Genomic DNA, 72,089 nt, shown 5'->3' with positions numbered 1-72,089 from the left:
TGCATAGATTTGTCATCTTGCCCTGTTCTTAAACAACATTAGCTCCTTTGTGTATTGTGAGGAAACAAGGGGGAAAGCCCCTTGGAGCTGAACCAGGCATTTATTTGTTCTTGAGCATGCTGGCTGCTGCACACTTCCTTGTAGAAAACAAGAGGTGAGCACTGGTGCTGCTTGTTCTGAGAAGTCAGTGCAAGTGTTTGGCAAATGGTTTTCACGACACTCGATGTGTGACATTCAGACAGGCAGCCTATCTCTTGCTTGACAGATGTTACAGGAGAAATCGTTTACACTTACCCTCCCTGTAGTGAGTCGGTGTGGCTCCCCTCCTGCCCAGAAGAGGGAGCCCACGTGCCGGCACCAGAGTGGGTGGGACCACCACCGCCTGTCCCCGCCCCCCGGAAGTCAAGGGGCGGGACAGGAAGTATAAAGGCCGGCCGCCAGAGCTCAGTTGGCGGCCAGCCACCACAGGGAGCAGACGTGCGGCCGGGAGCTCCCGGCCAGGAGGCCGTCGAAGACCCTAGCTGGCCTGAGCTACCCCGGGCCCGCTACGAGGAGGAGCCGCCGGAGCCCGTTCACGCCCGCCACTGGGAGAACCCCTGGGAACCGAACCCCGCTAACCCTGAGGGTGAGACTGGACCCGAACCCCTCAGCCCCTGCTGCTATCCAGAGGAGCCGCCTGAGGACCATTGGCCGGACTTCCCGGCAGAGCTACCAGACTTGCCGCCGAGCCCGGGCAGAGAGGAGCCCATGCAGGTGGACTGGCCCGATCCCGGCGCAACGACCGAGGTAGGCTGTGAGGGGGATCACGGAAGTAGCCCGGGGGTAGCCGACCCCGGTCCGGCTGCAACTGAGTGTGAGCCTATGGCAGTGTGTTGCGGCCTGGATACCCCACTGACCAGCAGCGGCAGCAACCGCTGTTAGGGCCCCGGGCTGGAACGCAGTGGAGTGGGTGGGCCTGCGTTCCCCCCTGCCACCCTCCGTACGGGTGGCAGGCTTCCCCCTCACCCAACGCTCGGCTACAGAAGCCTGGGCCTTGAACTATTTGCCTGCTCAGCCCCTGCAACAAGGGCCTGAGCTTAACTGTGTTTGCCCCGCCCTGATCCAGGGCCTGGGCTTTGAACTGCTTGCTCGCTCAGCCCCTGCAACAAGGGCCTGAGTTAACTGTGTTTGCCCCGCCCTGATCCAGGGCCTGGGCTCTGAACTATTTGCTCGCTCAGCCCCTGCAACAAGGGCCTGAGCTTAACTGTGTTTGCCCCGCCCTGATCCAGGGCCTGGGCTCTGAACTATTTGCTCGCTCAGCCCCTGCAACAAGGGCCTGAGCTTAACTGTGTTTGCCCCGCCCTGATCCAGGGCCTGGGCTCTGAACTATTTGCTCGCTCAGCCCCTGCAACAAGGGCCTGAGCTAACTGTGTTTGCCCCGCCCTGATCCAGGGCCTGGGCTCTGAACTATTTGCTCGCTCAGCCCCTGCAACAAGGGCCTGAGCTTAACTGTGTTTGCCCCGCCCTGATCCAGGGCCTGGCCTCTGAACTATTTGCTCGCTCAGCCCCTGCAAACAAGGGCCTGAGCTTAACTGTGTTTGCCCCGCCCTGATCCAGGGCCTGGGCTTTGAACTGTTTGCTCGCTCAGCCCCTGCAACAAGGGCCTGAGCCTAACTGTGTTTGCCCCGCCCTGATCCAGGGCCTGGGCTTTGAACTATTTACCCGCTCAGCCCCTGCCATAAGGACCTGAGCCTAACTGTGTTTGCCCCGCCCTGATCCAGGGCCTGGGCTCTGAACTATTTGCCCGCTCAGCCCAGCAAGCAAGGGTCTGAGCTAACTGTGTTTGCCCCGCCCTGATCCAGGGCCTGGGCTCCTGAGCTTTAACTGTGGTTGCTCCGACTCTGCACCAAAGAGCCGGAGTTTCAGGACTAACTGACTGCTTATTCCCAGAGTAGTGAGTCGGTGTGGCTCCCCTCCTGCCCGGAAGGGTCGAGCCCCGGCTAGGACCTACTACACTCCCCATGCTCAGTGTGCTAAATAGGGCTGCAGGGGTGAAGCATGGCATAGGTTATAAAGTAGGGTCAAGGTAGCGGTACTGTAAGTAAAATCATGGCATCATGATCGCCTTGAGACCATTTTAAATTCCTGTTTTGAACCAAAGATTATGGCAATTCATCTTACTTTTGACTATTGTGATCATGCTTTGGGGAAGTGGATGATTGCAGTGATACTTTGCTTTACATGGTCCCTTTTAAAGGGAATTGTTTGTAGCTTGATGGGGCAGTCAGTGTGAATATTCAGCTCCTGCTGATAGAATTTCTGTGACTTAGGGAGACAGACACCTCTCTTCAATCCACCTCCTTCTCTTTGCTACAGGCACAGGGGTGCTGGAGCAATTTTTTTAAATTGGGGGTGCTGAGAGCCATTGAACCAAACTGTAAACACTGGATATGATGGAAACCACTTCAAGCCAGCAGGTGTTGCAGCACCCGCCAGCACCTCTAGTGCCAACACTTACGCACAAGCATACCCATGTTGCAGTGGATATAGTAGAATACAGTATCTAGATGGGTTCTGGCCTTGCTACGGCTCACTCTGTTGCAATTACACAAAGCAACACTGGAAAGAGGGAGAAAAGAATTAGAGGGCTAAGTGGCTAATTTTCTCACTGTCAGAGATCTGATTTGCTTTCTCTGTACTCCCCACCAGCTACTCGAAATTACCACCTGAAGAGAAATGCCAATCAAAAAGGACAAGGGGAAAATAAAACCTGTAGTGTATTTAGGCCTTTGTTTATACTAGAGCGCTACAATGGTTCATGTTTGCATTATCTTCTTCCTACACATGTACTGGAAACAAACCAAAAAGCCTTTTAAGGTGCTGTTTTGCTTCTCTTTTGGGCTAACAAACAACATCCCCCTTTCATCAAGTGGTTTTGGATACCATAATAAAAATATTTGCTGTCACTAAAAAATAAACTAACTGCTTTCTTCTCCCCTAGGCTCTGCTTTTTTCAGTCTGTCACTTTATTTGTAAAGAGGAAAAAAAAGAAAGAAACAAACCCAGACATTTAAATATACTGTTTAGCTGGCTCTATTTTCTTTCCCTTAACACAGATTGGTAGTAGCTCAAAGTTAGCTAGGTGGCTGTTTGTGTCATATGTAAGATAAATTGATGATGAAAGCCCAGTATCTAGTGTTCCTGTCATCTCTGATCTATAAGGCTGACATCCATACCACATTGAGGCATTCAAAAATCAAAATGCTTCTAAAAAAGGATATCTAGTATCTTGATGCCCCCTTTGCAAATGTGGACCAGCCACTCTTAATCCTGCAAGGTACAAATGTATCTATGTCAACTTCTAACAAGCTAGAGCAGTGATCCCCAACGTGGTGCCCACGGGTGCCATGGTGCCCACCGGGGCATTTATGTGTGCCCTCCTAGTGCCCAGCAGGGGAGAGAAACCGCGGCCCCGCACCTGACGGGACAGAGAACTCTGGGGCTGCAGGCGCCGGTGTTCTTGGTTCCTGGCGGGCCTGGGACCACAGCTTAAGCCGGAGAGAAGCTGCGGCCCCGCGCCTGCTGGGGACAGAGAACTCCGGGGCTGCAGGCGCCGGTGTTCTCAGTCCCAGGCAGGCGCGGGGCTCACCTAGTGCCCAGCAGGGGAGAGAAGCCGGGGCCCTGCACCTGCTGGGGACAGAGTACTCCGGGGCTGCGGGCGCCGGTGTTCTCTGTCCTCGCGGCTTCTCTCCAGCTTCTCTCTTCTCTGTGGATTCATATATTATGTAATAATAAATATGATGTTTTTCATATTATTTAATGTACAAATACAAAATAAGCCTTGAAAAATTTTTGGCGCCCGCCACACTCTTCTGAAAATATGAATGTGCTACTGGTCACGAAAAGGTTGGGGGCCACTGAGCTAGAGTATCTGATTCCCTCTCAAAAAATAAAGACACACTCATCTTATATGAATGTTTTAGGTCAACAGCCACTAGTCACATCTAAATATTAAATCACAGCATTTTCCCTTATAAGATGAAAATCATGAGTCATAGGTGTAATTGATTAATGAGCAGACAACTCAGTGCATAGTTTCCCCCAAACATTAGCTACTCTGTTTCTTAAGGGTAATCTGCAAAGGAGGAAAACATATGTTTGTGCCTTTTTTGGTGTACAGTGTTCCCCTGCTTGCTTTTTACATTAAAATTCAGGACCTGTCTAAACTGGAAGACTTACAATGTCTCAAAAACTTAATTTGTAAAGCTCTGATCATGCAGGCTGATCTGTGCAGATGGATCCTTGATCAGCTAGCAGGACTGGGGTTCAGTAAAGCACATTACTACACATAAGTCCATTTCAATTGCACTCCGCATAAAGCACAACCAATATTTAGCCAACCAATGAAGCCCCTTCCATGAGACTATACGTTATTAAGTAGATGGTAAAAAAAAAAAGAAGACGCAATATTTAAATCATGTAACCACCAAAGATCAGGTATAACAAGTATGGCATAAACACCCCAGAAAGGTTTAGAAAGTTGGATAAAATAATGTAGCAAAGAGTCAATGCTTAATTTTAAAAAATGCACTCTTGCAGCTAAACAATATAAAGCTTTAAGTCTCCCCTCATTCCCAACTCAGCCTAAACCCAGAACAAAATAGAGCCTTTTAACCTCTTCTCCCTTTTATACTTCCTGGTTTTCCTCCTTGATGTGGCAATTAGCTTCAGGTGAGTCCAGTTCCATTCCCAATGACCCTAAGCTGGTGTCCTGGCCAGTCCAAGTGGGAAGGTTTTATTCTGTCTGTGACAGCTAAGGGAATATAACCCACCACAGTTCAGCAGCAGTTTGGTTCAAACCCATCTTTTGCTATCCATGGCATTTTTCTCACTATAGTGCATCATTTTAGTTTTCTCAGTTATCTGTTTGATTTTCAGCAGGCTGGACTCTCCACTCACAGCAGATGTACATCACTGTAGCTCCATCAGTTTCAGTAGTGTTATCCCTGGTTTACATTGGTGTAAGTGAGAGAAGATTGAAGTTGTCTCATTTTTGAGTCCTATTACCATTTAACCCACAAAAGGAGCTGTTTGGAGGGACTTTAGTCTTTCAGAATTTCTCATAATAAGGAGCACTTGTGCTCCCTGAAAATAAGTAACCTTTCGATTATACAAGAATAAGACTTATCTTTTCTTCCAGGTGCCCATATGTCTGCAGAGGGGAATCTGGCTAGCTCTCAGCAACTGCCTCTCCTCTAAGAACTGCATGCTGAGGCAAATTCCCAGCTTATTAAAAATAGTTTTGTTATTTTGCCATCGTTGTTTGTGCCACTATTCCATAGTGCTTTCCCTCTTTCTTTTTATTTTGCCTTTAGCCTTATAAAATATATAACATTTCAAGTGCATCTTTATTTTGATTTTTTGAATGCCACAGAAAGCCCAGTCCACCTCCCAGTCTTCTCTAGGGATTACAGGGAACCCCAGTGCCCTTAGAAATAAGGAAGAACTGACTGAAGTACCTATACAGCACTCATCCACTGAATATAACATTTCCCCACTAAATGTCTTTGCCTCATTTTATGACTGCAGGAACTGCAGGCAGTGTTCCTTGCTTTCCACAGGTAAAACCAATGGAGATGAGATCCAGAATATTGACAATAAAGTAAAAAACTGAGCTGAAAGTACGGTGGACTGAACTAACCAGGGTAGGAGACCTACTGAACTTTTAAACTGACTCATTACAGGGTGGGTTTTTTTTTGTGTTTATTTTATTATGCTTTGTCCCTTTTTTATTCTGGGAGAATTACCACATGGAGAGCAGGAGTGTTCGTGTCTTGTGTTCTTTGGATATTGAATGACTGGAGTTTAGTTAAAATTTAGTTTAAAGTGTACTTGTAAAGATTTCCATGAAAAAAAAAAAGGTGGATGTGATATTTGATCGTGGATCATCAAAATGGCACACATCCTCCCCCTCCAGCAAATTGGACTGTTACATAGTTATTTGTAGCTTCGGTTAAGGATTTGCACCTAGGTTTAATGACTCCCACTTGCAATTACTGCTTATTTTTTGAGACTCTAATTGCTTCTTATTTAAAAATTCCAACTAGGCTTCTGAATGTAGACTTTTCAATTCCTCCATGTCTAGCTTTTCACAATCTTTCACCCTACCACATCTCTCTAGTGCCTCAGGCTAAGATATCTGAGTAGCACATCCAGTGATATTGTTTGAATAAGGGAGTTACACCTCCCAATCATAACACATTCTTATCCTTGTACATAATGCTCTGAACCAACAGCCTGATTCAATCATTGACAGTCTTTGGCCTCTCTTAATTGTACAATCAGCTATGGTTTCCAATTCTGCATCCATTAAGGCCTCTACATTTTTCCTCTGCTACCATAACACAGCCACAAAGATTCCTGTCAGGCAGCTGGTTAACAACACTGTTTTGGTAAACTTTTAAACCTATTTGTAATGCTAGAACCTAAGTTGGTGGAATGGCCTGGCTCAATCCTAATGGCCTGAATTAATTCAGCCTGAAGCTGGGAATGCATGTGATTATGAAAGTAAGAAGAAAAGTGGGGGGGAAAAAAATCTATTGAGAACCATGATGTCATCCTGATTGCAGCCTATTTCTGGAGTTAAGCTGTGAAACCCATGATACATTTTGACACATAAATGTTGCCAAGTAAAACTGATATATAATTGTTAATACGGTTACAGCCGACTGTTTTTCAGATAAGGAGTTAAACAGTTATATACAATATAGTATTTGCGAAACATAGCACCTAGCTGGTTCCATGCTTTCATTGGCTCTAGGATTATTCCCTATCATATTTAAATAAAGAGACTAGATTATTGGGTACTTTTAGAACAATGGGTTGCTTAATGGCTTTACGGCACTTATCTTATGTCAATAGAAAAGTTTTGCGTTCCTAAGGCTATGTCAAGGGCAGCGAAACAAGGGCTACATTCAGTGAAACCGGCATGTGTTTATTTTTTTAATGCCCATTTAAGGGCCTGACTTTTGGGTCTTGGACATGCTCACACAACTCAGTTAAACTCAGATTAACTTTCAGAAAAGTGTGCCCATGTGGGAAGTTAAATCTGATAGACAACATTAAAGGTTATTATGCACAATTTGTTTTAGATAAGAGTAATGGTAAAACGACTTCCTCATCTGTTTGCCATGGCAAAAAAAAAAAAAAAATCCTCCCATGACAGAATTCTATTTAGAACTCCATCATATGAGCTTTATCCCTATATACTTTACAGGACGCAGTAATGTAGTCACAGGGTTATTAAGAGTAGGTAATACCAGAGAAGAAGAGATACCAGGAGGGCCAGGTGAGGAAGAAAAGAGCTATGTGCTGTTTTGATTGCAAATGAAATGGAGAGTGGCTTGTAGCCAAGAGACAACTGAAGGCTGCTCCAGCCAACAAGACCAGACCTCAGTACTCAGATTGTCTGAAGGCACAGACAGGAGTTGTTAGAACTGGATGAGCACAGGGAATGAGAAAGAGAGTAGAGGGAGTTAAGCTTAAATCCCATTGACTTTTAATGAGACATGTTCCTGAAGACCAGATTTCTAAAGATATTTAGGCACCAGTGGGATTTTCAAAAGTACCTGGGGACCTAAAACTAATTCAGTGGGTGGCAACTGCCTGGATGCTTTTGAAAATCCCACTAGGCCCTTTAAAAATCTGGCCCTAAGTGCTTGAGTCATTTTTGAAAAAGGGATTTGGCTCCTCAGTCACTTGAATGCTTTTGAAAATGTTCCCTATAGTCAAATCTAACAGTTCACAATCAAACTATAGTAACCCAATAAAAGGCATTAGGATTCCACTGGCGTAAAACTGATGTGGAAGGAGAATTGGGCCCATTGTCCCTGATGGATAATTCAGGAACAGAACAGAGTGATTCAATCATTCATTTCAGCTTTAGAGTCACAAGCAGAAAAAAATAGGGCTTTTCTGGCTAACTACCCGATGTCTGGCATCTACCTCACCCCATAAGAAACGCATGCATTCAGCCACACCATAGCCTTAATAACCTTTCCTCTTGTCTACATTGCTAATGCTAGAACCTAAGTTGTTGGAATGGCCTCTTTGTGAGCCAGATTTAAGTCCATTAAAGTCAAGTAGAGGAAGCTATAGCTTTTCCTACCCTAGCTGAATTTATTCCCCAAACAGAGGCTTTATAAATAATAATTCAAGGCACAGTTTGTAGCATGATTAGATACAAGCACTTCAGTGTACATGCAAGAATGCATGTATACCCTGCTTTATAGTCCTGTAGTAATAACACTTTGTTGATCGTGATGTCTTGTGAATTATCCAGTCTTATAGCATAAACACGGCAGAGAGCCAGATTCTCACCTCTGTTGCAGTGGTATAAATCCACAGTAGCGATTCGGGTCTCAGTTATACAGGTGTAAATTTGGAGTAACTCCATTGGCTTCCGTGATTTATATTGGTGCAACTGAAATCAGAACAGTGGCCTTAGTCTTCAGCTTTGTGGGATCATTTCAAACTCAAAGTCATTTTAGTTGCATTCTCATTATCCTAACAGTTCTGAGCCATGTCCTATGATTTTAATATCTCCTCTTTCTCTCTGATGAGTTCTGAATGTCCAGCCTGCGCACCATACTGAGATCACAGGAAAGATCCACAGATCCCTGCTTTCCACATGAGCACCGTGTTTACAATCTGTTTTCTTGTGGCTAGGAATGGTACAGGAGAAAATAATCTGATAAGTCTGCAGAATGTTTTTATTGTCATGTCAACAAAATATTTCCTGCCTCCACAGACCATGGAAGTACTTAGCAAGCAGCATCCTTTCAGTTTTGGAGAACACTTGAAAACCACTGGCAGAATTTTGTTATTCCTTTTTTTAGCTACATAATGAAGAAGCAAACAAGAAATATGCTGATTCTTAAACAGACTTTTTTTTTTTCTGAAGCAACTTCATTTTTTAGCTTTGATCTGATACCAGAACCCAAAGCACTTACTGGCTATTTCTAAATAATGAATCTAATGTTTATGCTCTGAGCCTGAACTTTTCTGGTTTTGGAAAAAATGTGATTTTACATAAAAGTCCTTTTGATGAAGAGATCTGCAGTCAAAGGAGTTTTCGATACAATAATGAAAAGGCCTTTCAGATTGCTAACTCAAATACTGCTCAGCACGATATTACTCAAGAAGGGAAGAAGCCGACAGAACAATCCCACTATTAGTCTTCGCTTTGCCAAGTGTTGTGTTAGTCATGTTCCTGGTGAAAAATCACAGAAATGGGAAGGAGAGGTCTTACATCTTCCAGGGTGATGTATGTATGATAAGGGCACCCTCGGCTGGGTGGTCTGTGGCACCAGCTCACTCCCTTTTTTTAACATTTCATTGAGACTTTAAAAGCGGATTGCTACTTAAAAGGAAAGAGATTCATGTTTTCTGGGATTGTCACTTCAGTCCAAATCTCTCTGCCGTGCAGTCTACACAAGGCAGCTGCATGAAGTTCTCATTCAAGAACATGATAGCACAAAACAGAATAATTCCCTCTTAGGCCTCCCTCTCCCACCCCCTCAGAACAATTCCTCCCCCCTCCATGTCTGCCCAATAAGAATCTCAGGTAAGGTTATTATTTGACATTATATTATCAAAACAAGCATGGCCCAGTGGATAGGCCAGTGAACTAGAAGTCAGGAGAGCTGGGTGTGCTGTTGTCAGCTCTGTCATTAATGTGTCCTGGGACAAGTTGCTCTGTTCCTCAGTTTCCCCATAAGTAAAATGGAGCTAATGACACTCTCTTTCGTTAAGTGCTTTGAGATCTAAGTGTTTTTTATTGTTTATGTGGACTTGACATGTCTCCTTGCCCTGAACCTTCTGGGCCAGATACTAGGACTTAATCTACAAAATCAGAGGGGTAGCTGTGTTAGTCTGGATCTGTAAAAAGCAACAAAGAGTCCTGTGGTACCTTATAGACTAACCGATGTATTGGAGCATAAGCTTTCGTGGGTTGAAGTGGGTATTTACCCCTGAAAGCTTATGCTCCAATACATCGGTTAGTCTATAAGGTGCCACAGGACTCTTTGTTGCAATCTACAAAATGTTACTCATGTGAGTGCTCCTCACTCAGTCACTGGCTCCAATGGGATTATAGCTTATGTGGATTGTTTTCCTGATGTCATTTTACATCAGTGTGAATCACAAGTAAATCCATGACTTCAGCTGGTTTGCACCTGTGCAACTGAGATCAGAATCTGGAATGGGAACTTTTCTCTAGGGTTTGCGTTGTAATGTTTTCTGGAGGGGAAAAAAGAGATTTGAAAGAGATTCCACCCCTGCTCCCAGATGATTGCCTCTGCCACAATGAAGGCATCTAGGGAAGATCAGGTGTTTTGTGTCTTAAGGACACATGAGGGGTTAAAATGAGAAGTTACTTTGGTTTTGGCGATTTATTGCTTTCCTCCTGCTATATTTGTAAAGCTCATCATTACAGTCAGGCAGCCCACACCCCTGCAGCTGTCTGCACATTTTTGCCCTCGTTTGAGAGTTGTACTTTACTTTAGGAAATTATAATTATTAAAACACACAAGGTCATGCTCTAGATGAACTTGGAAACAGTTCAAATATGTTTCAGGTTTGAAACTATTTAGCCACTATGGCCAAGTGGTGATTTCAAAACAAAGGAATGGTTAATTTCACACTTCAGATAACATTTCCCCCGGAAAGCAGTAAAGCATGTTGGTACAGAAATTATTAAAGGTCAGAGAGACCGGAGAAACATAATCAGTCATTAGCCCAGATAATTAGATATTAAAGGCAGACTTTGGGGGGAGAGGGGGAAAGGATTCTATTTGAATGAGCTGATGCCTGCACCTTATCATTAAATCGCCCTCTTATACTTTTCCATTTGAGAGAGGTAGCATTTACTTCAGCAGAATTCCTAATGAGGCATATCTTGAGAGTAATAACAAATATCTGTTTCCACCCACTGCAACATTTTAAAATGTTTTGGCCTTGTGTGATTCGACAAACTGCATCAGGGCATAACTAGGATTGAAATCCACAAGCTCATGCACTGAAATACCACCTCACAAAATGCCCAGCGGTATCTCTCACTGAATGACTTTCCACCGTGTACTGTAATTGTCAGAGGAGTATTTGTGTCCTCTAAAGCATGTATGTAAATGACCTGCTGTTTGTCTCTCTAGAACTGGGAATGGGATTGCGACAAAAAGCAAGTTTTGAAATATCGAACGTCTTTTCTACCGACAACACCCAGAGATAGTTTTCTCTTTAAACATACATGGGATTCATCCTGGCCAAAGCAAATTTGTCTTTATTCTGAGTAAAACAAAACTTAATTAAGCTGGATTCCAGGGTCTATGCAGGCTTATCAGCAACATTTCAAAAAAGGATTTTAAACAATGTTTCCATTAAAAAAACAGAACAAAACAAAACAAAAAAATACTAACCCTGCCTTCATGGACACAGACATTCAGAATTAATGTTACACTTTAAAAATCCTCCTCCCTTTAGAAACTACACGAGCACAGTCAAGGTCACTCATACAGCCTTAACTCTGCCCCCATCACTATGGCAGTCTTCAATCTTCCCAGCTAATCTTAAATCTGAAGAAAACACTGTACTTGTGCAGTTTGCAGTGAAGTGTTGAAAATCTGAACCACAGTACACTTGCTGGATAATTGGCTCTACGAACACGTCTCCAGTGCTATATGTAATGCTTTATCATCACACTTACTCTTTCTGTTACCATGTGAATGCCTAATATCATGATGTCAGATTAGGAGTTTAGATCTGCAGATATACTAGCTCTGTGATTAATGGAACCTGTCTGTTTGGTGGCACAGATGCTGTTTGGACCAGTGAGGAGCAGATGTCCTTACTATGCTATTTGTCTAAAAATTATGATTTATTTTCACATACTGTGCATGATGAGGGAGTCTATGCAATCGCTGTGGGCCAAGGCATAGCTAGCTCTTCTGTGGATGTGCAAGGGGGAGCGCACAGAGTGGAAACTTTATTCTGAATTTTCATACTTTCTCCAGTACTTTTAAAAATTTGAAATGACCTTTTTAAAGCCTTTGTCAAAGAAGATTGGCTGTTCCTTGCTGCGAATTTTCAACTTGAACTTCACCATAAAAATGTTTTGTTCTTTCTGCTTTAGAATTTCATTAGGCCAGGCTGGAATTGCATTGCACACTTACTTCAGTATAACAACATCGCTCAGGGGTATGAAAAATCCACACCCCTAAGCAATGTAGTTATAACAACCTTAACCCTCCCGTGTAGACAGTGCTATGTCTGTGGGGGAGCGTCTCCTGCCAACATAGCTACTGCCTCGTGGGGAGATGGATTAACTAAGGGGACAGGAGAGCTCTCTCCCATCAGCTTAGAGCACCTTCATCAAAGCACTACTGCACCACACTGCTGTGCCAATGCAGTGTTTGTAGTGTAGACCTGCCTTTAGTTTAGAATAAGCTGAATAATTGCTCAGTGACAGGAGGTCCCACACTCACTCACACATGCCCTCACACCTTAACCGCGTGTGCTTGTGCAAACACATGTGACACAAAGGCAAGCTCAGAAATGCTCACATCACTTCATCTAGGTAGAGGTTGACACATCCACATGTGCGCAAAGTTTCACCTGTATATGCACATGCATACAGTGACATGTTAGCGCATATGTAAACACATGCTCACACAAACAAACTCGCCCAGACATGCTCACACTCAAGGGCAGATCTACATGCACATGCTCGCTTGCCCATTCTGGGCTGCTCTCACAAAATGCACTTATTCTGATGGGACCTCACCAAGGTGGAATTCATAGCCACATGTAAAATATTAAGAACACTTGCAGGAAAACAATACGCTGTGTGGCAGGACAAACAGAGGACCCAATCCTGCTGATTCTTACTCAGGCAAGCAGGCAATGAACAAGGCTTTGTAGGCCTGCCCCTTGTATTTCTCCCACCCCTTTTTTATCGTTAATGCAATCAATCATATTCCTGCCTCTCTTCTTCCCCAGCAAGAAAAGAGAAGAAGAGAGGCCCAGAGGTAGATCGGGTCTGAACGTTATGTTATCTGGTTTCGGTGGTGCAGGAAGAGCTTGGCTGGATCCCACACTTGGCTTTTGGAGGGTTGGCAGCTACATGGAGTCTCAGCCACTTCCAGGCTCTCTTTTCATCCTGAACCTAATGGATGAATGGAGCAGAGTTCATGAGGTTTTTCAAATGAGCTCAGAGGAACTTGTTCATGAGAATCTGAATCTCTGGCAAGTAGCCCACAATAGCTGATATTTTCCAGTTTATGGGGGAAGAGTGTTTTCCAACTCTGCATGCTCTTAACGCCCATCACCACCACGTTATACTCTAATGCTAATTCTACCACATCCTATTTGGCACAGCATACGATTTTTAGAGAGACATATGCCCCTCCCCCTGAAAGGTTCCTGGGACTTACAAGAGGATCTCCTCTCACTGAATCACAACAGGATCCTACTTGCCTGTTTTGGTTTCTGGAAAATCTAGCTTTGTTGCATAGGTGACTAAATAGAGTTGACATTGATTGGCAGAAATGAAGAACAGTAAATAAGGAATAGAAGGCCCTATTACAGGCAACTAAAACTCACAGAAATAGTTCATGGGCCATAAATCCTAAAGCAAAAAAAAAAAAAAAATGAAAAAAGGGGAGAGGACACATCCCTAGCTGGCATATGCCAGGGTAACTCCATTGGCTTCAACCGGCAATGGACATCGGTGGAGTGATACTCCGCGTCTGCACCAGGATTTCTATTTCTCTCATTTAGCATCTTACATCCTATACTTTGTTGCCTGAGTAAATCCGGCTTCTTTTTTAATCTTTTATAAACACTGGGGCCATTATCTTCCACACTCATGTCATTGAAGAAGAATGTCCTCTAAAAGAACTGCTAAAGGCTATAGGCTTTGTACACACCATGAGACAACTCCATTCATAGTGTAATTCCATTGACTTGAATGGAGTTTCTTCCGCAAGCATGTCTTTGGCCCCAGCTTATCGGTACCATTTTTGCTCTACCTCGTTTTGTAAGAGTTTAGAAGGCTGAGGAAGAGGAAGGGTGAGTGAGCTTAGTTCTGATTTCATTTACACTGGTGCAAATCAGGAGTTACTGTGTCCAAGTCTGTGGTGCTATACAGGTGGGAGGTGGACTAGGCCCTATCACGTTAGCTGGAGAACAGTTGAGGACATTTACTTTAAAAAGTACATTGAGCCATACCCTGCCCTGAAGTTGTACCTTTCTAACCCTCCCTACCCTAACTGTGTAGCAGGGCTGGCTCCACGCACCAGCTTGCCAAGCAGGTGCTTGAGGCGGCCAACCCAGAGAGGGGCGGCACGTCCAGCTATTCGATGGCAATTCGGCGGACGGTACCTCACTCCCGCTCGGAGCGAAGGACCTCCCGCCGAATTGCCGCCGCAGATCGCGATCGTGACTTTTTTTTTTTTTTTTGCGCCGCTTGGGGTGGCCAAAACCCTGGAGCCAGCCCTGCTGTGAGGGCAGATTTTGGCCCTTGTTATTTCAGAATAAACCAACTATTTATTTTGTCACTGTTGTCCCTTTGTGAAGGCCGTGCTGACTCACCACACTGAGCCACGCTCTGTTTCATAGGCAGAGACAGGTGAACAACTACAGGAGGGAGAGGAAGAGGGATAGCTCAGCAGTTTGAGCATTGGCCTACTAAACCCAGAGTTGTGAGTTCAATCCTTGAGGGGGCCACTTAGGGAACTGGGGTAAAAATCTGTCTGGGGATTGGTCCTGCTTTAAGCAGGGGGTTGGACTAGATGACCAGCTGAGGTCCCTTCCATCTATGATTCTAGATGGGATACCTGTTGTAGACTGACATTCAGATACAATCCAGAGTGACAAAATGAATCCTTGAGGCCTGACTCTGCCAGTTTTAGTTGTGGTGAGCAATACCTTAAAGCCCCCACTGACATCACTGGGGTGACTCAGGTGAGTCTACTCAACATGAACGAAAGAGGCGGAATCAGACCCTGTGTGGTTACAGACATCAGACTGGTTCTGATCTCATTTACATGAGTATGAATCAATCAAGGTGGGTACACCAATGTACAATCCATGTGTGATCAGACTCAGGGCCATTTCCTCCAGAATCTGAGACAGAGATTCAGCAGCAAGTCCCTGTTTCGGACACAATCACTTTATTCTAGATTTATAATCTAATGGAGATATCCCATCTCCTAGAACGGGAAGGGACCCCAAAAGGTCATTGAGTCCAGCCCTCTGCTTTCACTAGCAGGACCAAGTGTTGATTTTGCCCCAGATCCCTAAGTGGCCCCCTCAAGGATTGAACTCACAACCCTGAGTTTAGCAGGCCAATGCTCAAACCACTGAGCTATCCCTCCCCTGAGGGATTTCTGGCCCCCTTGGCTGCCAAGATCCAACTTCAAAAACAGGGCCCCGGCTCCTGTGAAAACAGTTCAGTCCAGGAGCACCAGCGATTTGTTGAACAACATCAAAAGCCCAGGCTCCACTCCACTGCCTCTCCCACCCACTCCCCTAAACAAGCTGTTAATAGACTAAGAGCTAATGTGCTGCTCACACAAATTATATAGCTTGCAGCAGCACATAGTATGGCTAGTGGCCACATAATCCTCAGCCAAGCAATCTGCCACCGACTTGTGGGGGCAGGCACTGAATCCGACACAAACCCAGACCAATGTTTCAATTCAAGACCTAATGGCTAAGTTTTCCCCTCTGATCCACACTGCGAAGCCCTTGATGTCTCTTCTGCTCTTTATACACGTGCAGAATTCCCATTTGATGTTATTGAGGGGTCTGCGTATATAGGGAGGGCAGAGCTGAACAGCTTTGAAGAGAACCACCATGTAGATCAGAGAGGAGAATGATGGCTAGCTGCCAAATACCAAAGGAGACATCTATGACTGAGTGCCCGCCTCATAGCATTGCCAGTCTTCAAAGGGGAAAAAAAGCAGCTTATGGTCAGTATTCTCTAACGATTTCCCCATGAACTGCAAAAACACACACAAAATACATGATGTCAGACGGATTTTAATCTTATATTAGTGCAATTCAGGACTATGAACTTTGTTGAACTGGTATAATGGAGAGGAAAATCAGGCCCTATATATTTTAGTAGTGGTTAGAAAACCGTCAGCCTGTGCAATTATGGTATATTTTCTTTACTGATTTTAAAGTGAAAACTTTTGGGTGCCATTTGGGCTGGTGAGATATCAGCCAAGGGGCAAACACAATCCACATCCCATGCCAGCTTCTTTAGTTCTGATGCAGCATCACTAGGGATAGATTGATTGTAGAGATAAAGTCCAGAGAGTTATTGGGACAGATCCTCAGCTGGTGTCAATCAGCAAAGTTCCATTAATTTCCCCAAGATCAGACCCAAATAAACTAATTTAATTTTGCTGGAGAGATGCTGATTTACACCCGAGGATCTGACTCAGGAATTGAGGGCAAGATCCTCAGCTGGGACTAATAGACGTAGCTCTATGGAAGTTAATGGAGCTATGCTGATTCATACCAACGGAGGGGCTGGCCCCATTCACAGAACTATGGATGAAATCTGGCCATTAAAGTCAGCGGGCCATTGACTTCAGTGGAGCCAGGATTTCACGGCCTATACTACCAGGTGATGGTATCAAGATTACATAAATGATGACTCTGACTATATAAGTCATGCTTTTAATACTGTTTGAATGAGTTTTTTCTGCAAGATAACTAGTTTATTGGGGAAAAAACACCATACTGGAACAAAATCATATTGGCAGTGGACACAGCTAGAGTCAGAGTTCCAGCAGGCATTTTGATGATTTCCAAGTGTATAAGACATTTCAGGACTTGTCAATCTGCAGTTTGTATCAGTCTCCTCTAAAAATGGATCCAGTGAATTTTAATTCTTGTCTTTAGAGTAAAGAACTTGAAGTGGCTGAACTAAGTGCTCTGAGCTCCATGGTTCCATCCATCACCTTGTCTTCAGGGCTTCGCTGTCTTGGAGATGAAGGAGATTAAGCAGCAAGTCTTCAAAAGCAAGATGAAAAGTAGAACTATGGGCTGTCTTGGCTTTGTGCAGATACTAGTATCTCCTTTTTTCAAAGCCTGGGGGAATGGGCAAGGAAGCCAGTGCTACTGAATTGAACGATGACATGAAATGGAAGAAGTCACAGAGCCTGAGAGACAGGTGTGGCTTGTGTGTGGCCATGTGTTGAGTTAGAACTCAGCTGCATTCGCAATTGGTTTTTATTTAGCATCAGGATTTTAATCATTTTGCTTATTTTACATCCTGTCCCTATCTGGCTGTGCTTTATGGGCCCTGCAGAAATCAGCATAGATACCAATTACTTCCAATGGAAAGAATATTTAGTGCACCGTGTGTTTTGGTGTATTCCTGACCCTAGTCTCTTTCTTTATCACCATGCAAAATTAAACATCTCAGGAGGTTTATATAGTTCATGCTGTCTGAAATCAGCCTAGTAAAATACAGCCAGGACAAAAAACTATGAGAATGCAACAAAATTAATAGATATGCCAAAAGGATAAAAGAAAGATACAAAGGAGGGAATTCTTAAAGCCATATATACCAGCCAATCAGATAAGGTGTTCAATGAGTTACTGCATGTAGGGGAGTGACATAATAACATTGCAGATTGTTACTGATTAATGCTGTTTGATGTATGAGACATAAGAACATAAGAACTGCCATACTGGGTCAGACCAGTGGTCCATCTAGCCCAGTATCCTGTCTCTGACAGTGGCCAGTACCAAAACTTAAAGGGGAGTACACAGAACAGAGCAGCTGGAATGAACATGCCTTCCCCTCCTGGCTTCTGGCAGTCAGATGTTTAGGGCTGCCCTGAGCATGGGGTTGCATCCCTGACCACCTTGGCTAAAAGCCACTGATGGACCCATCCTCCATGAACTTATCTTCTTTTTGTTTTTTTTGACCCAGTTATACTTTTGGCTATCACAACGTCCCATGACAATGAGTTCCACAGGTTAATTGTGCATTTGTGGGAAAAAGTACTTCCTCTTGTTTGTATTAAACCTGCTGCCTATTAATTTTTTCAGGTGATCCCTGGTTTTTGGGGAAAGGGTGAATATTCACTTTTTTCCAATGCCATTCATGATTTTATAGACCTTTATCATGTCCCCCCTTAGTTGCGATTTTTTCTAGGATGAACAGCTCTGATCTTTTTAGTCTCTTCATGTTCAGAAGCCTTGATCATCTTCATTGGCCTTCTCTGAACCTTTTCCAGTTCCACAATATCCTTTTTGAGATAGGCCACCCAGAACTGGAAACTGTATTCAAGGTCAGGGCACACCATGGATCTATATTATTGCAATATGATATTTTCTGTCTTATTTTCTATCCCTTTCCTAATAGTTCCTAAGATAATGTTAGGCCTTTTTGACCACTGCTGTGCACTGAACTGAAGTTTTCAGAGAACTATCTATGGTGACTCCAAGATCTCTTTGTTGAGTGGCAAAGCTAAATTAGAACCCATCATTATATATGTGAAGTTGGGACTATTTTTTCCAAATGTGCCTTACTTTGCACTTATCAATGTTGAATTTCATCTCCCATTTTATGGCCCAGTCAGCCAATTTTGTGAGATCCCTTTGTAACTCTTCGCAGTCAGCTTTGGACTTTGCATAATTTTGTATCGCCTGCAAACGTTGCCATTTCACTGTTCACTCCCTTTTCCAGGTCATTAATGAAAACTTCTGATAAAGCTACTTACATCTACCTGAGAGATTAGCCGGAGCATTAGTATCATGGCACAGAACCAACATCATGAGTAATGAAATACATATCGGTAAATCACACTGTGGGCCTGATTTTAATTACAATGGGCAAGAGTATGCCATTTAGGGACACTGTAAAGTAAGTGGTAGTGTGGAGCTGCCCAGCCACAAGGGGAGCATCAGGAGATATTATCTTATGGCCTGCAAGTTGAGTGCCCATTGCTAACCCCTCAGCAAGACACAGATGACTCCTCTGGCTGGTGCATGGGGGCTGCAGCCAAGCCCCAGCTCCTACCCAAGTTCCCAGGCATGCAGAGACCACATGCCTACAACTAATGCCATACAGCTTACTCCACTGGCCAGTGCAAAAAAGAAACAGGAACATAGGCCATCTCCTGTCCTCCTCTCATAGCCTCTCTTCTGGGGCACCATGCACATCCAGAGTGCAATTCCGCCTGGCCTTTGCATGGATCGAACAAGAAGTTCCTTGCATCTGCTCCATTTTCTACCATACACTTACCAAAGGCTGAGGCAGAATCTCGCCCACTGGTTCTAAGCTGGTGCAACTCCATTGGCTTCCATGGCATTATTTCTGATTTACACTCAGGTGAGTAGGAGCAGAGTGGAACCCTATGTGTTTGTCTCACAACTGCATAGACATGCAGTTAAATTAGGGAAGTGTTGAATAAGAAAAACATCATGTATTATGTGATAATGAATGACATACATGATAAGCCATTGAACAATCTTATCTAGCTAATGGTTTTACATCCCTGCAGTATCTGAGCATCTTCCGTGTAAAAATCGACAGAGTCCTTAGTGGACTTAATCGAGTCCTCTTTGGGAGAAGACTACTGTGCCAATGAAATGTACAAAGAAAATGATTCCCTTTTTAAAGGAGGGTTATCTCCACTTTATATAGGGATTTGGTTACACTGCTGAGTTAGGACAAAACACTCCAATGCTCAGTAACCAATGACCACTGGAGAGATGTTCCAGGTGAGCACAATTTGGACTTTTACCTGTTCAAAGGGCAGCCATAAAAGTCAGCAGACACACCCACCAGTTTCAACTCTCAGGTATTATTTTCGTGTTTGTGAACGGTCAGCCTGGTTCGTTAGGAAGTTTCACTAGACCATTAATGGGGTTATTCCTCCCTGGATCTTTTTGAATGATCTATATTAATTGGCTAGGAAACCCCAGATAAAAATGATAGCCTTTTGGGGTTATTTCCCACATTTTGTTGCACTGGCGAGCACAGTAGAAGTAAGAACTAGTCACACATGTACATGTACTCAGATGCAACTCACGTGGCTAATATTCCGAGCATTGTATTCTTTTTATTTAGGGCATCTGTCCAGGAATTGCATGTTAAAGGGTTGAGAAATGAAAACCATTGGCGTGAATGATGTGCTGTTGTTGCGGGAATTGCAGAGAAAGATTTAAGCCAAGATTCCTCTTCAGACATAGAGATCAATTTAATTGATGGCTGCCTTCTTAGACTCACATTGCACTGAACACTTGAACTGCACACCGCCTTACCTCTGAAATATAACATCAGGGTGTAGCTTACACAATAATTACTACGGCGAGTAAGACATTGCATCTTACAAGATGTAACTATTGACATTTGGGCCAGATCCTCAACTGGGGTAAACTGGCATAACTCTATCAGCTTCAATGGTGCCAGGTCAATTTCCACCCGCTGAGGACCTGGCCTACAGGGACTGGTCCTTAGCAGTGCTGAGCTCCTTCAGTATTAGACCCTTCATCAAAGAAACATGGATGATATGCTGGAATGTTATAATGAGATGTGGAGACTTTCAGCTCAAGGTCATCGATTCAAGCCTGCATTAGGGGGTGAAATTTGCTTACTGTCAGACAGATGCTCCGTGGTTTATGTAAAGTTTCTTGGTTGGTCATATTTGTACCACTAAGAATTTGTTTCAAGTGACAGCTCATTTCTCATTTCACATAGACCAATGAATTGCTGTCATATGGCTGAGGTTGTATGAAAATCAAAATAGCCATACTTTACTTGTAAATATCAGGGTACTGGACAGAGTGCCATATAAATAAACTGCTTACTGACAGGTAATTCATTACAAATGAGATGATGTAGAATTATGTTTTTATATCCCTCCCTCCAGACTTTTAGATGTGATTTGAGCTAATGACGTGAGCTAAGCAGGATCAGGCCTGGCCAGGCCTCCAAGATGAGAAACCCCCAAGAAAAACACAGGTGCTGCAGGAAATGGTGTTGCTGATTCCATACTGTAGTGTAGATGCCCCCTTCCATAGTGCTAGGAGGCACTGTTATATTGGAAGTGTACTCCGTTGTATGCGATTTAAATCCAAGACTGTGACTCTATGTGATGCTAAAAGATCCCAGGGCACTTTTCACAAAAGTGGGGCATTAACTGTCCTGTGGGAATTAAATCCTGGCAAATACAACATGAAAACAGGTCTAATACTATTTAAGCAGCGCTTCCGCACTGTGTTTCATACTATGTAATAACTGATGTACTTACTATAATGAGTGAACTGACCCAATAAACCCTACTGGAGTTCATAGCTTACTGCTTTATGGTGGCCTTAGGAGACATGATAGTGTCCTGGACAAATCTTAACATGGATAATTATATTCTGTTAACCCAAAATTTCTTCTGCAGCCAGTTGGAGAAGCTATTCCTAACTGCTTCCTTTCCCCCTGCAATTGGTGTGCATTGCAGGTGATACAGAATGGCTATTGATTTCCATTCTAGAGATGGCTGCATTTCAACACTGGGTGATGTTCCTTCAGCATGAAAGATTCTATATACATAAGAACATAAGAAAGGCCGTACCGGGTCAGACCAAAGGTCCATCTAGCCCAGTATCCTGTCTACCGACAGTGGCCAATGCCAGGTGCCTCAGAGGGTGTGAACCGAACAGGCAATGATCAAGTGATCTCTCTCCTGCCATCCATCTCCATCCTCTGACAGTCAGAGGCTAGGGACACCATTCCTTACCCGTCCTGGCTAATAGCCATTTATGGACTTAACCACCATGAATTTATCCAGTTCTCTTTTAAACTCTGTTATAGTACTAGCCTTCACAACCTTCTCAGGTAAGGAGTTCCACAAGTTGACTGTGCGCTGTATAGACATTTAATAATAATAATAATGTATTATTACTTGTAAGAATGATGTCACACTGCTGGTCAGTATCTCTAGAGAGAATGACTGATTTTTCAGTTCAGAGTCCAAACTGAAAATTCTATTCAAATTTTCAATGTTTTGTTTTTTCTCGTCAAAACAGAAAACAAAAACAATTCATTTTGGGTTGAATTAAACATTTTGCTCAACCCCAAACAATTTTTTGTTTTGTTTGTTTCATTTCACAGTATTTTTAAAGCTACATTTCACAATGAAACAATTTCAAAACAAACAATTGAAATGTTTCATTTTGAAAATGTTGAAACAAAATGTCTTGAATTAAAAAAAAACCTTTTAATTCTTTTTGTCTGAAACTATTTGCTGAATTTAACCTGAATTCATAAATAATTTTAGTCAATTTGAACTATTTGTCCTAAAACTTTCACCCAGCTCTAGTTAGCACTGACCAATAGCTTTGCCTTTATTCTTTCATGCCTTGAATGGAAGAGATGGCAGGATAGTACTGCTGGGATGAAGTCATGAAAACAGTGCTGCTTATCAGGTTGCAAATAAGCTGGTAGGCAGAATAGCTGACCTTACTAGAAGTGTTAGACCACCCCTGTGTTTTAAAGCCTTATGCATTCGTTTAAGAGAACTCAAATGTTGCATTATCTGAGGGGGTACAGCAACCATCAGTGAATTCACATTTCACATGTTCCTTCTGTAATTATATTGGCAGGAAAGATATTCAAAAAGTTCTCTGAATCATTAGTAGTCCTGGCCAGATATGTGAGAATGAAAGATGGATTCAGTTTCTAATATAGAAGCTAGGGCACCTGAGGTCTACATGCAGGGAAAACAGCTATATCATGCCACATAGCAGCTTGAACAGTAACACTGCTGAAAGCTTGTGAGCTTCCAGAAAAATCTTTTGTTTTAAACCTATACTACTACTGCCACCTCATGGGGAAATAGAGAAAAGGTTCCTGCCATTGACAAAATGTATCTGCTTGTTATGGATTGGCTCACATCAAATTTATTTGGACAGATTTAAAGGCCATTACATTTTTTAAAAATAATAACATCACCTCTGCAGTTTATTTTGGCTTTCCAAAGCAGGCCAGGCCTGTGATGGATAGCTCCGTGCAGTAGCTCCACAACGTTTTTAGGCAGCGCATCTATGGTAAGGTTATACAAACAAGTATGTATTTTCAGCAGCATATGTGCGTGCTGCTGTCTGGGAAGGGGGAACCTCCAACATTCCTGAGACTTTCCCAGCCTCTTGGTAAATAGCTCAAGCTGTCGGTAATCCCACTTTAGCTAGAGATGTCATGGGTAGCGTGCCAACACAATGTGTTTCCGACCGGGGGAACACCCCTCAACTATTTTCCCAAAAGACACAGAAGAACACAGCTAGTCAATGTTACTCTTCTAATTCCCCCTGCATAATTCCAGGACATTTGTTTTCAGCAGGATATGGACTCTAAGGTGGTGCAACCTTGTGCTCCAACACCATTTTACGCTACATTCAAGATTTTGAACGAGGATGACGACATAAAGTCAGCACAATGCAACCTGAACTGTGTAACAATCATTCGTGCAGCTGTCTCTAGCAGCATCATAGCTCTCCTGCCCCAGCTTGTCAATGTAACATATATAGGGGGAGCATTTCCAGAGGCATGAATGGGAATTAGAGGCCTGATTCCCTAATTCCCTGATTGAGTCAGACTGAGTGTACCGGGGCACTCTCAGTACAAGTGTCTCACCTTCTGTCAGTTGTCTGGACGAAGAATAGGAAGAAAAGTGGTTTATAAGGTAGCCAGGACCCAGACAATGTCAGATTGACCAGTCAAAGGAAAAGTGTGCTCCCCTCCTATGTATGGTGGTGAGTCAATAGTTTGTTTTCGTAGGCCTCACTGCTTTACATTGGATACTATAAACTTAATAATGGTGGTCTAGCTCTCTGCTGAAGCCCGGGGCCAGATCCTGGTGTAAACTGGAATAGCTTCATTGTAGTCAGTGCCAGTTTGTACCAGTTGATCTGTCCCGCAGAATGAGTCTGTCCCACGGACAGTCTTCCCAGGAAGGAATGCTGGTATGAGAGAACACAGGGTATGTCTATATTGCAATGAAAACCCCACAACACCCAGTCTCAAAGGACAGGTCAGCTGACTTGGGTTCTCAGGGTTTGGCTTTGGGGCTAAAAATAGCAATGTAGATGTTTGTGCTCATGCCAGAGCCCAGGCTCTGAGACCCATCCCCCCTCATGGGGGCTTAGAGTCTGGGCTTCAGCCCCAGCTTGAATGTCTATGCTGCGATTTTATAACCCCTCAGCCCAGGCCCCACAAGCCCAAGTCAGCTGACCTGGGCCAGCCCCGGGTCTTTTATTGCTGTGTAGACATACTCTCAGTGGCTGTCCCAGCTGGAGTAATATTGGTGATCTTCTGCTACTCTATCAGCTGGACTTTAGCAGTTCAATTCAAGCTTCTTTACCTCCACTGTGATTCACCCAGTTTTTTTTTCTGTATATCTATATATATTTAGCTACAAAAAGTATGTTAAACTAGCATTAAGCGTGCAACACATGCCATGCCAGGAAAAGCAAAGAAATTCAGCGTTAAAGTTATTACTCCACTTCAGACTCACTCCGTTTATTCCTGGAAGGGTGCCAAAACATATGATTACTAAAACTGTGCACTTTCATGAGACCCTTCAGCACAGTGGGAGAATTAAAACAATAGTTCTTCTAGCTGTAGGAAGTATTACAGACACTGTTTACTTTGCATCTCTCTTGCCTCCAGCCATCCCACCTCAGGCTACGATCTAGTCAGATCTCACAAGTTAAACAGGGTCAAACGTGGTTAGCGCTTGGCATGGGAACCCCATCCCCTCCCAGGACAATCCAAGGGGCTTCAGGAAGAAGTGTTGATGACTCAGTAGATGGGCTCTTGCCCTTACTTAGTAATAAGCTAAGGACTCAGTAAGCTATTCACTGACAGCATGCCGCTGAATGCTAAAACTGAGGTCCTGGTTGCTAATGGGCATTAAAGTCTCCACGGCATTTTCTAAAAGAGTTGGTATCCTGGGGGAGTATATTCTTTCTATCTCAGTTCTCCCGGGAGTTTCAATTGGATGCGGCATTGTCAGTGTTGACAATCTTGTGATTTTATTGCCAGTCTCATGATATTTGTTGTCTTTCCTAAAGCCCCAGCTACTGAACTCCTGTGATTATGTGAGAATCTCAGCTTTTCATTGAAAATAAAATGCAAGTTTCTAGCCTTTGTGGTTGTGGAGAACAACTTGAAAATGTGATTCAAATAGTCCCTGAAGCCCCAGAAACCCAGAAAGCAGATTAAAGGTGTGTGTGTGTGTGTGTGTGTGTGTGTGTGTGTGTGTGTGTGGAATCTCATGATATTAAGCCAATCTCTGATTTTTTTTCTGACTCCTCACTCAGTTTTGAATGTCTGGGGGGTTGGCAATACTGCATTCTTCTTACCTATCATTCCCAAAGTGTTGCTCATCACTGTTAAACAGATGCTAGTTTCTGCTGCATTTCAGCAGTGATTGCAGTGATCCCTGGTTTAAAGTTCTTTGCAATCCCCAGAAATGAGTACAGTTAATTATTATTATTATTCTTCCTTGTCATATCAATTTATTTATTTATTTGCATTTGATCAAAGATCTTAGTTAACGACACTGGATTTATATAAGCAACTTTGGATAAGTAATGCCAATACTTATGGGCAACTGAATACTTCAGGAAATTCTGGTTCTCATGCTTAATTACTACAAAATGGTCCCATTCTTGTGTTTTCTGTTGTACTTTCCCTCCAACTACCAGTTTTGCTTTTAGTGTTTGAAAAGGGTGATTTGCTTGAACCATGATTTCATTCTTCTTCTTCTCCAATATATCAAATAGATAAAGGGCATTTTCTTTACTGCTGTTGGTTAAAGAGCAAAATGCACTGAAACCTTTCTGCTGCTTTTGGTCAGATGAGCAGCACCCTTATTCCCAGGCTTTGATTCATAAAATGACAGTTGCCAGATTAAAAAAAAAATCAAGAGTCTGGCTGGAGATAGGATCATTCAGCGCCGCATGGGAAACACTTGGCACCTTGGAGGCTCAGGCCTGGTAATGTACTGGCTCTGATCCTGCCCTGCAATGGGATGGCTTTCCATCACTCTGGTAGTGAAAAGGTGCATTGTCAGTCTAGGAGAACCCCTGGATGGTGTCAAGGCTCCATTGTGGTGCTGACACCCTCCCAGCTGAAGGTGGGTAACAGAGAAGGAAGGGCATCGCTGGGGTATCCCAGCAGTCCCTGTCTGCTAGAATGGCTCCGTGGGGTTATCAGCAGCCAGCGCGGATAAGAACTGCCTTCAGGTTGCTCTAATTTGCACTAGTACTGGGCTGAGCCCCACGGCAGCCCCAGCTTCTGGACTGGAATATGGGTACCACTCTTCACACACCCCACAAGTGCTGGTGTGTAGCCACTGTGGCCAAATAATCGTGGACTCGGCAGCCACAGTCTGCCCCACTGCTCCCTTTCCCCACCTTTGGCCAGAGGCTAACTTCGGCAAATGCAAACTGGTGGTAGAGGATCCGTTGAGTGCCCAACCCTCAGCTGCACTTCCCATCTGCAGCCCCTACAGCGCGTGGTGCATTTCACCCTTACTGAATTAGGCACTCTTATTTGTCAGCGTGGGGTTTACCAGGGGAGGGTGATTCTTGCACCTCTCCTCCTCTTTCATTTTAAACTTGCTTTAAGTTTCCAATTGTTCAAACGCTTGCCTGGGGAGGTGGGAGGGATGAAGATACCCCAGTCCAATCAGCATTGTGTTATTTATTCCGTTTCTCTTGCGACGGTAGAGCATTTCTAAGTGCGTGTGGCTGGGTGTGATTGCTTCCAGATTCAAGATTGCTTCCATCCTTTAATGATGGATTTTTAAAAAAAATCACCCCTGAGAAACTGGTTAGACAATCTAATTTTCTCACGTGAAAGAGCTTGCAGATGGGATGACCCCAAACAATGGAAGAACTTGTCACGCTGTTTCCAATAGTTGTTGCTTCAGGCAGGTGTCCCTCTGCTTCTTCTGTGCTACCAAATTTGGCAATTGCATCTCATTTGGCTGTGGATTCAGAGTTGCCCACCTGTAACCTTCCTGGTCAAATGCCAGCGTTGTGCTGAGCTCATCATGGGAGATGGGATTGGGTTAGTCAAAAAATGTAGAGGAAGGAAAGAGAGATGGTAGGTGAGACCTTTTCACTTGACTAACAACAAATCGAAGAGGAAGTTTCTGCCAGTGTCTCTTTATCAGGTCAGGCACTGGGACAGGAGAGTTATGTTTTTGCCCTACTAGCTAATTAAATTGAAGATGAACTGAAATACTTTAAAAAATAATATTAATTAAAATAAAATGTAAAGCTCTCAAATCAATTAGTGCTTCCCTCTGCACCAGTCCTCTGTGGACCCTGGTCTTGTAGAACAGGTGGAGTTTCTGAGGAGAAAGGTAAGGCATAATTTGGGAAGATGCTGAGGGGTTTTGCTGTCCCTGCCTGTACATGAGAGGTCTTCCTGTGTGTCAGGATGCCGATGGGTTGGGGAAAGGTGATTAAATGGATCCACTGACTTGTCTATCCTTTTTCTGGGAAATGGACTAGCTGCATAGTTTACTGCAGTCCTGAGGCTGTAGTTTCAGCCATAGTGTGTCCACGATACTCTCTCTCCTGGGGACAAGATTCCAACTCCCATGCTGGGCAGAGATCTCCAGCATGTAGTCAGGCTGTGCACTGGTTGCAGGATCTGACCCTAATGGAATACCTGTGTAGGCTTAAAAATTGCAAACTAATACCTTTATAGCACAAAAGAGTCGACTATCCAATCCTCCCTCGCATATCTATTAGGACATGAAATCTGTGATTTTCATGCAACATCACTGGCATCTAAAGCGGTGTAGGGAATTCAACTCCCTGCTTTACTAAATTCAACACTGTCATGAGTGTTCGGTACTCCACTGATATCAAAAGAGTTGTGTCCTCTTAGACTGGTCCGTGGTGCTAGAGATGTCATCAGCCCTTGAAGACTTGAAGATCAGGTCTCAGAAAATTAAAAACTACTAGCTTACCTCTAAAGGGGCAGTGTTGTCATTCCGATGTTCGTTTTATTTCCTGTTTAATAATTTAGACCAAACACAGGTCTCATCTGTGGTCAGTTTATAAAACATAATATAGTGGTACTCTCCTTAAGCTCTGCAGCTGCCCTTTGTGTTCTCCCTTTCCTTGCAGAAACTTTATTTTTGTTCTTTCTTTGTTTATTGATGTATTTAATCTGAAATAAAAGTCAACTATAGTGAAAAGTACACTTTGTGTTCTAAAGAGAAAGCATAACAGGCATTTGTATTAGGGCATCCCAGTCTGACTAGTAGGAGACAACCCACCATCTTCATGCAGCTCACTAACTCCACATGTCTTCACATCCAGTGAGAAAGGTTCGATTCTTATGGGGAACTCTACTTGGACAGTTACCTTTGCTCAACAGCTGTACAATAGGCCTGATTCTCTTCTTGCTTACACCAGTTTCACAGCAGTGTAATGCCACTGAATTAAGTGGAGTTACTCTGCATATATACCATTCTGAATGACAGGAGGATCAGGTTTATGGACTCTACTATTTTTATATATTTTGATATAAGGGATTAAAAAAATTAATTTAGGGCCCAAATATTTTTAGGAGAAATACATTATTTTTTGTCTTGAGCCTGACAGATTCAAGGGTTAGAAGCAATGGTTGAAAAAAAGCTGTGATTTTTTTTTTAATTAGTGGTTATTCCCTTTTAGAAAAAGGTCAACATTTTGTTGAATTGTTTGGATTACTGAAAATTTTCAACCTAGTTTATAGAAAAAGAATAATTAAAAACTCTAAATTTGGCGAATTTCAACCAGATCTCGTTCACAGTCATTTAAAAAATCTGATACTAACACACAGTCTCCATCAATTTTCTGTTTTGTCACATTCACACAGTATTCTCCAAGCAAGGAAGGATTCTCATCCTTAGTCCTCGCCCCCCGCCCCTTTTATTTTTCTTAATATAGTCCCTGCTGTAAAAACACACAAACAGGAAAGAAGAGTGACTGCTGTAACTGAAGCAAGAACTGGCCTTTGCTGGTGTGTGTGTGTGTGTGTGTGTGTGTGTGTGTGCGCGTGCGCGCGCGAGGAATTTCTGAAACTGATGGGGTTCAGAGGTCTCTTTACATCCATCACTCATTCTTATCCATGTCCTTGAGGCTCACCCTAGTCACCAGTCTTTATGTATGTCTTTGTAGTTTTTATGGAAGTCCTTCTAATTCGAATTTTAGCGCACCACATTAGAAATAAATGAAATCATATTAATATTCACAGAGAAATTATCCACATGAATCAGCCGGACACCTCTAATCTACACAGAAGATTTCAGAGTTGTTGAATTTAGGATTAAAATGCATGGGAACAAGTTGCTATTGTGACGCTCATTATAAGTCCATCATTGAAAGCTGGGGATATTGAGCGTTCGATGAGAAGGGTGTACGTAAATTCGTTAAATGTAGATGAAAAATCTAAAAACACTAATTTTATACCAGAAAAAGCTCTAGAGGAGAGTCCCAGGCCTATAGAGAGGTAGATTTATTATAGCAAAAAAATCATACTCCCTTGTATGTGTCATTCTGATGTTAACTGGCAATGCATTGTTATACCGAGTGGGGTGTGATTGAAATTTGACTGCATTGCTTCAGATTACCAAGAGGAAGAAGATTTTGCTCTGAGCTTCTAAATGGTGCAGCACAAAACTCATAGGGGGTTGTGGGCTAATGTGGCTTTAAGCCACCTTTGCGTCTTCTTTATGGTAAATTGTTCCAGGGGCCAACACTGTTTAGGCTTGGTCTACACTAAACCCCCAAATCGAACTAAGGTACGCAACTTCAGCTACGTGAATAACGTAGCTGAAGTTCGAAGTACCTTAGTTCGAACTTACCTCGGTCCACACGCGGCAGGCAGGCTCCCCCGTCGACTCCGCGGTACTCCTCTCATCTAGCTGGAGTACTGCAGTCGACGGCGAGCACTTCCTGGTTCGACTTATCGCGTCCAGACAAGACGCAATAAGTCGAACCCAGAACTTCGATTGCCAGCCGCCGAATTAGTGGCTGGGTGTAGACATACCCTTAGTCACCTGTCGCGGGCTAAGTTACGGCAGACTGTCCCCACCTGCCTATGGGCAGCAATGCCGCTCAGAATCCCTGCAGCACTATGACCGTCCTGCCCCATGCCTGTGCTTGTGTCATGGTATTATAAGGCAGCTCAGAATTATGGGCCAAGTTCTCTGTTGGTGGAAATGAGTGAAACGCCATTGAAGTCAATGCCCCTGTGCCCATTTACACCAGCTGAGAATGTGCTCCCGTGTTTCCAGTGTTTTGCCTGGGTTCTCCTCCCACCACACACATGCAAAGCCTCCCTTTTTTTGGAAGATATCAAAATCAGTACAGTAACTCCTCGCTTAATGTTGTAGTTACGTTCCTGAAAAATGTGACTTTAAGCAAAACGCTGTTAAGCGAATCCAATTTCCCCATAAGATTTAATGTAAATAGGGGGGCTTAGGTTCCAGGGAAATTTTTTTCACCAGACAAAAAACTATATATTATATAGATATACACATGGTATACATTTTAAACAAACAATTTAATACTGTTCACAGCTATGATGATTGTGAAGCTTGGTTGAGGTGGTGAAGTTAGAGGGTGGAAGAGGGAGGGATATTTCCCAGGGAATGCCTTGCTGCTAAATGATGAACTAGCACTCGGCTGAGCCCTCAAGTGTTAACACATTGTTGTTAATGTAGCCTCTCATCAAGGCAGCACAAACACGAGGGAGGGGAGACAGCATTGCAGACAGAGACAGACCCTCACCTTGTGTGTGGGAGAGAGAGAGAGATGCACACTGCCCCTTTAAGTAAGCTGACCCACTCTTAAGTGCATTGTCTTTTTAAATGGATCAGGAAGTTGAGACAGTAGCTGCTGCCCCAAGCTCTCTCTGTCTCTCTCCGTCTGTGTGTCCCCCCCCCGCTCTATATGGAGAAGGGGAAAGTGGGGTGCAGGAGCAGGGGGGAGGGGGACACCCTGACATTAGCCCCCCCCTCCTCTCTGCACAGCAAGCAGGAGTCTCTGGGAGCAGCTCCAAGACAGAGGGCAGGAGTAGCACATGGCAGTGGTGGGAGGGACAGCTGAACTGCCGATTGATAGCCTGCTGGGCAGCTGCAGCACACGAAACTTAGGGGAGCAGGGAGCTGATGGGGGGCTGCTGGTCCGCCCTGGTTCCAAGCCCCCACCAGCTAGTTGCAACGGGCTGCTCTTCCTGCAAGCAGTGGACAAAGCAGGTGGCTGCCAATTGATGTTAGAAGGGAGCATTACATAACTTTAAACGAGCATGTTCCCTAATTGATCAGCAACATAACAACGAAACAACGTTAACTGTTAACCGGGACGACTTTAAGTGAGGAATTACTGTACAACCATATTGCCTATGGTGTGTAGACTGAGATTCTCAAAGTCACCTAAAGGATGTGGACTCCCTGGTCCCAGTGGGAATTGACCACCCACGCGCTTTCCATGGCTTTGAAAATCTCAGCTATGCTTTCCTCGCCTGGAAATGTCCAAATGCTTTGCTGGGAAGAGGTTCAGGATGATTTAGAAGTGGATGAAAACTCATCTCTTCTACTTCATTATAGTAGAAGAATTTTGGGTGTTTGGATTGTTTATGCCCTCACCTACATTCAGGATTCTTTTGGGGAGGGAGGTGGGAAATTCCCAGCAGTAGTAGCACTGGTTCTGCTTCACTGGTTGGGAGTCATAGATGCAATGACTTTATGGCTAGAAGAAACCATTATGATAAGGCCCGAGGGAAGCATTATGACCTTCTAAGCAGACTTCCTGCATAACACAGCCCATAGATTTTAAGCCAATGCTTCCTACCTCAAGCCCAATAATTTATGGCTGTTCAAGAGCTTCTCTCTTTACAGAGACCTCCAGTCTCGTAGTGAAAACTCCAAACGATAGAGAATTTACCATGTACTGGAGTTATTGTGTAGGGAAAGCTTTGGCGACTAGTCGTAAAAATTCCACAAGTAGTAGAAGTCTGTGGTTTTCACTGGTGCTTACTCTGGGGTAGAACTGGCACTACTACCCATGAGAGTGTTTTCTAAAATTCCCTACAGTAGATAATGCCTGAGCGGTTTAATTTATTTACTTACCTGCGGACCTGATTCTCATTTACACTACAGCCCTTTAGACGACTCTGACAGTGAAAAGGGACCCACACTCGGGTTATTTACAATGCCAGAGCACTGCAAAGGGGCCTTAATATAAGAGAGACTCAGGTCCCTGATGTCAGTCCTTAATAGTCTTTTCTTTCTGTTATTTTTGGCACCAAATCAGTGTTTTCTATTCTGGTCTAAATTGTGTCATTCCCTTCTTGTCTTTGTTTTCATGTATATATTTGATCATATTAATAGAGAGGCTTTTTCTTAGTCTGTAATTTTTTAAAAAATGGGTTAATTTAAAATCAAAAGAAACAGCACACTTAATGAAACGGTAGTTAGAGTAAATGCTGGTCCTTTCAGGGGAAAACAATAGATTGCACTTTCCATCCAGAATCACATGTACAGCACTGGCAGAAGAGTCAGTTGTAAATATTCATTTGCTTTGAAATCAGTGATATATGGCAATCAAAATGGAATGAGGTAATCAATCTTTCTATGGCTATATAAACAAAACAATCTACTTAATTTGTTTCAAGTTACCAAGACCCAGACTCCTAACAGGAATTGAGTGCATTTGTGAATTTATGTAACAAACATATCACTACCAACACCAAATTACATCTCAATCAATGTTAAAAGGCAGCTGACATTTCCCTTTGATTTATGGATTAACCTTTACATCTAATACAGTCTAACATTTATTGTTTTCATCAGTTCCTGGAATTGCAGCAACCCGAGAGCTCATTGCAGGCAACTGACTAAATTAATAGCTTTTCCCGCCATGATCAAACAACTAATGAAAAGTCTGTATTACACAGTTGATGGATGCTAATATTTACACAAATAAATGAAACCAAAATGAAGGACAAATATAAGCGAGGCTCTGATCCTGCAGACCCTACACACATGGGTAGCTCCATGGGACTCAATTGAACTATTTGCGTGTGTACATTTACACAAGTTGTATAAGTCTTTGCAGGATCAGTACCTAACTGTACAAACTGAATTCAGTTACATTTATATTCGGCATAACTTCTTTAAAAAGAAATGACATGAAAGCAAATGAAAAGTCTGAAAGGGATCCATTTTTATCCTGAAATAATTTGCAGTGCAGAAAACAGAAAGTTTACATACCTCCTTGCTTCAGACATTCTTTCTTTGACGTGGAAAAGATAAAACAAAAATTCACATGTAATTCTGCCAAGTTCTTGCTCACACTAACAGTGTTCAGATGCTGGAGCATCAGAAGTACAAAGCATTAACAAATTATCTGCATCATTTTGTTGCTAAAATAAAAAAAGCTAACACTGACTGAAAATCCCCCAATAAGCCCTCAAAACTATCCTGACTGATGATTCATTATTTCAACAAGCTAGCCAGGATTTTTAATTATGTAACAAAAATGGGTTTGGTGAAGAAAATCTACCTAGGGAACCCACTAGGACTGTTAATTTACAGCATGATTCTACACCCATTGAAGTCAATGGAAAGTTCCTGTTGACTTCTGTCTTGCTAGATCAGACCCTTAGCAGCCTCATCATATAAGTCATGATCTGGCCACACATATAGGAGGCAAGCAACATGTCAAGCAGCTACAATACTTTATAACTAAGCTCCCCTTCCATTTTCATCGTGATCAGTGTTAGGCTGACATTAGGATGTTTGGTTCAGATAAACATCCAAACTTTTGGATATTTTTGGGAACTTTGTCTGAACTTACGACACTTTGTTTCAGAAACCTCAGGAGTGCAGCCTGTTTCTTGAGTCTTCCACTATGCTTCGTTTTGGCTGAGTTGGAAATCCAACAAGAAGAGTAGTTCTCAAGCATTTTGGCATTTCTGCTTCCCGATTCAGTAAAAACTAGGAAATATGGACATTCAGGAAAATACACATTTTGTTTTAAGTTTACAGACATTTTCCAAGCCTCAAACAAGTTGAGTTTCATTTTGGATAAAATCTTATTTTTATTATTACTTGTATTATATTAGTACCTAGTCACATCTTGCATTCCAAAGAGACAAACTGTGCTTGGTTTTTCACCTCCAAAAACTCTTATGAAGTGACGCCATAAAAGAATTATTCCTTTTCAGAAGTGGTTGCATTGACGTGGCAGGTAAGAGTTCCCTAAATACACAGAAAAGCTTTGGAATTTGGCATGAATGTGTTATATACACACGTACAACCAGGTTTTCCAGCAACTTAGCTACACCAGCCACATATGTAACCCACCCAGGGTTTCTGAAGGAAGGAGAGCAGAGCTCATTAGTAAAATTTCCCCACTTGCAAATCATATAGGCAAGAAAAAAATAATTTTTGTGGTTCAGCTGAACTTTTCTGCAGAGAAGTTTGGTCGGCCAAGAAGCACGACTGTCTGCCGTTTCTGCATTAGGGATGGCCACGGATCATTACTTCAGGATGGAGCCACGGATGGGTACTGTAGAAAGTAATAAGAAATTAGCTTGTTTTGGTTGGGAAGTTTCTCAAAAGGCAACATTTAAACGTTGTTTCTTCTGGAGCTGTGCAACTGAACTAATGAATTTTAAGTACTTCCTGCTTCCTGTTGAGCTGGAAATTCCATACGAAGAGTAGAGCTGGACTCAGGCAGGCCAGAAACTGACATGGGAAGCTAATGGGCCAGCAGTGGCTGGGGGAGAAAGCCATTTTTGGCTCTCCCAACCACTCCCTGGGTCCAGACTTGCATCTTAGTTGTCTACTCGCTCCTCTATAAGGAACTTATCTGAGTCAAGAGCCCCCATTGCCTGTCAGAGCACCATCCCAGTCACCAGGAGTCTGTGTGTGAAACAGTAAGAATGCCCCATTCACGCTGTACTCAGAATCAAGTGACTGCCAGCAGGGTGACTTATGGAGAACAGAGTGGGTGTGAAATCCTGGCCCCATTGAATTCAATGGCAAAGTTCCCATTCATAGATTGTAAGGCCAGACGGGACGACTAGGATCATTTAGTCTGACTTCCTATATAGCCCAGGCCATCAGAACTTCCCCCAAAATATTTTCTGTTTGAACTAGAGCAGATCTTTTAGAAAAAAAAAATCTAGTCTTGGTTTAAAAATTGCTAGTGATAGAGAACCCACCCCCACCCTTGCTAAGTTGTTCCAATGGTTAATTATCTTCACAGTTAAAAATGTATACATAACTTCCAGTCTGAATTTGTCCAGTTTCAGCTTCCAGCTCTTGGATCTTGCAGACTTCAATGGGGCCAGGACTTCCCCCTGAGTTTACTGTCTCAGTGGGCACTGTGGGGAGCAGTTCAGGTAAAAGGTTTCTTTGGCTTAGCTGTGGGAAATTAGTATTTTTAACCTCAACTTAAAAATAAAATGAAAGGTAACAATAATAATAACAGAATTGCCAGGTCTTGTGATTTTATCATGATTCTTGTGATATTCAGCGTTTTTCATAAAGCCCCACCTCCTGTAGTCATGTGATTGAAAGAGACTCTCTATTTTTGTTTAAAAAAGTTTCTAGCCTTCATGATTATGGAGGGAAACTTAGAAACAGGGACCAATAAAGCTCATGATTTTTAGTCTTGGGGTCCTGACTCATGACTTGTTAACACTTGGGGTTGGCAGTACCTATATTCACACATGAAGGATGTGTGTCATCTCCATCTCCATTTTACTGGTATCTTTTATCCCTTTCTGCCGCTCTTTGGTTTTAACTCTTTGTGAGCCCTTTGAGCAAGTCCAAGTCTTGCTGTATCTCTACACAGCGCCTAGCACACCTTGTACTCCACTGCAACAGAAATCATGATAATGATAAATCTTTCTAGCACTATATTGGCAGAATTTTCCCATTGAGAACCAGGTAGTGCAAAGGATCATGAAAATGAAACATAAAGGGAACTAAAGTTGCTCAAACTGCTTTAACTTCGGATGAGGCTTGTTTGGTTGAAGGAGGCTCTCATTTTATCCCAACCCATTCATTAATCCTTGGAATTTTCTATTTCTTGTCCTCAGCAGTTTATTTAAGACAACAAAAAACATGTCTGTTGCCTACGTATTTTATAAAGATTGAAATCAAAGGTCTGAGTTCACTTCTCATTATGGGCCTTGTACACACGCCATTGAAGTCAATAGAACTCTTTCCTGCTGGCTTCCGTGGATTTAGGATCAGGACCTTTACTATGCACATATATGTGGAATTATTCTCTTTTTTTTTGACACCCTAAGTATTTCTCTCCTGAGTGCACTACAAACTTGGGACTGAATTTGATTAGGAGATCAGCTTTATTTGAGCTGTCTTTCCCTCCTTATGCCTCATTGATAATCCTTTAAAACAAAATGAAACACTGAAAGAAAGAATAAACAGTCCAAAGGCAGGAAAAGCAAGAAGGTTCTTCATTCTGCATGTCCTATATTAACCTCTCCCCTTTGGGCAGCTGGTTTGCTCTCCTGCCTGGATGAATGGTGAACTCTCTTTTTCTTCCTCTGACTTGATACACTATTTGATCAGCCTATCATCTTACATTGATAAGGCTCCTTTAAAGCCACTTTGCACCATGCATAACAACAGTCCCCAAGTATCATGATTATTTACTATATGAGACCTAAAAGACTGTTAGATACTTTACAGAAGGACTCGAGACATGGTATCAGAACCTCCACTGCCATCCCACCCCTCTGTGCCACTCTTGCAGTGCAAAAAGGATAAGAACCAGCTGGATCACCCCTGTTTCATAATCAGTGGCTGAAATGACACCGTGTGGGGGTCCGGGCATCAATTATTTGTTTTTAACATTTATATGAAAAGGTTTATACAATAGGGAAGACGTATCATGATCAGTGGAACTGGAGTCAGAGGGACCATGTTCCCGGGAGGGGCCGTTATTGGTAGGGACACCAGTGGAATAAGGAATGCCGGACTAGGCTGGAAGCAACTCAGCTGCATGGACAGGGCAGTGCACAGGGCTTAGTAAAGTTCCACTTGACCTGCCTTCAGCTTCACTCTTGGTGAATGAAGCAACCCCAAAGGGCAGAGAGCTGCAGCCCTAATGCAGAGAGTCTGTTAGAGCAGGGAGGGGCTGTGACCTGAGTGCACTGTGCTTCTGCAAATCCCAGTTTGGTACTTGCTAGATGTCCTCTCCTGTGTCAAAGGCAGCCAGCATGGGGCTAGAACTGGCCCCAGAATCAGGGAGCCACAACCGGCTCCGTTGTATCTTGCCCCCTCTCAGCAGCGCCCAGCACAAGCTCCCAACATACCACTCAGCACTTGCTATTCTGCTGACACTCTGGTCTGAAACAGTGGGTGCAAGAAGTTTTTTTGCCCTGCTGGGATGTTAGGGGGCAGGGAAGACAAAGTGTAAGAGGGCAGAAAGGAGACAGAGAGATGAGAAAGAAAAAGAGGAAATAAATAGGGAGGAAGAAGAGCAAGACAACAGGAGATAAACGTGCCATCTGCACTGCACAATCTACCATGTTGCAGGACCTTGTTACAAAACAGCTGTCCCTCGACCCAGCTAAAACACAGTCCACTAGCTCTGGTTGACCTAGCACAAGGACTTGAAACAGGAATTGATTCAGGGAAGTTTTATAGCCTGTGTTATGAGAGAGGTTAGATGATCACAAGTGTCCCTTCTGGCTTAAAATCTATTAATCTTACTATGTAGATAGGACCAAATTGTATTTTAGTGTCTAATTTTTTATTAAGCATAGACATTCTTGGCCCTTGCCCTTTGCATGGCTAGCACATGATTCATGACTAAAGCATGGCTCAGACCCCTCTACACTGCAACACTGAACCATGCAGGGTGCCAGGGCCGGTTTCAGCATTTTTGCTGCCTCAAGCGATGAAACAAACAAACAAACAAAAAAAGCCGTGATCGGCAGCACTTCGGCGGCAGCTCTACCACCGCCGCTTCGTTCTTCGGCGGCAATTCGGCGGCAGGTCCTTCCCTCCGAGAGGGACTGAGGGACCCGTTGCTGAATTGCTGCCGAAGAGCTGGAAGTGCCGTCACTCTCCGTTGGCCGCCCCAAGCACCTGCTTGCTGCGCTGGTGCCTGGAACCAGCCCTGCAGGGTGCTATGGTGTTGGACCTGAGTCCGGTGACATGGTGGCTTTTCACAAGGTAGGCAGGACCCAAAGACAGAGATGAGGAAAGCAGAGATGCAGGGGTGATAGTAAACAGCAGAAAACAGAAGGTAATAATTATAATACTTTCTATCCATAGAGCTCAAAGCCCTTTGCAAAAGAGTGCAGTATCATTATCCCCATTTTACAGATGGGGAAACTGAGGCACAGAATGGTGATGTCACCCCAGCAGTTTAGAGGTAGAGCTGGGAATAGAAAGCAGGAATCCTGAGCCCCAATCTGACGACCCATCCACTAGGCCACCCAGCCTCTCCAGAGACGAGATAGAAGCAAATTTGTTGTTTGCTGCTGTTTCAAAACATACCTATATTGCCATTCCTGTTCCCTTACATGAATGTTATAATCGTAATATGGTTAAACCTAATAAAGGAGCTTGTGTGCCATGAACAGCGATACTTCTGTAATTGCCTCGAGCTATTGCTACTAGTAGTTCAGATTGTAATTTCCTTGTACAGTATGTCAATATTACTAGATCACAGCCAAGAAAACAGGAAGCCCAATGATCAATTTCAGTAGCTATACATTCATTTGTCTTGTGAGCCAAACAGTTGGAAAAACTTTAAACTCCAACCAGTAATTGCAATCAAGACTTAAGGCTGAAGTATCAATTTCATGTGTGCCCTCTTCCTCCCCCCTCCAGATAACGGAATACAGAAAACTCACTTAAAGGAATACTCCTTAGAAAAATACATTTTCAAAATACTGTAGTCTCTTTCCCTGCACTAAACTGAACATGCATATAGCTATACAGCAGGGGTGGGCAAACTATGGCCTGGGGGGGCCACATCCGGCCCCGGAGATGTTTTAATCTGGCCCTCAAGCTCCCGCTTGCCCTGCTCCGGCACTCCAGCCAGGGAGCGGGGTCAGGGGCTTACCCCACTCCGGGCGGCTCCCGGAAGCAGTGACATGTCCCCCTTCCGGCTCCTACGCATAGAGGCAGCCAGGGGGCTCAGCATGCCGCCCCCGCCCTAAGCACCACCCCCGCAGCTCCCATTGGCTGGGAACCCCGGCCAATGGGAGCTGCAGGGGTGGCGCCTGCGGACAGGGCAGCGCGCAGAGCCACCTGGCCGCGCAGGAGCTGGAGAGGGGGACATGCTGCTGCTTTTGGGAGCAGCTTGAGGTAAGCGCTTCCTGGAGCCTGCACTCCTGACTCCCTACCGCACCCCAACCCCCTGCCCCAGCCCTGATCCCGCCCTCGGTCCCAGCCCGGAGCACCCTCCTGCACCCTGAACTCCCCATTTCTAGCCCCACCCCAGAGCCTGCACCCCAATCCCCAATTCTGTGAGTATTCATGGCCCGCCATACAATTTCCATACCCAGAAGTGGCCCTCGGGCCAAAAAGTTTGCCCACCCCTGCTATACAGTGAAGCCCTTTGAAATAAATACTTGGTAAAAGAATAACAACTACAGCTACAGGTACTACAGTACCTAGCAGAAAATCTCTGTGGCCTTCTCGGGAACGAAGGTGGTTCCCGAATGCAGGGAAAGAGTTAATCTGCCACAGAAGGGAAACATCCCCAACCCTTCAAGTTCTTATCTTGGGGAGCTATGGGGAACCTCTAAAACTAAGACCTCGATCCAGCAAACACCTAAGCACATGCTTAAGTTCCTGAATAGGGATGGACTTACGCACATGCCTAAAAAATTAAATGGGTGCTTAGGTGCTCTTCTGAATCGGATCCCAAATCTCTCCTCTCCTTGACTGACAGCTTCAGAGCTGGACGCAGCGGTTTCATGCTATCGGCATATTAAATTTCTTCCCTAGCGGAGCTATTAGCTCCCTTTAACTCCCCCACTTTACCAATCCCATTCCAGTGAATATGGCTGGATGCGTCATTCCAATGACTGAACTGGGGGCAGTTGTGAGCCTGGAAGCTGAGGAGGATGAAAAGATAATAGTTAACAGGATGCTTGAACTGCCCTGGAGCACCATCCTGGGATAATCAGGCTTCCACCGAAGACGATGTCAAAATTCCCATTGAGCAGAATCAGGGACTAAGTAGGGTTAAAATGTTGCTGCTTGAATTTGAAAGTCTTTCTTTTAATGACATGATTATGTGACCTACCTCCGTTTATTATAAATCTAATACCACCAGTTTCAGTTCAGTGAGTTCACATTTTATTTTAAAATTTTGTCTGAAGTAGCCTAAAGCTGGTAGAGAAATAATTGCACAAAAGCATATGAGAGCTGCTCATTTATAGTCTGCAGGATCACAACACAAGAGGCTTTTTATTTTCTTCAAAGGAAATGGGTCCTTAAAACAACAAATCAAACTATGTATCCATTGTTTACCTTAAATGCACTTGGTATTTGCTAAGGAAAGTAAATATGTATCATTTTGCAAATGTTTGTTTACCTGTAATTTCATCGATAGCAAAACAAAGTAGAAGGTAATGTACTATCATCCCTCTGCTAAGCTTTAGATGATTTGGGGGCCTTGACGTCGGTTTCCTGATGCAGAAGAAATCTGTGCTGCTGTTTGGGTCATTTCTCAGTATGACTTTTGTTTACATTATATACACCAGCCTGGGAACAGAGGTGGTCACAAAAAGCACACAGGTAACTGCCCCCTATCCCCCATTTTAGGAATCTCAGACCAAACACCAATGTCTGCTTCCCAAGAAGCAACTCTGCACCAAGATTGGACTCTGGTTGGAGCGATCAAGGCAGAGAACAAAATGTCTTGCTGTTTACCACAAGTTCTCCCAAAGAACCCGGATCACAAACTTAACACAACACACAGCATATGTTCAAAGGCTGGACACTGCTTTCACACTAAGAACAAGAACACACAGGATTATTGGGACAAGGACTGTCTTTTTGTTCTGTGTTTGTACAGCACCTAGCTTTGGTCCATGATTAGAGATCATAGGTGCTCCAGTAATATAAATAAAATAGAATAATTAATAATTAACAGTGCTACCTGACGACTCCTGCTATAACAATACTTTATTCCTATCTCCTCCTCTTTAATATTGGGTCAAACCTTATACTCAGGGCTTAGGTTGAGATCAAGACAGGTATCTATGGAACTTAGAAAGGGGAAGAGAAGCAAAATATTGATTTTCCAAGACTACAATCTCTGGGGCAGAGACTGTCTTTTTGGGACATGCTGGTACATAAATCGGGGGTGGGCAAACTTTTTGGCCCAAGGGCCACATCTGGGTATGGAAATTGTATGGTGGGCCGTGAATGCTCACAAAATTGGGGGTTGGGATGTGGAAGGGATTGTGGGCTTCAGCTGGGGGTGCAGGCTCTGGGGTGGGGCCAGAAATTAGGAGTTCAAGGTGCAGGAGGGGGCTCCGGGTTGGGGCAGCAGGTTGGGGTGTGTGGGGGCTCCAGCTGGGGGTGCGGGCTCTGGGGTGCGGCTGGGGATGAGGGGTTGTGGGTGCAGAAGGGTACTCTGGGCTGGGACTGAGGAGTTCAGAGGGTGGGAGGGGGATCAGGGCTGGGGGTTGGGGCACGGGAGGGGGTTAGGGGTACAGGCTCTGTGTGGCGCTTACCTCAAGCAGCTCCCAGAAGCAGTGGCATGTCCCCCTTCTGGCTCCTACGCAGAGGCGCAGCCAGCCAGCTCTGCATGCTGCCCCATCCACAGGCACTGCCCCTGTAGCTCCTATTGGCTGTGGTTCCTGGCCAATGGGAGCTACGGGCACGGCACTTGGGGGGGGCAATGTGCGGAGCCCCCTGGTTGACCCTATGTATAGGAGCCGGAGCGGGGACATGCCGCTGCTTCCGGGAGCCATGCGGAGCCACGGCACACATGGAGTGGGGCAAACCCCAGACCCTGTTCCCCGGTGGGAGCTCGAGGGCCAGATTAAAACATCTGAAGGGCCGGATGTGACCCCCAGGCCATAGTTTGCCCACCCCTGATGTAAGTCCACCTAGCCATAAGAACAGGTAATTAATTAAAATACATTAAAATAATTAAAATACAAAGCGCACTGTGGCCCTTGTCGCTGACTGGGGCCTCTAGGTAGTATGATAATAGAAAAAAAGGTAATAATCATGACAAAATTATGATTGTTCAATTTTGTATATTTTGCTCTGAAAGCTAAAACATTGTAGTGAAATCACGTGTGCGTTACCATGTAGACAATATACCGTACATACTCGATCATAAGCCGGTTTGTTTATAAACCGACCCCTCCAAGGTGGATAAGTAAAAATAGAACATTTTTATGACCCGTTCATAAACTGACCCTATAATTCAGGGGTCAGCAAACTTTGGCTCCCGGGCCATCAGGATCAGCCGCTGGTGGGCTGAGATGGTTTGTTTACCTCGAGTGTCCGCAGGCACAGAGGTAAACCTAATTAAACAAAGGGTCCCGGCGCGCCAGCTGCTTACCCTGATGGGCCAGGACAGCAACTGGGAGGGGAGAAGCTGGGGGTCAGGGGAGTAACACTATGACCACCCCCCACATGACCCCACCCCTAGTCCGGGACCCCCACACACTCCCCATCCCATCCCATCCCTTCCCACTTTATCTGGGGAGGGCCAGGGGAGGATGTCTCTGGCCTGGCTAGAGCTGCTCCGGCAGGCTGGGCGGCGCGGCCGCAGTATGTTCCAGTGGGCTGGGTCAGGCGGCACGGCCGCAGCGTGCTCCAGCGGGGCGGCTGCAGCCTGCTCTGGGGGCGGGGACAAGCAGCACGGCTGCAGCCTGCCAGCCCCGGAGCTGCAGCTGCTTCGGAGGCTGGGGGGAGACTCTGGCCCCGCCTCTTTCCTTCTGGCTCTGCTGGCTGTGCTGCCTCTCCTTGCTCCCCCTGTTGGGGGGAGGGGCTGTGTCCCACCTCTCCCTCTCTATACCTGTTCATAAGCCGACCCCCGTCTCTGGTGCTTCCCTTTTTCACTAAAAAAATTCAGCTTATGAACGAGTATCTACGGTAAATCTTGATTGGGAGAGGAGCTGAGCACCTGTGCTTCCCATTGAGCAAAATGGGAATGGCGGGTGCCAGCTCCTATTACTACCAGACCCACGGTTTGGGAGAAATTCACTGAGGAGAAATAAAATTCTTTTTCAGCTAAGAAAAGGGATGCACTGGTCCACTCATGTTCAGGTACAGCTGCATACACGTAAATCCCCACTCTCGTCCCACTGGATGAGTGCTTTGCTTTAGAGCTATTCGGGTTCATTCTTTAAATAACATCCTCACTACAGGTAGAATATTTCCACTTCTTGCTTCCTTTTCCATACACTTCCACGTCTTGCTTCACTTTCTTTTCTCTTGGCATAAGGAGGCTTTGGGGTCCTGGTTTCGACAATGATCGACTGAGTCTCCATCAGTGAGGGGTGGGGTGGACGGAGCAGCTAAAGAAGCTACAGTAGCTCTGCCCCATGGATGAGATTGTATTAGTAGCAGGTTTCTGTCCTATAGCTTTCGAGGACCATCCCAGTGCACAGCCCATTTACCCAGACTGTGTATTAGATCTAGGGTTTGGCCCTTGGGGAACAATCTTATATCGGCAGGGTAATGGATGGAATGACCCAACAGATCTTTCTGTGATTCCTTACTTAGACAAAATTCCCATTGACTTCCGTGCATTTTGCCTGAGTTGAAGACTGTAGAATCAGACCTATAGGTTGTCTTGAGCAGAAAAGTGCTGATGTTTGAACACCAAATAACTGCAGCAGATATTTAAATACGTTAGTTATCCAAATACCCCTGTTCATCTGGCAAATCACTGGTCCTGGCAACACAGGGTGAAATCTTGGCTCCACTCAACTAAGCGTCAACACTCCACTCGCTTCAGCAGGGCCAGGATTTCATGCATAAAGTCATTCCCAGATGACATAGTGCAGAATGATGTTATTGCATGATAAGTAGCACTGAATTACATCCCATGGTTTGACAGTGGCTCCTATGTTCCTCAGTCTAGGGAAGACAGAGACAGAGTAGATAGAAAACATAGCTCAATGCACCAGCCAGGCAAGTTATTTAGTGTATTCAAGGCTTCCCATCCATTGCTTATCAAGGGAGTCGTTTCTTGTTGCTTGCACTTAAGGAAACACCATTGTGGGACTGAGAGGACAGGAACAATGGTGCCCTGTTTTAATGTGATATTTACACAATATAACACCCTGAGGCAAAGGGATAAATATATGAAGCAATGTTATTAAAATAAATAGCACAGTTGTGAAACCTAAGAAGGGATCTACCACCACTGCAAATACGCTAGGGGCTAATTTCTGATGGGTACTGGAAACCTCATGTTTAAGTCTCGTCTACATTACAAGCTGGCGGTGTGATTCCCCGGCTCATGTACACATACTCATGCTAGTTCAATGAGCTACGAGCTAGCATGCATATAAATAGCAGTGTAGCGGCAGTGGAATGGATGAACCAGGCAAGCAGATACCCACTGGTTTCAGGCATGTCTCTGCTGCTTCTCTATGTACTTCCAGTTACCCTGGTATTTATACTCATGATAACTCAGTGAGTATACCCGAGTATGTGAACATGAGCAGGGGAAGTCACACCTCTAGTGTAGTGTAGAGGTTAATTTAATTCTAGTCTTTCCTGGTCTACACAGTGCCCCTGTACTAGTAACTATATACATTCCAAACCCAGGGAGGTTGAGTGACCCACGTATCACTTGGTGGGAGAGGCAGTGAGTTTGATTCACAGACCAAGCACTTGTTCAAATAAAATATTTGAACGTGTTGCGGGAGGAATTGAGAGACTGCTGGGAACTTGAACACAGAGCATTGTTTACTGTGGTCATGAAAGGACTGATACAGTTATATAGTGAAGCTTACTTGCTGCTTTAGTTACTAGCATCTGTCCTTGCTTCAAGCAGGAAGAGAAACTCAGTGCGTAGCGTAAACCTAGACCAAGCAGGGCCGGCGCTTCCATTTAGGCAACCTAGGTGGTCGCCTAGGGCACCAGGATTTGGGGGGGGGGGTGACATTTTGCCGCCCTTGGCGGCAATTCAGCGGCGGGGGGTCCTTCTGCGCTCCGGGTCTTTGGTGGCAATTCTGCGGCGGGTCCTTCACTAGCTCCAGGACCTGCCGCCGAAGTGCCCCGAAGACCGGGAGCGCGGAAGGACCCCCCCCACCACAGAATTGCCGACGATGACCGGGGGCGCGGAAGGATCCCCACCTAGGGCACCAAAAACCCGGCGCCGCTCCTGAGACCAAGAAAGAATGTAGGTTTTACCTCTTTTCTCTACCAACAATAAAATTACTCAGTCCTACCAGTCCAAAATTTTTCTTAATCTCTTAAAGTAATGACCACCCTATGGGGACCAGAGGTCATTCACAACCCCACTCGGTGCATTTTCCTGCTCTCCAGTGAAAATGTGCACACAAAATGGCTCAGAACAAATGGAATGTTGGTCAGGCCTGTTACATCCCCTGTCCCCTATTATGGCTGACAATGTTCTGCGAGTGCTTCTTTTCAGTTTCACGGCTATGGTGAGAAACATGGCATGTTTTGATTCCTAATTTAGAATGTTTATCCTGAAAGATTCCAGGATCTTCATTTGAAAGATAAACTCATTCCTTGTTTTCTCTTTGCAGCATGCATTCCACAATAGTGACACTGTGTGCCGTACTTTGTATCAGGGCTTAGCAGACCGTCACAACTATAAATTTAGGACCTTTTCGAACACAAATAACTTCTGGATGGAAACAAGCCAGTTGGTCCATATAGGCAGGTCCATCCTTCAAGGGTGCTAAAAGAATTTTCATAGTGGGGGTTCTGAGAGCCATTGAATTAAACTGTAAACCCTGTATATAATAGAAACCACTTCAAGCCAGGGGGTGCGGCAGCACCCTCAGCATCTCTGGTTCCAGCACCTATGCCATCCTTTCTAATTAATAGCTGAACATCTCCTCTCAGAACATGCCCCCTATGCCAGGAGTGGCGGGAGTGAGATGTAGCAGCAGGACCTGCATTTGGCAGGAAGTTTCCCATCCAACAGTGGAATTCTCCATGGCTAGATTATGGTACAGAGAATGAGACAGGCTGCCAGTCAGCTTCTGGGGATTGTACAGACCAGGGTTTCTCAAACGTCATTGCACTACGCCCCCTTCTGGCAACAAAAAGTACTACATGACCCCAGGAGGGGGGACCAAACCTGAGCCTGCCCGAGTCCCACCACCTCCAAGGGTGGGACAAAGCCTGAGCCGCACTGTTCTGGGCAGGGGGCCCAAGGGCTTCAGCCCCAGGCCCCAACAAGTCTAAGCCAGCCCTGGCAACACCATTAAAATGGGGTCGCAACCCAGTTTGGAGTCCCGACCCACAGTTTGAGAACCGCTGCTACAGACACTCGTTTGATCACATGTCACTAAAGTTCCCAGCCAGATAGCCAGTGTGAGGACTGACTTGAGGTGTGTGTAACAGATGTGATACACTAAGCCCACCCAACAAAACACAGTACAATAGGATGAAGGGCAGGTGAAAGTCAAGACTCAGCATGCACCAAACCCCAGCTGCTTCTTGTATACTGCCTTTATTTGATTTTTGGAACTCCCTTTCTATGGAATGAGTTAGTGGGGCCCAATTAGAGTTACTTGTCTGCTAATTCCAAGCTGTTTAGGGCATTGTCTTCAGACTTGTAAGAATATTCTGATACATATAAATGAGGGGTGCTCTTTTAGAGCCAGAAGGGGATACCCTTACTCACATTGAGTAATCCCTCATTCCCCAAGGTGTCCCATTAAAATCCTTCCCTTTATGAACAGAGCTCAATACTAGGGCCACATTCTCCCCCTGTTTACATGTTGTGCCCCCGCACCCCACCCCCAATGGCTTCAACATAGAATATGAACCTGTGTATCAAATTCTGCTCTTGGTTACTCTGAGCTAAAACTGGAGTATATCCATTGACTTGTTGGGGCTCGCCATCTTTTGTAGCTTGAGGCATGGGCCATTTGCAGCTTTAAACTCTGGTAAATAGTGAATTCTCTGTGACTTGAAGTCTTTAAATCATGATTTGAGTAACTCAACCAGAGGTTATGGGTCTATTACAGGAGTGGATGGGTGAGGTCCTGTGGCCTGCAATATGCAAGTGGTCAGACTAGATGATCATGATGGTCCCTTCTGGCCTTAAAGTCTATGTACATCATTGACAGGCTGGCGATGGGAGAACTGAAGCAATAGCACTGGACTGTGCGTGCAGAAAATAACTGGGCATTTTTTTCCCCTGTGGAAAGGTAATTTACGTAAATTTATCCACAACTAGCATATGGCAATAGCTCACAACTTTGTTAATGGAAACCTGGTGATCCATATCACTTGTGTAGGAGACATTTGCTCGGGGGTTAATACAATATTAATGTTAATATCAATGATCGATCAGAGGATTTGCAAGAAAGGCATAAAGTATTTAATTATAATTACATCGGGAATGGCTTTGTAATGGCTACGACATTTGAATAAGGTCACATCTAGCCCTCACCCCTGTTATGTTGTTCTATATTAAATGCCATTCACTTTAAGTGCTGGAAACCTTTCTGAAGTACTCAGAATATAAGACTCTGGGTAAATTGAAATATGTCCATTCATTTTTAGAAATATGATTGATATCCTTTGCAAAACAAATGTTAACACACATTTGTACACAAATTTCTTTGATTGTATGTTAGGGAAACTCAAATATAACAGTCTTTCTTAGCAGGCATTTCACAGAGTTCAAAAGAAAGGGCTATTTGCGCATATTAATTCAGCTTTAGCTCTCTGATGTCAATCTTTACATTTATAATTCTGTCCTCTGCATTTTCTAACACATTTATCCAAAAGTTACTCGTTACGCCCGGTCCTGCCTCCATTGAAAGCAATGGCAAATCTCCCGTTGTATTCAGTAGGAGCCAATATTGGGCTCACTATCAACCTTTGCTGCAATTTAGTTATCTTTTGTTAAAAATGTCACCCAGTAACAAAGAATACATAGTAAGAAGCATGTTTGTACATTTAGCAGCAGAAAAATATATTTCAAATATACTGTGTAGATTTACTGTAACTACAAACTAAACAGCATTGTGGCCTTGTTTAAAACTATTAAGAAAAACAGTTTTGCATATAAAGCGGTAATACATAAATGTATGTATAAACAGAGAGGTGCACACATACACACACACAACTGAGTGCATACATAGATAGAGATACTAAGTACCAACATGCTCTTGCACACCTACATTCTACCGTGAATATGTTAAGGAGCAAATTCTGTTCTCTCTTACAGTGATATGAATCCATGTGCACTGGCGGCAGTGGCTTTATTCTGTGTTTACATCAGCGTAAAGGAGAGATGAATCTGCCTTCGGATGACTGCACAGAATAGCCATTGATTCAATGAGCGTGACAAGCTCCCATCTGAAGGCAGAGTTTGGCCCAAAAGAATGATCCTTTGAAACTTTGGAAGGCATGCTGGGATGTAACTTCGACATGGTTTGCCACTTTCTCATTTAAAAAATAGTATTCAGTTAAGTTATAAAAATGCCTAAGGATTTCAAGTTTTATATTGTTGAAAACAAATAAGAATTTATTACCAATTTGTAATGAATACTGCTGCTGGTAAGCTGTAGGTAGATGGCAATATTTTTAACACCAAGAAGACATTCATCATGCATTTTTACAACATGTAAGTGCAGTGATATTGCTCCCTTTCTCAATAACAATATATAAGAATATATAGTATAAATGTACAGTATATATTAGCAACAATGTAAAATAACTTAATGAAATGTCAAAGCTTCTGGATAAAAATTCAGGTCATGCCTGAGCATACCTTTTGCACAATTTTGCTTAAACTTATCATCTCAGCTACCTTTGTTTACCTTGAATTTATGTTACAAAGACAGATTTTTGTTCTTTATATAATTGCCTATTACACCAACTAGTATCCTGGGCTGTTTGTTTGTTGTTTGCAAGGTTAAGTCAAGCCAAGCCACAAATAAGGGTTCTGTGGAATCCATCGTTAGGGAATGGAAAACAATTAATTGTGCAAAATGTGCTTGAAAAAACATTACTACGCATCGGTCATATCTTATCATTGTACATAATTGTAATTTTTTGTTAAAAAATATCCATCTACAGTGTATAGGGTAATCAAGCTACAATAATTTTAAATGGCGCTCATGATCCTAATGTCAATGTCTCTACATTATAAATCTCACCAGTTTTGCTAAAATTGTATCAAGTACCACTTTGGTGATTGCTTGCAGGAAGAATCAATAAAAATCCACTTAATAGGAATGTACAACTTGTCTCAAAGCAGGTAGGGGGACTTTACTTTTCCCCACATTTTGTCAGCGGATACAGTTTCTTGCAGGGCCGATCCTTCATTTATGCTTACTATATAAAATATGTGCAAGGGCTTTCTTACATCTCAGGAAAAATTGTTTTAACCATAGATATTGTGGGTCTGTAATATCAGCCATCAAAGTTTACCAGAGTTCCGCAGCCTTGCAATAACTTTCATGCAATTAACTGGAATACTATTTCACTTCCACTGGTTAGGCAGTTATGCCCTGAATTCAACAAAAAATTCCATAATCATGCAATGAATAAGCATATTTATCAAATAGCACAGTGACTGACCTATGCTATATACTACTCAAATAGTCCGAGCCATAATACCGAATGTAGCAAAATAGGATGGGCTAAATTGTTTTCTTGACCCAATTAAAGAAAAAAACTACTAGATTCTCAGCTGATATAAATCAATGGAGCCACACTGGATTGACAACAGCAGAAGATCTGGCCTATATAGTGGAGTTAATCCTAATTTACACCAGTGTAAGTGAAGTCACATCTCCCTTGTCTTTTACAAAGTACGATGTGACAGAAGCAAACTGAAAGTAGATTGATTTAAAGAAGAAAGGAAAATCCATGCAAAGCAAGCTGGTGTCCACGATATTTTAGAAAATAAAACTGCAGTTTCACAAGATGTCAAGGTCATCAACAGTGTTATGAGTTAGATATTAGACTCTAACCTCAGAAAACTAAGTTCTTGTGGTATAAATAGCATCTTAGCTGGCTGATCGAGTTACTCCTCACCCTTTCTGAGAACTACTTTGGAAAAAGATGGCCAACTGATGATACTCAGTGATACCAAATATAGACTGTATCACAGAATTTGTATAGACTGTTGTATAGACTGTATCACAGAATTTGTTACCAGGTGTGAATGATATCACATTGTCCAGAACTGGAGATTAATTTTTTGGGACTCCAGTAATTGATATTTATTATCTTGCATATGATACTGAGATCTCAGAACAGGCAAAGGGTCTGGGGCTGAAAGAATGTAATCGATGCTAAATTTAATTTCAGAGTCAGATTTTCCTAGGGAGGAGTTGTTTAGGCTCTGTCTGTTGGAGGTGTTGTTTGGAAAGAACCCATGAGGCTCCAAGAGTCTGGGTCCAGATTCGGTTGGCTCGCATTTACTTTCATGACAGGAGATGCTGTATAAACCAGAATCCATGGAAGACGATTCAGGGGAGGAAGGATCTTTCCCTCCACTTGGTCTCTGCTCTTTGTGTTCCCTTTTCATGTTCCTTCTTCTCCGTCTCCGCCTGTAATTCCCATTTTCAAAAAGATCCAGCATGGATTCACATCCAGATGCAAAGCTCCAATAGTTTCCTTTCCCCTTCTCATTCCCTTCTGTTCTGGGAACCTGTATTCATTTAAAGGCAGTTCAGTGTTTGTATGTGTTACAGATGCTGCTGCTTAACATCTGTGTTTATTTACATTCAAGAATGGTGTAAACATACATGACAAGCCATTTAAACCCATTCTCTTTCATTATACTACTTGTAGGCAAAATCCAGCCTCTTCAATTTGCTTTATATTAACATAAATCAGAAAAGAACATACACATTACCTCTTCAAATGACAGCATGTAGACTGCAGAGAGATTTACAATTATTTGTAGCTGAATTGTTTGGCTCCCCCCCCTCTTCCAACATTTCTTTGGGAGACTATTCCTACATAAAGATATTTTCAGTTGCGCACAGCATGTATGCAAATATACAGTTACTGATCTTACCTTTACAAAACAACTGTTAAGTGATAAGTTATGTCGGATGGAGTTCTGCCAGGCTCTTTGATTTGATCTATAGTAAGGAAATTTCTTCATTATAAAATCATAGATGCCAGACAAGGTCACTTTGTTTGAAGGACTTTGCTGGATGGCCATTGCAATTAAGGCAATGTAGCTGAAAAAGGAAAATTCAGTGTTATGCCATTGCCTTGTATGTGTATATTTTATAACTAGGGTCTACCCCTGTCTCTCACACTCATACATAGATGTGTATGTGATTCTTATATAAAATTATAAAATTCCTCCTTGTCCTACATTTTGGTTAGGTCCCTCCTTGACTTGAGATGGCTTTTACAGACATCAACCAGTCTGCTCAGAATCCTTTTGCTTTAGTCTAAGAGCAAGATCCCTATTTAACACACATTGATTCATACAGCATGATACACAGGCATTACTTACAGACAATTGAAACCCAGTCAGACTGTTTCTCCTTTCACTCAGCAGGCAGTGCTTATATTTAAAAAACACCAAAATCTCAAACCGCTCAAGGAAAGTTTCCCTAATCTATTATGCTCCAGTGAAATGTACCAGACTGTGAGACACCATCATTCCACTGCCTCCTATAACTTCAGGGCTGGAGAGTTCATCACCTTGGCTAATTAGAGGGACACTGGATGTTATCTTTCTCCAGACCTATTCATGAACCCACATGGTGCATCTTTGTTCAATTGTGGGGACATCCACATTTATTTCCTTATTGAGCATCCTACAAATTTGATTAATTTCCCTCAGTGTCCCTAAAAAGGGCAGAAAAGGACAGCTGAAATCTGATGATACAAAGGAGTCCAGGACATTAAAGCCAGAAGTTTCACTTTCCCCAAAGTGAAGAGATGAGGGAAGAAGGAGGAGTGGTGGGATGGAAGAAAAAAATACTTATTTCAAGGGGAAAAAAGAAATGCCTCCCCCCAGTTCTCTGTGCCTTGAGGAAACTACCTGGAAGGATACCTGTGCTGGTTACCAAGGGGGAATTCCCATTATCTGACAGTGCAGACAATTTCCATGGACAGAGGAAGACTTTGAAAACTTAACCTTACCTGTATGCTGGTCTGGTGAATTTTTTCTCTTCGTCAGAACTACAGGTTGGATAGTCATCCCCATCATAATTAAAACAGTTATAGGGGTACTGTGTATTATCAAACATCTTCCTGCTCTTGGTTCAGCTCCTGTGGAGTGAGAGAGATGGAGTGATGTTTCTCTTTCTCTGTGCCTGGGCTCCCTCCTCCCTTTTTCCCTCCCCTCTGTCTCATTCTCTCTCTCTCTCGCGGCGCACACACACACACACACACACACACACACACACACACTTCCTCAGTGTTGGGGTGGAGATTGTTTTTGTAATTCTTCAGTCCCAGACAGCCAGTCTGTTAAGATATTCCTTTTGTCGGTGTTGTTGTTGCATCCAATCTGCTTATAGGAAAGGCAGCTAATAACTGATTAAATTGGTGAGTTCTCCCATGAACCTTTGAACTTGGGTGTGTACTGCCAGTAGCTCTGCTCCGGCTCTCTGGGTGGTCTGTGCTGGAGAGGGGCCAGCCGTTTTGCCATCTTTACATACACAATGTGACAAAAGCAAACAACATGATGTTAATGAATCATGCTTCAAGGTTTGTTCTTGCAAATTAAACTTTGAGAACAAAGTTTCTCCACCCTCCCCTGTTCCCCCCCCCCCCTGCTCCCTTCTCTGCTCAGCAGGGTGGCTTTTTATTTATTTATTTTTAGAACCCGACATACAATAAACAGACATTCCAGCCAATAATGCATGCTGGCCCTGATCTGTAATCTATAATAGACATAAATTATATTTCCATGACTAAAGGAAAATGTGTACATTCAAAGAGAGCAGAACAGAGGAATCCGAGGGACTACTGTCAAGCAGGAAAGTAAAAGGAAAATAGCTGTAGGCAGAAGATCTGCCTGTGTGGGCTTTGATCTGGAGGATAAATTAGACTAATAGCCCTGTGTGTTGGCATCCAATACAGTAACAATTTAATAGTATTTCAATGCTTTGGAGTGTTTTCCAACAAGTGACGTAAACCAAAGACATGACACAACGTTTCAGGGGGACTAAAAAGGTGTAGGCCACATGATAATTACGTGATTTGAAGATGGCTATTTCCCCAAGAACTAGCTCGAGGAGGAGATGCACATTGGAAGGGAGAAGGCAAATCAGTGTGCTGACAGTTACCTGGATGGAAATAGAAAAGCAGAACTGCTAGCATTACAGTTCAATGCAACTTTATTTTCTACTGCATCTTTCCTACAAACTACATCCCCAAAGCTCTTACTGAGTGAAAGGATACGTTTAGGGTGAAATTCACTCAAGTGACAAGGAGAGACTTCAAGTGAAGTTTAAGCGGGGTATAGGATTTTGCCCAAGCGCTGGAATGAACTTCACACTCACGGAATTAAACAATAAGCAGATACTGACTTCTCTTAAGAGTATCAAGATTTACAGACCAGAGAGGTAAATTCTGAGAGGGAAAAATCATGATCTTTCTCAGGTATGTATAACAATATGTAATAGCGGAGGGAGGGAGAAAATATGAAGCAGAAGCAACGGAGTACAGAGATGTTTTCAGAGGAACTATGAAAATGAGCCAGAGCAATTATGTAGAATCAGGAACACACCTACCCCAAATTACAATAACCATCAGCATATGCATGAGATGCAGATTCCAAAAAGTCCCTTAAAGCACAGGCTCAGATCCTACTGCCATAGGATTCAGTGGGACTTTTGCTGTTGAGTTAAAGTGAGTTAAATCAGGCACAAAGAGGATAGCAGATATATGGCCTGATTTTCATTTACACTCACTTCCAGATGGGTAAAAAGGGGCATTAGTGTCAAAGAGAGTCAGGGCCATTAATTTCAGTGGGTTTTCTCGTACAAGTGAGGCAAGAAGGATTTAAGGCACCAGTAAATCCACAGTGCAACTTTTAGTAGCAATTCTTCTCTTCTAATAGAAGTTACCTCAGTGAAATTCCATTCACGCTGATGATTTTTGCCAATGTAAAAGAGAACAGAGTCCGGCCATTGGGTTCCAATTTTGTATTTTCTGTTAGTAAGTGTTTAAAATTGAATAAGGTTTTAATTAAGAAAACAGCCTTGATTAAAAAAAAGAGTTAAAACATACTCTATTTTAATCAAAAGGCTACTTCTCATATAGTTACTTAAAATATTTAATAGGTAATGTTTGCTAGAAAGGAATTAAGGAAAAGTAATAAAACTTGATTAGTCTGATAACATTAGGAGCGCTTTTTATTTGCTACAGTTTACCACTGTGCCAGTGGGGCTGAAGGTCTGTATGTATGGCTAGGAGCGATTACTGGGAAACTGTTTGAAAGCAATAGGTAACTTGTACAAGAAAAGGGATTTTATCTAATATAGAAGTGTAAAGCCTCAGGTTGTGTCTTTATGTTTGTTTTCTGTGTAACTTGTATGTTTGCTTTCTCTTACTATTTCATCTTTGAATATGTAGTTTTTCTATTAAATAACCTTTTTGTTTATTTTTACCCAAGCAGGTCTCTGGAGTGCAAACCGTGTAGAGTGTGTGTGCCAAAGAGAACTGCTAACTGCAGGGGCGGGGGGAAGGGGCTGGTTTCATGCCTTTGGGGGCGATGAACCAAAGGGCAAAAATCAGAGTGTCTAGTAGTTAAAAAATCGGGAGGACGGATTTGGGGAGACTCGGGACCAGAAGGGCTGATGATATCACCCTGCAGGGTGGTGGAAGTCAGGGTAAGACTGTGCTCATGAGTAAGATACTGGTGTCAGGGATCTGAACCAAAGTTGCGCAGCATAGAGACCTCCAAGGTTACAGGGCAGGAGGTGATACAATCCCTTATCAGTCTGGACGATCCCCAAAATGTCACAGTGCCTAAACATGGACTTGGCAGCCTAACTCAGGAAACCATTTTTAAAACCTTGGTGACGGATGACCCAGAATAATAGATGGCTCGGTTTTGGAAAGGGGCCTTTTCCCTTTAGGATGCCAATTTGAAACCAGTCCAGTCAGTAGTGACTGAAAAGTCATTACCATTAATTGGTTGTTTGGGACACCTTACATTCAAAGAATGGGTGGTTTCAGTCCATTTTGCAGGGGCCCATAATAAGAACCAGCATAGTTGGCATCTTTGATAATCTCAGGAGCGAGGATAAACAGAAAGAAGAAAGAATTACCTTCTCACTTCCAGATGTGGTCAGGATTAAGGCATGTTGGCCAGGCCTGTGGAGAAACTTATCTTGCTGCTGTCTCTTCTGTATCTACTCTGTGGACAAGTATTATTATTATTTATTATTTACTGAGAGCCAACAGTGGGGTAGACGACTTCAGTCTCTGGGGTGGCAAATTGCACCCCGTTTAAATTCACTCAACATATAAGAACAAAGCAATCAATTTTTGAGTCCTAGAAGAGCAAAAAGAAGCATAAATTAAATCTAGTAAACTTCCTTTTGAAATCCAAATATGTCAAAATGGTTGAATATTTTTCAACAGTATTTTAAGGCCCTACATGCTAAATTTCACTCCCGGGTTAACATTTATGGCTCAATTAAAAATCCTGGAAAATAATGTTTACAAAAGAAATGTTGACAGACCCCTAAATATGCCACAGCAGAGTTAGCAGGTGCCACGATTATTGTGGTCAAAACATGTTAACAATAGTTTTGTCTGAGCAGCTGTACAATCGTTATAGTTTTACTAGAGTAACTATAACTCACTCAAGGCATTATCATTATCATATTTTAATAGGCTAGTTTTTTCATAAGTTGTATATTTCCAGAATGCAATGCTGTAAACCATTTGATCTGAGATAGTAAATAGGTGATAAAAATGTCATGTCGGATTTGCTTATTTTTTAAACTGACATTAAAAATTATTTGAAATTTGTTATAGTTATTGACACAGATTGAGGAAATTATGTCTGAAATGGAGACCCTTCATAAATTCAAAGTGTTGCTTTTGATGATTGTTGCAATTTATCAGAATAGAAACAGGTACCACTGTTTGAAGATTACACAGGCAGTTCTTGGTCTATTCATTGGGAGAGATTGTGACTTTAGACACAACCCTGAGAAAGGGGAGATGTGTAAATTGTACCACCAGGAGGCACTGGGAATCAGACACACATCTCTGACTCGCAATTCTTATCCTGCTTCCTCCTTGCTCCTGGAGGTGGGGCAGGTAGACATTTATGGTGTAATCAAAAGCCTGTTGAAGCCAATGGAAAGACCCTCAATAACTACAGTACTTGGAGTCAGGTCTTCTCTGATGACCATGGTCTATTACCAACAGTACCTTACTTCTCCCTCGTTGCTGGCTGTACAACTCTGCCCTCTCAGTAGGGTGGAGCCAAGGATCTGCTAGTCCTTGTCCATTTCTCTCCCTCCCCCTAGCTTTGGTGAGGGGAATGGACAGATATAAGGGGAGATTTCTCTCCTCTGTGTGGGCATGTAGCCAGAGTCACATTCTAGCCCACTGTAAATATCTTAAGAAAATAATGCCAATGATATTTTGAAAAGGATAGAGATAGAACACTCTCATGCTGTGGACACCTCCTCTTTCTCTGTTTTTCTGTATTGCCTCCACCTTTTTTAAGATCTGAATAATACTGCACAGCATCTCTCATTTTCTGACATTTATGGGCGGATCCACCTCTGGGAGTTAACTGAAGTAAATGGAGCTGCCCCCATTTATGCTATCTGAGGGCTCTGGCCTGTGACGTGCATGATGTAGGAATGCCGGGGTGTTTTCCCACATCTCCTTTGTTATATGGTTCAATGTTTTCTGTCAGCAACTAACTTTTAGTTTTGCGCTTTGTTTTGTGCACAACCTCACTGAACTGAAATTTGCATCCTCGGGTTCCCTGTGGATATTTTGTGGAGTTGGCTCAGGTTTCCTAATTAAATGTGCCTTGCTCTCTTCACCATTTTGTACATAGTCTTCTGATCTAGAGCAACAAAGGGTAATCAGAAATGCATTGAGTTTTTCGCAGTGTTATTATCCTGCTTCCTTCCCATGGAGTAGCTCTTCAGAGGCTCAAATCCCTCCACCCTACTATAGATGCTGAAGTACCCCAACAGAGAGAAGTTACAACAGGGGAATGGGCAGGATGGTAGGAGCTCATAAAGGGGTATCTGCAAATCTGCAGCACCTGCACACTGCGGAACACAGCTCCTCCGTGGTTTCTGGTGGGGCTGCATGCAGCAACTTTAGTGGGGCTGGTTGGGGCTAGCCTCAGAGGAACTGCCACTATGCTGATCATCATCTTTTTCTCCCATGGAATTATGGACTCAAAGACCGTGGAGGCTTCTCTAGCCCTTAGGCTGGGCTAGGATTTGTGGCAAGATTTTGAGAGCACCCAATGAAATTATTCCTGGACTTCCAGATCCTTTCCAACCCACAAATCTCACTCTCCTCCCCCATCACAAATCCCTCCCACTTCTTCTCTGAGGCCTTGGCTCTTTCCATGAACATGCCAAGACAGCAGCAGCAGATACTGCAGTCCACTTTACATTTGGGACTGCCCTCCCTCCCCAAGAATTAAGGGAGTGGAGCATCTCAACTTTCCAGGCAGCCGAGAATGATTTTATAACCACCAAAATCCAGCTATGCTCATATTTACCTGTACCCCAGTTGTTTCATGTGTCACAGGAGATCAGAGGGTCAGTGGAGGATAGGGCTTCTAGAGGGCAAATGTGTCTGTGCAGGATAATTTTCCCTCTGAGCAGGGCATTACCATCTCTGTAAAATCAAATTGTTTTGCAGGGCCAATAGCTTTCTCAAGTAACTATGCAGTAGGCTTCATTAGGGTTGTGGACAGGGCCGGTGCTACCATTAAGGCGAACTAGGCAGTTACCTAGGGCGCCAAGATTTGGGGGCGCCAAAAAGCGATGCCCCCAATTTTTTTTTCACAGCATTCCTCACCGAGCGCCGCTCCACTTCTCCCACCTCCCAGGCTTGCAGCGCCAAGCAGCTGTTTGGCACCGCAAGCCTGGGAGGAGAATTAGAGCGAGGGCGGCGTGCTCAGGGAGGAGGCAGAGCAGAGGCAGCTCCCCGGGCCGGGGGGGTGGGGAGCTGCCACGGGAGTGCCTCATTGCTAGGCGGGGGAGCTGCCGCAGAGCTCCCCACCCCAGCTCACCTCTGCTACGTCCCCTCCCCGAGCATGCCGTCGCTGTTCCACTTCTCCCCCCTCCCAGGCTTGCAGCGCCAATCAGCTGTTTGGTGCCACAAGCTTGGGAGGGGAGGAGAATTAGAGTGGGGGCGGCGTGCTCTGGGAGGAGGCGGAGCAGAGGTGAGCTGGAGTGGGGAGCTGCTGCACGGCTCTCCAGGGGGGGAGCTGCCGCAGGGGGGCACCTCAGGGCAGGGGGGGGAAAGCTGCCACGGGGCTGGGGCGCAAGGTGGAAGTTTCGCCTAGGGCGCGAAACTTCCTTGCACCAGTTGTGAACTGTCCTATCCATCCAACTGTCATCAGCCACTGGTGAGGATTCCAGCCCAGAGATGTAACCGAGGGTTGGGGTGAGTTCTCTATCGCTGGCAATTTGTAAATCACGACTGAGTGTTTTCCTAAAAAACATCTGCTCTAGTTCAAACAGGAATTATTTCAGGGAACTCTCTGACCTATGTTATGTAGGAGAATAGGTGACAAACTGGACTTCTGTTCTTTGAATCTATGCATGTGATCAGTTGCTCCATTTTTTTCAAGGACAAGATTTTGTACAGGCTGGACATCCTGAGAACCCCCAATGCAGAAAGGAAGTTTTATTATCAGAGCTTGATGTCTCAAATTCTTTAGTTTTCTAGGGACCAATGGGAGCAAGATTCAGAATTCACCGGTGTGTTATTTGGGTGTAGCCCCGTTACCAGTGATATGGGACCAAATCACTTTGACTCTGTGGGTTTATGGGATGAAAATGTGGTAGATCTGGGAAGGACTGCACAAAAAGCATGGGTATTGCCTTAGTGGCATCGCTCCTCCCCCAGCTCCAACTCTGTGAAAATCCCTTGAAACTTTGGGTGCATGAGTGGGGGCGGGGTGGATGTGTAGGTAGAGGATTGGAAGAGTTATTTGGATATAGACCTTTACTAATGCAGTGTTTGTTTTCTAAACTAAACACAGCTAATGACTTGGACCAAGAAACTAGTTCCAGATGCTAACTGCCTCAGTCTGCATTGAAATGGGCATCACACAATTATGCACCGATTACTTATTAAGTTATTTTCCTGAGAGGATTAATCCAAAGAAAGAACTAACAGTTTGGATAACACTTGCGCACAATTTTTCATGCATTGTTAATTGCAGAAACTGGCACAAATGGTGCAGTGCTTTCTCTTTAAGCCCGATTAATTCTTGTTGAATGTAAAAGTAGGATTTGACCCAGTGCTGTGCTTTATGTACACCAGCATAAATGTGGAGTAACACCACTGAAGTCACTGGGGCTGATTCCCCATTGCTCTAAAGACCATTTACAACACTCTTGTGGCATAAATGGGGTGCAGTGGGAATACCTCCTGTGTAATGGGGCTTCCCCACTGTCATAGAACTAACTGACAGAGCAACACTACCACCTCCATTCCCACACCCCAGCATTTAGGAGTTTCTGGGACCAGTTCCAGGTGGGGAGAGGGTGTGGCCAGAGTGCGCTGTGCTCCTGCCATTCGCTGCTTCCCATGGTCCTAAGGCTGATCTAAGTGACATTAGAGGACTGAACTGGCCCCCAAACGCAGTGTGCATGAAGGTGACTTAACACTGCCCCTCCTCCCCGATCTGCCCCTGTACCCGGCACAGGGACAGACTAATAATCAGGGCCATTTAATGTGGCCTGGAGTTTCATTGTTGTAAGTGGGAGCATCATAGAACAGCGGTCCTCAAAGTTTTGTACTGGTGACCCCTTTCACATAGCAAGCCTCTGAGTTCAACTGCCCTTATAAATTAAAAACACTTTAAAATATATTTAACACTATTATAAATGTTGGAGGCAAATCAGGGTTTGAGGTGGAGGCTGACAACTTGTGACCCCAATGTAATAATCTCATGACCCCCTAAGGGGTCCTGACTCCCAGTTTGAGAACCCCTGTCATAGATGATCAGGTCTACGTCCTTCCTCTGCCTCATCAGCCACAGGGCAAACAGGCACAGCGTGGCTGATGGCTCTTGGGCTCTCTACCCAGACTCAGCCTGCCTCTTTTCCTTGCAGCCACACATCTGCATTCCAGCCCTCGGCCTGCCTTTCTCCCAAGTAAGCTAAATTCCCAGGCCTGCTGGGTGTTGCCTCTTTTGCACTGCAGGGGCTGGGCTGGCAGCCAACGGAGGACTGTTTGAAGACCTGCAGCTCTCTGCCTTGCATCTGCCCAAACTGTAACTAACTTGTCCATTACAAAGGCATCATACGTTCACCCCATGGAATACTTAAAATAGACTTGTGTGTCTAACCCTGAGGTCAAGGCCACCACCCAGACCATTTGCTGATATGCACCAACTGGGTATGCATGTTCAGAACACACCCAGCCAGCTCCTTTGAAAGGGCTAGATGCATCTCTAACCCAGCAATATTTTGTTACAGGGCTCCCTCTATGCCAACTCACAAGTGAGATGGCTGTGTTGCAGCCACAGTTAGGTCACTGTAACTCAAGCTATCTTAGTTCATGCTTTTTGCTCTGGAAGTCCCTGGTTCAATCCCCAAGGGGTCAGTCAAGATGGCAACTTTCACATACCCTTCTTCTGCTTGCACCCCAACTGCACGCTCATACAAAGAGATCTACCTGAGGGAAATTTGGCTGCCAGTGAGCCAAAAATACATAAGATAAGACAAGGAGAGAAACGTAGCGAGGACATGAGACTAGCCAAAGAGGAAAGGGGAACGTTTTGGTTTCCTTTTTTCAGAGTTGAGTGGGCCAGCCCCTATGCTGGTGCATCAATGACTTCAGTCACCGAGCCTCACAGGCACAAAAGGTTCCTCTTGTGGTCCACAGAATTCCCTGAAACCTCCCCTCTAGTGACTGCCACACAGACCCTTCCTGGGCTGCTTCCTCGGCCTCAGTCTGGCGAGTATGGAGGATTGTCTCCATGCTGATCCACCTTGACTATGCTATAGGCCTGCCTTTTATCCTACAGTCCTGACACCTGGCCTCCCTTGTACCCACCCTTTTCCATTTCCCCGCAGAGCAGGCTGCAGCGTGATCATGTAATCCTCCCAGGGTACTACAAGTTCCAGAATGCCTGCCCACAAAGGAGCTAAACGTAGAACAGGCCACAGCGACCCTTAAAATGGACAGACTGTTATATCAACTGAACAGCTATCAGAGGGCAGTAACTTTTAGCCATTACCAACCAGCATAGGCGCCAACTCCATGGGTGCTCCGGGGATGGAGCACCCACCGGAAAAAATTAGTGGGTGCTCTGCAGCCAATCTCCTCCCACCCCACCTCCTCCTCCTCCTCCTCTTCCGCCCCCCCCAAGCACTCCGCATCCCAGCTCCTCTGCCTACCTCCCAGCGCTTCCCCCTGGCTGCCACCAAACAGCTGTTTGGTGGCGTGCTGGGAGGGAGGGGGGAGGAGCAGGAACATAGTGTGCTCAGGGGAGGAGGCAGGGCAGGGGCGGGGATTTGGGGAAGGAGTTGGAATAGGGGCAGGTAGGGGGCGGAGTTGGGGTGGGGACTTTGGGACAGGGGTGGGAAGAGGCAGGGCAGGGGCGGAGATGCATTGAAGGGGTGGAGTGGGGGCGGGGATGGGGGCAGAAGGCGGGGTCGAGCACCATGGGGAAAGTAGGGAAGTCGGCACCTGTGCCAACCAGGGTGCTTTGAGGAGAGGTGATCTATCCCATAGCCCATCTCCATTGTCCTGTAAATCTGATTTGCTATATTTGTCTTGAAAAAGTTAGCTTGTTGAGGTTTTTCTTCATTTTGGACGGGTTTCATTTGTTGGTAAGCGTATCAACTGTAGCACTCGGTTTGCTTCCAGAATAAACACTTGGGGGCTGGTATGTCAGGAACACCTCATTAAATTTTCCAATGCCAGACACTTCAGCCCTTCTTCTGTGCCACTGAATTAGAATAATCACTTACAGATAATCATTTATCATCCTTCAGGTATTTGACCATCTATCAAATGAAAGTGACTCGCAACAGAGAACTCTCTGTTAACTTTGCATTTTGAGGCTAGTGCTGATGGTTCCTTGAAAAAGTTTACGCTCCCTGCTTGCGTAGCCTTTCTTTTCATCTTGTGAGATGATTAGTGATGTACGCGCGGGTTTCTGAAGAAAAATATGATTTAGTCTCTGCTTCCTGCAGTGTGTTCCCATCATTAATTTGACTGTCACTCAGAAATATGGGTGAGGACGTGTGTTCCATTTAGTGACTGGGGGGGAAGATTTTAAAAGCCACAGAGGGTATTTGGACATTCATTGCAAATCAATGGGAGTTGACGGCTTAATTCCCATTTTTGCTTTTGGAAACCTTGCCCCCTAAGGCTTTATTGGGGGATCCAATAGTTGGTGGGAATATAATTTGCAAATTTCCTCTTGATTAAGCACAGGTCTGGTTGTTAGTATTCATGTATCTGATGTACTCCATGGTTCGCAAGTCTTTAGCAAGGCTGTGAGCTATGCCTTATGTTTCTGTTATTGCAGTTGTACTTTATATGTGAGCTGGTTGAAAAATGGTGGAGGGAAATTGTAAACATTTCATTTAATTTTCACCCACTTCTTAATCAAAATTTTCATCAAGATTTCAGAATGTGAAATGTTGTTTACCAGATGAACTTTATAATTCTGATACTTAGCTTTAGTTGGATTTTTTAAAATACCTGTTAGAAGCCAGATAGTTGGGATGAGGCACTACTTCGTTCCACTTACCCATGGCATGACCTGTTCAGGCACTTCTTGGTAAGTTCTCATCACATTTCCTAATTTCAGAGTGGAAGATCTTCTTCTCATCCTTAGTGTCAAATTCTGTTGTACTTTCTGTCCAACCTGCTTTTACAATGGTTCTGTATGGGTCAGGTTGGGGGCTTTCGGGTGAGCTGGTTGCTTCGATAATATTTGTTAGTCTCGCTTGGGGTTAGTGAATTGTTTGTGAGCTGATCCTGGGTTTCTTCTAATGTCTCCATTATCCACAAGTATTCACCTAACAGTTGAGAGCAGTAGTTGTCAAGGTTGTTCAGGAACTGTTTGTTAAATGGTTACCATTATTTGGTCACCTAACTCATATGATTTTATTTCTGATCCCTGATTTGTTGAATGAATCATTTTCCATAGGAATAACAAATGACGAATAGCAGATATTGAATAAGGAATGATGCATTTCTGGCATGAATTTCTGGACAAATAATAATTTGGGAAACTTTACAGACTCATGGGCTCAGTGTTTGTTTGTCTACTCAAAACTTAGCAAATATTATGATCCTCTGAATCACAATGAAACAAAGTTAACATTTTTACCACAAAGAAGATATTCATGAACCAGATTAGGTAAGATTTAGCACCAATATTAGTGAATAGAGGCCACCAAGATGTACAATGTACAATGGTCTGTTCTTTTAAAGTTATCACACAGCTGTAACCTGAAAACTTCAGCATTGGTGGTGGAAACAGTCAAAATACTGCATGAGCTGTTACAGTGTGAAGAGGTATGGCTAGCAAAATAGTGTTTGTGCCCCATTTATTTCCCACACAAGGCATGGCCACTAAGATGGCCCAACACTGTATAAACAAAAGACTTCTCAGAAAGGATGACAGGCAGCAGATAAATGCTTGGAGTTCTGATGCATATGTGGGTGGCTGAGAGAAGCAATGACAGGACTCGGGAAATAACAGCAATGTATCTATATATAATTGCGAAATCTAACAGTAATAAGAATTTCAAATAATCTTTGCCAGAGTTTGGTTTTCAGTGGTATAAAGCAGAGGTTCTCTACTTGGGGGTCATGACCCAGAGAGGGCTCATGAACTGGTTTTAGGGGATTGTAACCACTCTCCTGTTCTTTATGGCTAGATGGGTGGGGATCCTGAAACTTTTTCCTCTTGTAATTTGGAGTCACAGTATGGATAAGTTTGGAACTACTGCTATAGAGTAATTTTAATCATCCCAGGCCTAGTCCTGAGGATTGTATTTGTCTTCAAAGGCACACATCGTTACACCCTGCACTGTCCATTGATATTAAACAGAGTATAGTCCTGAATATTTCCCTCTATCTCTATAGCTTATAGAAATCAAAGGGCTTGGGTCAAATGCATACTGTGCTCTTTGTAAGATCAGGAACAGGAAGCCCTGCTCTGCCAGCACTGCTCCTTCCTATGCAACATCTGGATTACGAGAGAATCCGAACATTCGCTCACTGACTCCGCTGATTCTTGCAGCACTGCAAGCAAATCCGTTTATCTCTGCACAAGTCAGAATTATTCACATACCAATTAGCTGTAGTGAAAGCAAGGAAATAGCCAGTTAAGCAGGAAATGAACCCTATCTCCTCCTGAAATCCCACATAATTCAAAAGGGTTCTGGTTATATATTGTCTTGTCTACCTGAGCTTTCTGGCATAAATGAGTTGTTGGATTAAATTCATACACTTCTGTTTTAGGAGATCAGATAGGCCCAGCTGCATCCAAATTCTGCTTAGCACTTAAGGCCAAATTCTGCCCTCAGACACATGGGCCTAATCCTGAGCCCACTCAAATCAATGGAGTCCCACCACTGTAAGACGGGCGTAAGTGAGGTCAGAATCAGTCTACACGTGCAGCTCTCATTATTGTCAGTGGTTAGAACTTGGCCTTCTTTATGTAGCATACTTGCAAAATGCAGAAAGAAGCCTCTAACTGCTTCTGGATTCCAGGTCGCTGAAGGATGGTTACATTTCAGAGGCAGCATGTAATAGAAACAGTCTCAGGAATCACTCAGATGTGAGAGGTAAATGGGTAGTTATGAGGGATAAATATTTGACTTTATGACAGAATTATGCTGTTCGGGAAGCAGGATTCGTTAGTAACATGGCTTAATACAGGCAGAGACTCCGGTCACTATGCATACTGCACAGTCACTGGTTAGTATGTAATGCTCTGGTCTTCAGGGAAAAAAACAGAGTATGGAATGCCAGAGAGCCTGCTTTTGTGCCCCACTGAGCTGTTTTGCAACAGTTAGGCCTGGACAGAGAACATTTTCAGTCACCTTCTGTAATTCCTGCCACTGAAACTCGGTCCAAATCAGATACGAGGATCTGAACATCGTAGAATGACTGGGTTGCTTGACACTGGACCACGGATCTGAATTTTGACATGGCCTTTGTCTTGAGTGAGACTAAATAAAAACCTTTGAGCCAAATAACCCCAGATTTGGGATGTTCAGAACCCAGACCTGGATCCAGTTTGTGTGGCTGACACCCTTCCTTATCTCCTGTGCGTCTATCAGGGCAGACATTCCTTCTAAATAAGTCTCTGGTCTCACAACTTGTTCTTCACTTGCTACAGGATGGAATAGCATCAAGTGGCGAGCCAGAGATTTATTAAGAATGACTCTTTCCACCTACAATGAAGCTCTAGGAGGGGAGATGTTCTTGATTAAATCTATATGTGTTTGGATAGTTTTGGCTGTTGGAATCCAGATCTGAAGTTTGCAGCTTGGCTCCATCTCTAATTTATTTATTGTTGTAATGGATGATTTGGGAACACTGATTAGACAGGCCAAGGCTTCAGCATTATTTGAAGGCACAGAAGAGGTCCTGTCTATAATGCAAAACAGAAGCATGTTTTAACCATGTTAGGGTTCGACCAGTTGTACTCACAGCGCCCTCCCCCCCCCCCAGTTATATTTGTGAGGTAGGAAGGATAGTCCAGTATTTAGGACACTAATTTGGGAGCCACATGCTCAGTTTCTTTTTCTGACAGAGGCTTTGGTGTGACCTTGGGAAAGTCATTCAGCCTCTCTGAGCCTCAGGTCTCCATCTGTAAAATGGGGATAATAGCATGGCATAAGGCTGTTGTAATGATAAATATATTAAAGATTGTGAGGTGCACAGATACTCCAATAATGGGGGGCATATAAATACCTTAGACAGGTAGGTAGATAGGCCCTTAGTTGAATTTGTATTGGCCTTTAGTGGTGATGTTTAGTTGAAATAAAATAACTGTGCTCTCATTATTATAATAATAAATCTGATTTGATTTAGAGCCTCTCCAAATTTCCCCAGGACAGTGCAATTCTGCTCCCAACACTGTCCTGCACCTTAATAGCACAATCTGGCCTCATAATCACCTCAGCATTTACCTAGTAAAAGGCGAATATTATTCGGTGACAATGTAATCTGCTAATTAGAATGAACAATTCTTACAGAGCTGCATGATTCTATTTCCATAGTTCCATAGAGGCTCACATTTTAAAAATAGGCTGCCTGCTATATGCATTTTTCCAGTCATTAATGATAGGTGTCTAGCAGGTCATAGGTGCATGCACCTGTGTGTGTGCACTTGATTCAACTGTATGCACAAGTTATGTGCATGCATTTTGCATGTGCAATTAAACACAATTTGCATATGCAATGAGCCACAATGTTACCACTTTTGGAAGATGGTTCTGCTTTCTTTTGGGCTGTCAATTACATTGTTTTTTTCCTAGTTGTAGAGCTTCCCAGTGCAAAGGTATATGGTATAATTTGATATAAAATGACAATGAAAAGTAATGAAAAATGAAATGGTGCTAGTTTAGAGTGTGAAAAAGGGGTTTGGCTGACAGATCCTGTGGCTGCAGTGATACATAAAACCTCACAGTCTGCAGTAAGAAAGCAATTCGCAAATCATTCAGTAGGCAGCATTTGAAATTTACAATTGATTATCCATGTTATATTTATTTAATGTGATGGGAAGGAGCAGAGCTGCCTAAACATGCCAAATAGCTGAAAGAAACGGTTTGATGAGACTAACGCAATAGTGGCTAATGCAATAATCAGCGGCCTTGTAATTACATGAGGTCATTGACAGCTATGTCATTTTTCAAGCATCAGTGTTGGATAGAATTCAGGACTTTGCAGAACTGCCTCTGTGCAGCACGCTTCTGTCACTGTGAAAATGTTCTGCAGCCTTCCCGACCATTAAGAGCTCTGGTGTGCCCTTGGGGATGATGAAGAAGTGGACCAGCCAGCCAGTGAGAGCTCTGGGAGGTGTCCCTGAAGCAGGGACTGTGCCTCCTGGAGTTCCGTGGAGTGCAAAACCTGCGAAACCCTATGCAAGTATACAGTGGGTGCCTCCGCCTTGGTGCTGGATTGGAAAGAAAAGCCCCAAAGCCCCACTCCTTCCTCACCCAGTTTGGCGATAGTAGCCCAGCCCTGGTCACTAGCTGTCACCGTTTGTGCTCAGAGGAGTGAAATGGCTAGAACTGACTGAGGAAGAATTGAGGTTGCTTATGCACTCTTTCCCCATTGCCCGTTGAGGCACACTCTTGCTGTGAATTGCCACGTGCCAAATCCTCTCCCACCCCCTTGCAGGTACCAAAGACCCTAAATGCTGTGTGGTTCGTTCAGCTACAGAGAGACAGAGCGGGGAGACTGCACACCCTGGAGGGTAACTTTGGGGGCAGTCTTGTGGCTCATTTCATGGTCTTTATTAGCAGCTGCATTGGTGCTCTGTGGCCTGTTAAGGAAATGTTTCTTTGCCTAAAGTCCATTTAATGTAGGCGCTGTGTGGTGGCCCAAGATTTGGCCCTGTACAGAAAAGCCAGATTGCTTCTTTATTATTAGACGAACTCCCATTTGGGGGTAGCCAAACGATGCCTCCTCCATGCAAACTACAGCTCCTCCTGCTGAGAACTCGGGTTAATACAGATGAAAAATGTGTGGGATCACAAAACCAAACCAAACCTGTTCTTTGGAGCTGTACAACAGCTGCAGATGAAACTTGTCAGCGCTTGCTCACTTTCCGAAATGTTGTTCCTCCAATAAGCCAAAGGAAGACGATGTTCTGATTTTAGGCTGGAATAATTACACTAAAATAAATCAGTAAAAGAGTTTCTGGCCTTATCTTTCCTGGATGTGGCTCTGGAGTCTAGCTTCAAACCACTCCTCGATTGTCACTGATTTTACTTGGGAGTTTTGCTTTGATTGGGAACAGGCTGTTGCTCATAGTGATTACGGTGTGCTCTGACATTAGCAGAGTCCCTTCAGTAATCAGACGAAACGTTGATAAATAATTGGAGGGTTAAGGAATAGATAGCTATAGATAGATATTAGCACCTGACAGTTGTGTCCCTGTCATTCCTATCATCATTTTACCTGTATATTTTATCCTTTCCCCCCACTCTCTGTTTTTTGCCCTTTGTCAGCTCTTTGTGATAGGGCCCATCTCTTCCTAGAACATGTAGTACTCTACCAAAACAGCCAGAAGGGAGAGGATTGTTCCTCATTGCTCCATCCAGATCCCCAGTGCTCAGCTCGGCTGCTTGGTCCGTGGTCTGGGAACTGGATTTGCCCATTTGGGTTCTAAACATTCTAAACATCCCAGCACTTGCAGTATTTTCCGATTCACAAGTGACCTCAGCTTCCCTCAGCTGAAGAGCACATTTATTAATAAAGTAGCCCATGCTAATAGCCTAGTAATAAACTGATTAATAGTTTGGTTCATCAGTTGTCACACAGCAAACCGGGAAATGCTTCCCTGCTGACTTAAAGATTCCTATTGAGCTAAATGTGAATATTAAATACGTGAGCCCAAGAATCTGCATGCAAGTGCTGGCTCCATTTTTGTCTGCTCAAATGCAATAATTAAGCTGAAAAGGTCTTGTGCTGGGTTATGTAGTTAAGATAGGTGTAAGATAAGCATGACACCTATCAGTTAAGAGATCGGCAAGAAAAGGGTTAAACCTCACCCTGCCCCACATGTAAGAAGGCCCACAATTGCTTGGCCTAAGTAAAGGGGCTTCCAAGTTCCATGGTTGGACCAGCTTTGGGAAATTAATCAATTATCCCCACTGGATTCTTTGAGAGGGATGGCTTGCAGGAAGTAGGGCTGTGAAGGTCAAGGAGGATGGATCTTTCTAGAAAGACAACTGGGGTGCTGTGCTGGATGGGATGGTGGGAGGTTCTGGTTGCTGGAGTGGGTGGCATTCAGTTGAAATGAACCTCATTTTAGATCTTTGCTTTGGACTTGATTGAAACAAGCCACTTGTTGACCTTGATTTTGGCAAGACATCCTTAGTAGTAAAACCCACCAGGAAACTGTGTAAGCTTCAAGGTAAAAGTGCTGAAACCCTTTCCTGCTTCAATCAGCCTGTCACTGGCCTACAAAACAAAGACTTATCTGAAGTATATTCTGCATGAACAACAACGCTGCTTGGTCCTTCTAGTGGAAATGTGTTGCTCTACCAATCAGGCAACATTTCTTGCTACTAAAGGAAGCAGTTTCACCTAGTGGACAGGCACTGGATTAGAACTCAGGAGACCTGGCTTTAATTCCTAGCTCCACCCCTGGCCTGCTGGGTGACCTTGGGCAAGTTACTTTCCCTCTCTATGCCTCAGTTTCCCCTGTATTATTGTAAAATAGGAATAATGATACCGACTGCTTTGTAAAGCACTTTGAGCTATGCAAAGATAAGAGATAAGTGTTATAATTATTTATTATTAAAGCATCTGATTGAGAACAGACACAATCTTCAAGCAGCAATATGAGCCGCTGGTAAGAATAGATTTTTTTTTTAAAAAAAGGAGGCTAGGCTGTTACAGCTCTACATGTAGAACCTTCATGCTACTAGGTTATCTTTCTAGAGTAAAATGGCCTCTTAGTCAATGGAGAATCAGTGAACATAAGCTAGATGTGCATCCACACAGTACAGTGCAAACTCAGACGAGATTGATTTTGCAACCAGCGTTTAAGGAAAAATTAAAAACCATGAGTCCATTTTTAACACAATGTCCAAAATATGCAGGAGTGTGAGCAATATATTTCCTCAGACAGTAGTGTTTAACACGATCCAATGGTTGGAAGATGAAACTCGATAAATTCAGGCTGGAAATAAGGTTGAGATTTTTAACGGCGAGGGTGATTGACCATTGGGACAATTTACCAAGCTTTGGGGCGGATTTGCCATCGCTGGACATTTTAAAATCACAATTGGATTTTTTTTTTCTAAAATATCTGCTCGAGTTCAAACAGGAATAATTTCAGGGAAGTGCTCTGGCCTGTGTTTTGCAGGAAGTCAGACGAGATGAGCACAACGGTCCCTTCTGGCCTTGGAATCTATGAAATGTATGAGAAATGATCAAACACTTCATGTAAAAATGACAAGGAAAAACTGCAAGACACAAGGAGAAAGGAAAGAGATGGCAAGAAAACAGCATCCTGTACAGAAACTTGTCATTTAATCAGAAGTGGACAATAATGACAAATGGACATCAACCAATATTGTGAAGTCTTAACCTTGTGTGAGCCCTGAATGTAGTGTATGGAGTTTATGCCTTCATACATTTTGAAAACACTTCCATAGCTCAGAGGGGTAGCCGTGTTAGTCTGGATCTGTAAAAAGCAACAAAGAGTCCTGTGGCACCTTATAGACTAACGGACGTATTGGAGCATAAGCTTTCATGGGTGAATACCCATGTCGTGTGTCTGACGAAGTGGGTATTCACCCACGAAAGCTTAAGCTCCAATACGTCCGTTAGTCTATAAGGTGCCCCAGGACTCTTCGTTACTTCCATAGCTATCATGCCAGTACAGTCTTCTGACTGTGCACATTACTTTGAAGCTGATGAATGCTCAGTAGTAGTACTGCTCCCAACAGAACAGGAAGACAGGGACATTTTATAAATATCGTATTTTCGGTGTGGCCATACTTTCAAATCAGGTGCAGTAGAATCCAAATGATTCTTATCCTTTTTTAAACAGTAATTTATATTTATAGTGATACCAATTCGGCACTCAGATTGTATGGAGGTAGGAGCCCTAAACAACCCAGATTTGAGAGAAAGTCATGCTATTCCTTTATTCTTCTCTAGATGGTGCACTCTGACTAAGAATTCAATGGAGGCCTATGTATTACGAAACATTATTGGGGGGGGGTGTGTAGAGAGAGACAGAGGTTTTTATTTGCAGGAGCAGAAGGGCATATTGTTAGGAGCTGAGGATTGGAAATGCCATTATTTTGAAAACTTCCTAGTTAGAACGAGAGCTAGGTTCTGTATCTTTTGAGTGAACATTTCTTAAGACACAATGCCCTAAACTGCATTGAATCTTGAGCTATTTTGCATGTCCAAGATTCTCCCCTTGCGATTTTTTTTCCTCCCAGAGTTTGAATGCTCAGAATTTTTCCGACAGTTTTAGAACCCTTCCACAGGGCAGGTTGGAAAATATCACAAATGTGAGGGAATCTTTTTGAACAAAGCTGGGTCCAGTTTCCAGGTGAAAATAGCTTTTGAGTCAAATCATGCACAGATTTATATTTTCACCAGTTTTTGATGCAACCCCCTCGCCCATTTTATATATACTTAAAACAACATTTATAAGGCTGAAAAATCATAAAATGAAAGATGGCCAAACAGTCCATGGGAAGTCCTGCGAAACAAAACTTGTTCTTTGCAAAATTCTCATCAGGATTTACATGTCAAAAGAAGGTCCCAACCTTTGCAGAGTTCCTTAAAGCCCATCAGCCACAGATTACTAGGTTCACTCGTAGATCCCAATGGTCAGTCGTATCAGGAATCATCCTGAGGTTGTTTCTAACTCACCTCTGGACTTGTAAATGCTGCTGTTCCAAACACAACTGTCTGGCA

General features: G+C 43.7%; 1 protein-coding gene across 2 annotated transcripts; it reads right to left on the bottom strand.

The window, feature by feature from the left end:
* Window positions 1-47,662: 47,662 nt before the first annotated feature.
* FOXL3 (forkhead box L3) lies at window positions 47,663-52,758 on the bottom strand. 2 transcript variants are annotated; one of them, XM_054042074.1, is made up of 4 exons: window positions 52,662-52,758; window positions 52,392-52,520; window positions 51,304-51,472; window positions 47,663-50,931 (listed from the first exon to the last, which is right to left on the bottom strand). In XM_054042074.1, the coding sequence occupies exons 2-4, from the start codon at window positions 52,496-52,498 to the stop codon at window positions 50,449-50,451; spliced, it is 759 nt and encodes a 252-aa protein (XP_053898049.1). In that variant the 5' UTR covers window positions 52,499-52,520; window positions 52,662-52,758; the 3' UTR covers window positions 47,663-50,448. The 2 variants fall into 2 exon arrangements, with proteins under 2 accessions (XP_053898049.1, XP_053898050.1); XM_054042075.1 differs by having other exon boundaries at window positions 51,304-51,370; window positions 52,392-52,758.
* Between the last annotated feature and the right edge of the window lie 19,331 nt (window positions 52,759-72,089).

This window comes from Malaclemys terrapin, chromosome 10, assembly GCF_027887155.1.
Source record: "Malaclemys terrapin pileata isolate rMalTer1 chromosome 10, rMalTer1.hap1, whole genome shotgun sequence".
Taxonomy (NCBI): domain Eukaryota; kingdom Metazoa; phylum Chordata; order Testudines; family Emydidae; genus Malaclemys; species Malaclemys terrapin.
The sequence above is the reverse complement of the archived record's forward strand: the minus strand, read 5'-3'. Positions and strand labels throughout refer to the sequence as shown.

Bases quoted from the DNA above. Each gene is read 5' to 3' on its own strand.
- FOXL3 (XM_054042074.1), bottom strand. From the start codon at position 52,498: ATGTTTGATAATACACAGTACCCCTATAACTGTTTTAATTATGATGGG. The intron at 51,473-52,391 runs GTAAGGTTAAGT...TTCCTTTTTCAG, and splicing joins TTCACCAGACCAGCATACAG to CTACATTGCCTTAATTGCAA. The intron at 50,932-51,303 runs GTAAGATCAGTA...AAATGAATACAG, and splicing joins TTAACAGTTGTTTTGTAAAG to GTTCCCAGAACAGAAGGGAA.